A 72089-nucleotide genomic window follows, 5' to 3' on the forward strand; every position below is an offset into this window, starting at 1 on the left:
TACAGCGCTCACCTGAGGGGTTCAGTCAAGTGACATTTTTATAGAGCAGATTGTTACAGATGTGGCGATACTTAATATGTATACTTTTTCTTATTTATTAAAGTTTTACACAATAGCATTTTTGAAACAAAAAAATCATGTTTTAATGTGTCCATGTTCTGAGAACTATAGTTTTTTTATTTTTTGAGAGATTTTCTTATGTAGGGGCTCATTTTTTGCGGGATGAGGGGACGGTTTTATTGGTACCATTTTGTGGGACATACGCGTTTTTGATCACTTGGTGTTGCACCTTTTGTGATGTAAGGTGACAAAAATTGCTTGCTTTGACTTTTTTTTTTTTTTTTTACGGTGTTCACCCGAGGGGTTAGGTCATGTGATAATTTTGTAGAGCTGGTTTTTACGGACGCGGCAATACCAAATATGTCTAATTTATAGAATTTTTTCAATTTTTAACTTTTTTTTTTTTTTTTTTTATTCATTACTTGGGGAATTTTTATTTTTATTTACATGTGAAACCTTTTTTTTTTCAACACTTTTATTTTTCATACAAGACCTCTGGGGGACATTTACTTCACTTTTTCTTTTTCTTTTTTCCACTGTTGATTTCTCCTGTAACTGGGGCTGACATAGTAGCCCCAGTTACAGGAGAAATGCACCCCCCAGAGAGGCTGTACAGCCTCAGTGCAGGGCTGATCGAGGTCTCTGAGAGACCTCACACAGCTCCTGCACTCTCCGGTCCCGGCGGTCACATGACTGTCGGGACGGAACAGGAAGCGCATAGCGCTTCCTGCTCTGCATACACAGCGCTCGGTGAGCGCTGTGTATGCAGCGATCCAGAAGGCAGGGACATCTGGGCACTGTCCCTGCCTTCTCTCTGGGTTGCCCTGCTGTCACTGACAGCGGGCAACCCGATCAGCAGCTGCATGATTAGCGTGCAGCTGCACTTTCTAAACGGACGTTCTGGAACGTCCATTCAGAAATAGAAAACCACCTCCCGGACGTTTATATCCTATGGGCGGACGGGAGTAAGGCTAGCAATTGGCTCACTGAGCATACACCAATAGGAAGTTTTAAATGTGGGGACTGCTCATTTTGTCAATATGCTTTACAGGGCAAGTATTTTTTCTTTGCGGGTATTAGGCATAGAGTTAAGCAATTTACTACATGTAGAACAAAATACGTGGTATACCTGGTACTATGCTCCTGTGGATCCTTCTACATAGGGAAGACGATCCGCCCTATGTATGAGAGATTCAGTGAGCATATCAATTCAGTGAAGTCAGGAAAAGGTTGTCCCAGGCTCATTGACCACATCCGCATCAAACACGATTACAATACTAAATGTCTAAAATTCACTGCCCTTGAACATGTCCCCGCCCCGGTACTCGGTGGAGATAGGGACCGCCTCCTCTTGCAAAAGGAGGTGGAGTGGATTATCCGCACCGCTGCTATGGGTCCATTGGGACTAAATGATCGAAATGATCTTAGTGTTTGTTTATACAGATAGAGGACCACGCACACGATACAGGTACATTTGGTTGTCAGGGAATGTTATGTTTCTACCCTCCCCGTTCCGTAGCAGAGGGGATATACGTTTTTAGCGTCTTAGGTTGCCGTGGCAACGTGGACGCATTTAAATGAGCGCATGGGTAGCGCGACTTTGTCAGAGGCCAGAAGAAGCGCAGGAGCGTGAAACGGCCGTCGCCAGCTGATCACTCAGCGTTCTATGCACTGTCCGCCCTCTGTAACTTCTATTTTCATTGAAAATAAAGAAGAATTTTGTCGCAAAGTGGTGAGTGCCGCTATCATTTATTCCTTCTCCTTGGATTATTGTACCCTCACACTGAATCTTCTTACCTGGCTCCCCGTGCTGCTCATGGTCCCCGCACCACCGCTGCTGCTTCTCCCCATGCACGGATGAAAACATCTGGTGTCGGGGTGGAGCAGGAAGTGACAGGGTATGAGCCTCCCTAGCGTCACCCGCAATTCTAGGGAGGCTCGTCTCCGTCACCACCTGCCATTGACTGCTCCCCCAACACTGGATGTTTTCTTCCGCACACGGGGAGAACAACACGGAGACAAGGAGTGGCGCGGGGAGCCAGGTAAGTAGATTCAGTGTGAGGGGCCCGGGCATATGGGGGTCAATTTTTTTGGTCTCGAATAAACCCTTTAAGGCCAAAACTGTCTGCAAAAGAGGCAAAGGGTTAATGAATCGCAATGGGGTTTGTTCTAATAACCATAGGGAAGTATATTGCCCTATGTTTTGAAACTCCATGAGTTATCTTGAGTTACGTTTTGAAACCTGTTCACATTAAGAAAAATAATTGGGCACTTGCTATGCATTTATTTTTCTCACGTTATTGTTTTTGGCTACACAGTGATACAATTAGGTACCCTTAACATTGTTATTTTTACCGTTATTGTCAAATACAGGTAATTATCTTTTTATATACAGTTTACAGTGATCATATTTAACTAATATTTAATGGGGTCATTTATGACCAAATATACACTTTTTGGTGTATATTTGGCGCAGATTTTGTCGCAAAGGTGATTTGCTGCAAAATATGCAACTTATTCCACGCCACATACTCCAGTTCTAAAAAAGGAGTGGGGAAGAGGGCAGGCTGCCAGTTTTTGGCGTAGAAAATTATCTAAATCAACGTCGGCTAGAGAGCTGGCGTAGATTTAAGTCTGTTGTACTCTGGCGGGGGATGCGCCTAAGATGTAGAGGCTGGCAGCCAATAGTAGGCCGCGACGGGAACCAGCCTCCCTAGCATCGTGGATGACTCTAGGGAGGCTCATCCCCCGTCGCGGCCTGCTTTTGGCTAAAACCTCCCCCGTCTAAAACGCCGGTCTTAATAAATGACCCCATTCGTTTTTGTGTTTGGCGCAGGACATTTTCATTATACACAGGTGAGTGCCACGCAATAGTCATGTCTTGGTACACACTTGCTCCATTGGATGTCTCATGTTTGAAATCTTTTACTTTGTTTTTCCCCCAAGGTATGAGTAGGCTTGATACAATTAACCCGCATTAGCAGAGAGCGCCATGGAGTTTTTAATCTAGCTATTAAAAGTTATGTTTTATTTATCTTTGCGCTGGATTCCCTATCTCTTAAGCCTCATTCACACATCAGTGTTCTCCACGGACAGCACATATCCCCATTCATTTTAATGCAGGGATCTCAAGTCTCCCGGAGGTTTAGGGAGTCTCCCGCTATTAGATAGCGGCTCCCTGACACCCGCATGTGAAACAATACATCCCGGAAAGGTTTACTGATGGCAGAGCAGAGAGATAAAAGAAGTGACAGGACAGAGTTTAGATTACAGGTTGAATTAACCCTTTAGGGTCAAATTGGCTTCTCAAGGAGATCTATATGTTAAAGGCATCCCTTCTTCTGTCTCATTCAGTAGCTATATAACTATTGAGAGAGATGTATTTTTTTTTTAATACATTTAACCCTCCATGATTTTAATTATATTATTTACCCCAGTGTTAAATTCACACCCCCTGGATGCTTGTTTTTTTCCTACAGTGGGGTAGATAATTACATACAGGGTTTTAAAGAATAAACTTCCTGACTCAGACCAAGAGCCGAGTCAGCGAGTCAGCATGTGAATCGAAGCTTCCTTCATCAGCGCATGCGCATTGCGCAACCTAAGCTTCGGTTCCCTTGCTTCTTGTCAGCTCAGCGAATGAACCGATTCATGTGAAAGATCCGAACTTCCCATCTCTAGTTTACTCGCAGTAAACCTTTCCGGCAACCTGTAGCAGTGTCCCCTTTTCGGCGCGTGCGCACAGTGCAAGAAGAAGCCGATGCCAGCAGTCCGCAACGGCGCATCAGGCTGAGCCTGTGCGCATGCGCGGGATCTCAAAGCGGGAGGAGGGAGGGAGAGGTGGCACTGAGGAGTAGAAGGCGGTGCTGGGCACGAACGGCGATGCTTGCGGCCGGGCACCATGCATCCACAGACCTCCCCTGCTTGGGCACCTTAATTCAATGATTGACAGGTTAGTAAAACCTGGTTTTCCGCAGAATAAAGCCACAAATAGCTTTTATAAGGCCACCTTAGAAATCAGAATGCTACCCTGGACATGAGCATATGTTTAGCTCACAAGGCTTATAGGTGGTGACCGAATCCCTTTAATCATATACATAAATATGATCATTTGGGGCAGGGTAATGAGCCCAGTCCTCCACACCATAGAGCACAGTGTGCAGATACTGCATATGTTTGGAAAATGTAATAAAAAGTTTGTGAAAGAAAAAAAAAGAAAACCTCCCTGAAATGAGTTTTTGCAGGTTGGGATGTCTGTTAATGTGTGTATTCAGACATCAGTGTTTTAGCACAGTCCGTGGTTCTGTGTTTTTAGTACGGATGCATGCTCTATTTTGTCCGTGTTTACGGATCCATCACGTCCATTATAGTCTGGGTCAGTGAAAACCACGGATGAAACACGGATGCCATCCGTGTTACATCTGTGTTTCATGGATCATTAAGAAGAGATGCTTTAAAAATTATTTTTCAGCTGTTCAGTGTCAGTGAAACACGGATGGCACACGGACAGCAAAAAACGGATCCTTCACGGATGCATCACTCACCACCTGCTCACGGATTTGAGCACGGATACGGACAGTGAGGCTTTTCTGTTCCAGGCTTATGCTATGTGCCTTGTGTCCAATCGGTACAGCCAACTTACCATCCCAGGACAACTGACCTAATTTCCTACACTCCGAATGAGCTGTAGATCATTGATTCTTTTGGCTACTATCTACCAAAACTAGCTTTGACTTCAACTCCACAGGCCTGCTTTTAACTATTGTAGGGATCTGTGTGTGAACAGGGACGGGGATGATAGATGTCACAGGGTTCAGCAGTTTAATTTGTATCCAATACAAAACAAGGCATCCAACTTATAAAAGCACTTGGGGCGAAGGCACATCACCAATATAACACATAAACATCAAATCAAAGTCTGGGCACTAATTAAACAGTGGTTTCTACCTCTCTTAGGTACAAATCCCATGCAGATGACACTTTTCACAGGAGACAGGTCTACCAGCTTGAAGGCTCTGAACCAGACTGAGTCCTCTATGTCTTCCCCTGTAACAATCCAAGTGATTACAACCTTGGAACACCTCAGGGAATATCTGTACTGGAAGGGTAGGTCCCTCTACCAATCCTACCTACCATTCAAAAAAAAATCCAGCCCATAAACAAAGTCTGAATAAACCAGCTCCACCAAGCTATACTTTGCTGAAACCACACAGCCTTCTGGATTCCTTGTCTCACCCATCTGGATGAAATATCAATACTCTCCAGTACTTTACGAAATACATTGTTAAACTATATATTACATTTTTGTAATAATAAATAAAAGTAAAACTAATAATACTAAAATAAAAATCTTTTATTTTTATTTTTTTTACTGACCAACACTGCTGATTCCCACTTGGCCTGTAGTCATCAGGTGTGATTTATCATTCATATGACTACTGAGGGAAGTGACTGACTGAGGTCCATTATTGTATCCATGAACTCAAGACAGCAAGGATGCATACCTGACATATTCCAGTCCGTGTCTCGCCAACGGTGCCTTTACTTAGTGATTTACTCCAACTACTACCAGTTTGTGGCTCTACCATTTCGGATTGGCGATGGCCCTTCAGGTCTTCACAAAGGTTTCTTCTGCATTGATGGCTCTGCTCCACTCCTAAAGCCTCATGCAGACGTCCGTGGAATACGGTCCGTGAGATACCTGAATGGCATTGCAGGAGTGCACGCGTCATAGCAACCAATGACGCTGTTCGCTCCTGCAATGCCAGTCCGCTATCTCACGGACGTCTGCATGAGGCTTAAGGAGTTGTGGTCATCCCCCACTTTGGATTTAGAGAGCCTTCACATCACCCTGGACATTTTCTCCTTTCTGATTGATCATCACCTGTCCCAAGTCTTTTCTTCCCTCCTTGGAGAGCCTAACATTCCTGGTCATGTGTTGTTACACAGGTATCGCCATAATCCTTCTGCCCCTGGAAAAGTTTGTTGTACTCCCCTACACCTCAATTCTTTTTCCACTAACAGTCTCTCCAGTTGTGGTTTATCTTCCCCATTCTGACCCAGGGCCGCTTCTGCCTTCTACCCAACTGGCTGGTAGTCAGAGGTAGCACTGCAATTTTTCTGGAAGAGTAAAAAAATACTCCTTACCATTTTTGAGGAGCTTTTTTTATTTATTTATTTTTTTATACTTGTTTTATTGAACAAATAAAGTAAACATGTACACCAAATATCTGTTTCACATCTCTAACAGAATATTACAACATAGTATGAGTTGCGACATAGCAAGGTGCAGGTTACAAGAGAAATATATATTACAGCATGTAGAGATCCATCATTTATCTTTGATTATCAGCAGCAGGCAAACAGTGAGATAAAGTGTTCAAGGTATTTATAAATGCTTGTACAGAGTATTGCGTCAAAGGAGAAGGGCACCATGATCCCCAGATCTTGTTACACTTGGAGTCACATTCTCTGTTTATACACAATGTGCTTATATGGCATAATGGTGTTTTGCATTGACTAAGAGTTGGACATCTGACCCCATCCATCGAAGCGCAATGGCTTTTCGTGCCCGAAATAGTGCCTCCTTTAAAAATATCCTGGTATAGTGGGGATATAGTGCCTCATCTAGGATACCAAATAGGCAGACAGTAGGTTGGGTTGGTAGAGGTAAGTTTGCTACTGTGGATAGGAGACTGGTGAATTGCTGAATATAACTGCAATCCCAGAGAAGGTGCCAGAAATTCGCATTATCCACGGAACAGGCACAGCGGTGACATTTAGCGTGAGAGAGGCAACCCTTTCTATACAATCGGGAGGGTGATAAGTAGCTCTGATGTATGATACAGAGCTGAATGGATCTGTTGTTAATAGCAGGGGAAACCCCGAGGGGTGACTCCAAAATGTCTGAGATATCCTCATCTGATAGATAAGGGATCATGGCCCTCTATTTATCTATAACCTTAACATAGAAACGTAGAAACATAGAATGTGTCGGCAGATAAGAACCATTTGGCCCATCTAGTCTGCCCAATATATCTGAATCCTATGAATAGTCCCTGGCCCTATCTTATATGAAGGATAGCCTTATGCCTATCCCATGCATGCTTAAACCCCTTCACTGTATTTGCAGCTACCACTTCTGCAGGAAGGCTATTCCATGCATCCACTACTCTCAGTAAAGTAATACTTCCTTATATTACTTTTAAACCTTTGCCCCTCTAATTTAAAACTGTGTCCTCTTGTGGTAGTTTTTCTTCTTTTAAATATGCTCTCCTCCTTTACCGAGTTGATTCCCTTTATGTATTTAAAAGTTTCTATCATATCCCCTCTGTCTCTTCTTTCTTCCAAGCTATACATATTAAGGTCCTTTAACCTTTCCTGGTAAGTTTTATCCTGCAACCTTAAGGTGAGTAGGATTCAGTTTAGTACTGAGTAGATGGGTATAGAGGGCTGAAATAAAGCCACGGCGTCCCTGAGAGCGAAATATTCCTATGATGGGGTAGGTGGATATGGCCACCGGGATCCCTGAGAAGTGAGCATTTAGGGCATGTCTAAGTTATAAATAGCAGTAAAATGCAGTTCTAGAAAGTTGATGTTTTGGATTGAAGGTTGTCGAATGCTCGTATAGTATTATCCTGATAACAAGACTAAACGCACCATGTGATTTCCAAAGTTGGGGATCTGGGAAAGAGCTCAGAGATGGGATTATCCCATAGACGGGTCTCAGGACTGATGTCACTGAAGGCGTGTATCCCTTTAGTGGCTGACCAGACCTGTACAGCAGTTCTGTGGGTTGGCAACAGAATTTTGAGGGAATAGCGAAGGTTTTTCCAGCACGGGCTAAAGGGATTTCAGATTAGGGTAGAATGCTAGATGAGCCTCAGAGTTAGGCCTTATGCACGCGGCCGTTGACCGGCAAATTGCGGTCCCCAATGCACGGAACGGCCGCACAACGGCCGTGTGCATGAGGCCTTAGGGAGTTGCTCGTTTGAAGAGAGCCAGGATTTCAAATATCTTAGCTGCCCAGCTAAGTAATAGAAGTAGAAGTCAGGCAGTGACATTCCTCCTCGCATCTTGGGGCGACAGTGTCAATAGCGATTACTTAGGTCTGGTAGATCCCCACATAAATGGATATAGTAGAGAATTAAGCTGTTGGAAAAATCTCTTCGGAACAATATATGGGGAGTGTTCCAGTATATGCAGGCATTTAGGAAGTAGAATCATTTTAATCAGATTGATACGCCCTGCTACAGACTAAGGCAGTTTGAGGAGCATTTTTACCCGAGGAGGAGTATGAAAGTTGCAGTAATACAAATACATAATACGTAGGCATACACTTGCTCACATCTGCGTTGGAGGCTGCATTTGAAGCCTCTGTTGCAGATTCTGTCAAAAAGACCAGACAAAAAAGCCTTATATGCAGCACTTTTTTGTCTGGTAAAAAGACAGGCTCGTGAATGGAAACTGAACGCACTCCATCATAACGAGCGGAGTCTGTTCAGCTTCTTCCCCGTCAGTTAGGCTGGGTTCACATCACATTTTTGTCATACATTTAATGTACACAAAAAATGTATATATGTTAACAGACGCCTCAGACTGCAACATCCATCACCATAGAGTTCCAATGTAAAAAAAAAAAAAAACATCCTATACGTTATTTTGCAGAATGGAAAAACTTGGTACACTATGCTTTCCCATCCCGCATACTCCTGCAAAAAAAGTATTTTATTTTATATATATTTTTTATTTTATATATTTTTTACAATGGAACTCCATAGTGACGGATGCCACATGAACGTATCACAAAAAAACACCCTTACGTGCTCGATCTAGCACTTCTGTTATTTTCGTTGGTCTGCTCATGTAATGGAGCAGAACAGCAGAAATAAATAGCGGTGGTATGCAGGCACAGGCAGCATTGCTGCCCTGCCTGTGCCGCTCACAGCGCTCAATGCGCTGATGAATGTCAGGGAAAAGTTTAAGGCGTATTGGTATACCTTAGAGTTTTTCCAGAGAGTAAAATGGCCTGAACAGGCGTTATTGCGAACTCTGCTGGTAGTGATGATGGATGCCAGCCTCCTTGGCTGGGTAGAAGTGTTTCAGAATATTTACAGTTCAGTTGCATGGTCCAGTCAGGAATCATTTCACCATATCAAAGTCCTGGAGCTTCAAGCTATCCTTTTGTCTCTGCATCACTGGACTTGCATCCTGGCTGGTCCCTCTGTTATATTCAGACAGACTCCACAATGACAGTCCCCTACGTAAATCATCAAGGCAGAACCATCCTGAAATAGCAGAAATGGGCATCTCTTTCAGCAGTACACATGAATGTCAATAATTGGATGACCGATTTCCTCAGCCAAGAACAGACGCGCACAGGAGAGTGGTTACTTCACCACATTGTTTTCCAGATTTGCTCCATGTGAAGTTTTTGGGATATACACTGAACAAAAATATAAACGCAACACTTTTGGTTTTGCTCCCATTTTGCATGAGCTGAACTCAAAGATCTGAAACATTTTCTACATACATAAAAGACCCATTACGCTCAAATATTGTTCACAAATCTGTCTAAATCTGTGTTAGCGAGCACTTCTCCTTTGCCGAGATAATCCATCCCACCTCACAGGTGTGGCATATCAAGGTGCTGATTAGACAGCATGAATATTGCACAGGTGTGCCTTAGACTGCCCACAATAAAAGTCCACTCTGAAATGTGCACAGTTTTGCCTTACTGGGAGAGGGTCAGAAAACCAGTCAGTATCTGGTGTGGCCACCATTTGCCTCATGCAGTGCAGCACATCTTCATCGCATAGAGTTGATCAGGTTGTTGATTGTGGCAAAGTTGTGGAAAGTTGGTCCACTCCTCTTAATAGCTGTGCGAAGTTGCAGAATATTGGCAGGAACTGGAGCATGCTGTCGTATATGCCGATCCAGAGCATCCCAAACATGCTCAATGGGTGACATGTCCGGTGAGTATGCTGGCCATGCAAGAACTTGGATGTTTTCAGCTTCCAGTAATTGTGTACAGATCCTTGCAATATGAGGCCGTGCATTATCATGCTGCAACATGAGGGGATGGTCGTGAATGAATGGCACAACAATGGGCCTCAGGATCTCATCATGGTATCTGTGCATTCAAAATGCCATCAATAAACTGCACCTGTGTTCGTTGTCCATAACATGCACCTGCCCATACCATAACCCCACCGCCACCATGGGCCACTCGATCCACAACGTAGACGTCAGCAAACCGCTCACCCACAGGACGCCACATATGCTGTCTGCCATCTGCCCTGAACAGTGAAAACCGGGACTCATCCGTGAACAGAACGCCTCTCCAACGTGCCAGATGACATGGAATGTGAGAATTTGCCCACTTAAGTTGGTTACGACGACGAACTGCAGTCAGGTCCAGATCCGAGGAGGACGACGAGCATGCATATGAGCTTCCCTGAGATGGTTTCTGACAGTTTGTGCAGAAATTCTTTGGTTATGCAAACCGATTGTTGCTGCAGCTGTCCGGGCGGCTAGTCTCAGACAATCATGGAGGTAAACATGCTAGATGTGGAGGTCGTGGGCTGATGTGGTTACACGTGGTCTGCGGTTGTGAGGCCGGTTGAATGTACTGCCAAATTCTCTGAAACGCCTTTGGAGATGGCTTATGGTAGAGAAATAAACATTCATTGCACGGGCAACAGCTCTGGTAGACATTTCTGCAGTCAGCATGCAAATTGCACGCTCCCTCAAACGTTGCGACATCTGTGGCATTGTGCTGTGTGATCAAACTGCACATTTCAGAGTGGCCTTTATTGTGGGCAGTCTAAGGCACACCTGTGCAATATTCATGCTGTCTAATCAGCACCTTGATATGCCACACCTGTGAGGTGGGATGGATTATTACTTCAGGACTGTCTGGAGCTTTGTCTGGAACGGCACGGACAGCCATTAATATAACTGCCTGTTCTTGTCCGCAAAATGGACAATAATAGGACAGGTTATATTTTTTTGGCGGTGCAACGGAGTGCTGTCCGCATCTTTTGCGGCCCCATTGAAGTGAATGGGTCCGCATCTGAACCGCAAAAACTGCGGCTCGGATGCGGACCAAAACAACGGTCGTGTGCCCGATGCCTTTAAAAGAGAAATTTGTAGCCCTACGTATTCTTTCAGCGCACCCCTACTGCCAACCTGCAACTCCATGGGACCTTAGTCTGGTCCTTGACACCTTGCAGTGCTTATCCGTTAACCCTAAGAAGACCTTTTAATTTTCCATTTTTGCGTTATCATTTTTCACTCCCCACCTTCCCAGAGCCATAACTTTTTTTTTTTTTTTTTCAGTTCACACAGGCTTATGAGGGCTTATTTTTTGCGGGACAAGATGTACTTTCTAATGGCACTATTTCATATTGCATATGATATGGTGGGAAGCTAGAAAAAAAATTCAAATGGGTTGGAATTGGAAAAAAAAAACCACAAACACTTCTGGCAGTTTTTTTTTTGTTTTTTTTTTTACGGCGTTCACAATTCCTTCTCCAGGTCAGTACGATTACAAAGATACCACACGTGTATCGTTTTTCTTGCATTTCAATACTGAAAAAAACCCTAGAATTTTATTTATTTTTTTCGTCAACATATTCTGACCCCTATAACCTTTTTGTAGATATATGTATGAAGCTGTATGAGGACTGCTCAGATGCCATGGTCACAGTTTACCACAGTATTTGAGGGGACGTGGCCTGCACGCTGATGGCATCGGCCGCATAACTTGCTAGCTCGGCTCCAAGCATCCGAAGCGGCCCACATAAGACGCATATGAGAAGGCTTAGAGACCCCCGAAAGTGTCACTAGTGACTCCTGAGATGGGTAAGCTGCGAAAGAGGCAAGCGCCGAAAAAACTCAGAGTTCTTTGCAAGACCAGCGACTGGCAGCCCCAGCGCTTCTGATTCTCTGGCCTCAGCTCACCTGCCTGCGGTCTCTCCCGCTTCATCTCCGGGGAACTTGCCGGGCACAGAACATCTTATGCCCTCGGGATCTCCCTCCATCCCGCTGACTGAAGGCGCCATGCGCTTCATTCCATGATAGACTCGCTACGTTCCTCACTGAAGGGTGACATCATGGGTCTCCTAATGGAATTTAGCCGCAAACTGCAGAGCCTAGGCGAACGCACCTCACATGTGGAAGGATAGATGGCAGAGTTTGCCATAGACCACAACGCTCTTATTGATGCCCATGAGGCACTTGAAGAAGATCTGGCAGCTGTTAAGAGCAAGATATAGAAGGACGCCATAGGTGAAACAATGTGAGAACACGCAGAGTTCCAGAATCAGTTGACTCCGAGGCCATGGAGCCTCTCTTTAAAGGCCTTTTTAAAATAGCTGTGCCTAATGTGACCGAAAGGGATCTGCTTATAGACCGTATTCACCGCATCCCGAAACCCAAAGATCTGGACCCTCCATTACTACGAGATGTTGTGGCGCGAATCCACTTCTACCAAGTAAAGGAACAGTTCCTGAAAGCCCTGAGGCTGAACCCTACCCTGAGGGTTTACCTTTCTGAGACATGTTCCTTCTGTTGATCAGATTCCCTCTTTGTGAACTTGGAGAGTCCCAGGCGGGGTCTTGCAGCATCCAGGGCCATTATAACCCGCTGGTTCCAGTTAACCATTCGTCATGTTGTTCACTCAAAGGGTAATGGGTCACTCTAGTCAAGCAGTGGACAATTCAACACAGTCTGCTTTGTGGAAGACCGCTGTCTCCAAGTTTTATAGAATCCACACTTTTGTATCCTCTGACCTCACTCAATTGTATTTTTGACCCAGTGTCATTAATCAGTTCAGTTTCATTTCCTATTATAAATTAAACATATCCAAATGCAAAGTTTTGAATATGAATGATGACCCAGACACAAAAACTACCAACATAGAGGCTTCCAATTTCAGTGGGAAGTTTCCTGTGCGAAGTATTTTAGAATCAAAATGACTTCCTTTCAATTCCATCGACCATCTCCAAGACTTTACATAATAGAATAAACAGTGGAACACAGTCTAGTCTCCTATAGAGCACAATAATGTACCTATTCACTTTACTCTCCATGCTCAAGCTATGCTTCATTGTTTACAACCAAAATTTACAGGTTGTGGGTGTAGATGAGCTGCAGTCACAACACTTCCCTGTAAGATCAGCCAGAAATGTACACCCTACCATGGACTAAAAACCCCACCTACTACACCCTACATCAGGCCCTTGCCGTTTCCTCCCACACAGCTTTGATATAACAAGCAGTGGACTCCGTCTACCCTGCTTGTGGATTGAGAGCATCAACCAGCCCATTGCAAGATTACATGGGTCTCACATCACAACCACTCGGGTGGGGATTCTGACAGAGGGTATGATGGGAGGTCATGATATCAGAGGTAATACAGTCTTCATAAAGCACATTCACATGACCACTCTCCAGATCTCCTGTGCAAGTACATTAGTAGGTTGCAGAGAAAAGAAAATTATACCCGGATAACTCCTTTAAAGGGGTTGCCCCACGAAAAATATTCTACAGTTTACAAATCAGCACCTGGACCTGAATACTTTTGTAATTGCAGGTGATTAATAATTTATTACGGCCGCTGAATATTCAATAAAATGTATCTGTGTAGCACCACCTGCAGTTTGTTTTCTTATTTTTTTTGTCCTGCTCACTGAGAAGGCTGCACCTGCTCAGTTTCAACCTTCAACTGCCTCCTGAGCTGTGATAGGGAGAGCATGGACACGCCTCCTGAGCTGCAGCAGAAAAGACACTCCCCTTTAGCTGTCAGCTTGATATAAATCTAGCAGAGCAATGAATGGGGAGATCTCTGGATCCATGTGAGTAAAGGGCTGGTTCTAGCTTTGTTAGTCATTTTTTTACATTACGGAGTAACCCCTTTAAGTAAAATAATTAAGTGCAATCATTGAAAATTGTATGAGAATGCCTCAGTTCGACAACAGTTGGAGCATTTGGTTGGATTCTCATATATGTACTTCCTTAGATGATGAATATAGTACCATTTATCCAATGTTAAGGTCCTGATTAAGGAGTTCATTGTATAAATATCTCCATATTTACCAGTTACTGTTCTGTAATTTTTTTAGGAAATACAATAAAAACTTAACGCTCAAAAAAAAAAGTATGGACAGTCATATCAATTTTCAGTCCAGAGATTCCTTAAAGGGGTTATCTCACTTCGCCTTTTTATACTTACCTGCTGCTACCGCGCCGTTCACTTCCTGGATTCTGGCTGGGGGCGGACTTCATCTTGATTGAAGTCTTCTCCCGGCCGGGCCGCGCGCTGGACTGAACGCTGCCACGCATGTGCCATGTGACTTATTTCTGGGCAGTATAGTACAGAGCCGGCGTGCGCAGCTCTGTACTATCCTGGCAGGGAAGAAGTCACCGTCGCGCGTGCGCGTTCAGGACAGCGAGCGGCCCGGCCGGGAGAAAAGAAGGAGTCTTCTGAGCAAGCGCGACCATTGGGATTCTGGAGAAGAGCGGTGGCCGTAACCAGGGGAGACCGAGTCACAACAATAATGTAAGTGGGGATGAATTTTATCCTAAACGGTGGGAATTTGTTAATCAAGTATATTTACAAAAATGATCACTGTCAAATCATTAACTGATTTAACAGTGATCATTATGATGGGATAACCCATTTAATGCTCAAAAAAAAAGCTGTATGGACATGGTCGTATCCAATTTTTTTTTCTCGCTTTCAATAGAAGGGTGATTATAAAAAAATAAATAAAAAAAAACAACAAGACTATGACCAGCCGTGAGATTCATGGATTTGGCACATGGATCCATGGTGGGGGAGAGTGCATAGCCACATCTAGCTTTGGTAAAAGCTAATAGTTCACTGAAAAAAGGCCTTAGTTTTACAATACTGTACACGTACTCTTTCTTCAACAGAGTGGGTATTATAATCGGAATGGAACAAAAAATGAAATCACCAAATATTGTTATAATAATTGCATGCCAAAATAAATGCACAAACTGGTATCCTTTAGCACTTAAATAAAAAAAAAAACAGTAAGGTCTGTTTCACATGAGCAAGTCCATTGCGGGAATCGCGCTCCGTGTGCGAGTGTGATCCTCTGGCTCTGGACTTGCAGGAGCGCACAGCATTATGATTTATAATGCTATGTGTCTCTGCATGGCCTTTTTTCTACAGAATCATACTGACAGCTTTATGTCACTATGATTCTGTGGGGAAAAAAAAGCCATGCAGAGACACATAGCATTATAAATCATGATAATGCCGTGCGCTCCTGCAAGTCCAGAGCGGAGGATCACACTCACACAGAGCGCGATTCCCGCAATGAACAGAGCTGGGGTATTGCAGCGCAGCTCCCATGCAAGTGGATAGAAGCCAAGCGGCAGTACATCAGTCCTAGAAACTACAGTGTATGGAGCCTACTCTACTTCCACTGCATCTAGTTTCCAGCACTGCAGAAACACAACTCTATAGCACTGCACCCCATCCATCATTATGTATATTGTACTCAGTTCAGCCTCCTGTTGGCTTCTGATTAGACACCATACTGTTCTATTTCACCTGCTTGCTCTTCTCCTGTGCAGTCAGTCCCATAATGTCTCAGCGAAGCATCACAGGGGCACCTAGATCCAACATGATCTCTACTCACTGAGAGGACAGGGTAATTATCTTCCCCTCTGTGTTGTCCTATATAAACCAAGAGGCAGGGGGAGTGAACTGTCATAGAAGTCTGTGATCATCATATGTGCCTGGAAGGGCGGACACACAGATCTGCACGGACGCAAGTAGAAAAAGAGGCAGTGTGCTGAGGTAACTGGCGGCGGTGTGATACGTTCTCATTTTCAAGAAAAAGGGGGGCGGAGCCAGCAAGCCATGGTGTAGGACGTCTTCACCTGAGCTCCACACCACTAGCCCAGCTACTTTAGCTTTATTCAGTGGAAACTGATCCCAAAATGGGGAAAACTCTCAGAGACAAAGACAATGCCTCCGGGGCCACTTTGAAGACGAAGAAAACCCAGGGGGACTTGAATAAGTTCCTTAACAGGAGATCTACGTCGCACCCCGATGGTGGCAAGATGGCGCGTGAGGCGCGTAACCTCTCTGAGCGGGAAGGAGCCGATTCGGACGCAGACAGCTCTGATGCCGAAACATACAGCAAAAGTGAGTCGGACTCCCTACCTCTCACCCGTAGCTTTCTCCAGCAATCTCTGACTCAGGCCCTCACTCCGGTCATGAGGGAACTATCGGACATAAAGGCCGAGTTTCTACAACTTGGCCATCGAGTGGAAAGCCTGGAGGATAGCCATGATCAAATGATCCAGCGGGAAGCAGGAGTTCAAGACCATCTGAAGATGGTATCCAAAATGATTAACACAGCCTTCCTAAACCTGGAAGACCAGGAAAATAGGGGTCGGAGGAAAAACGTCCGTCTGAGAGGCATACCTGAGACGGTTCAAGCAGAGGACCTGACAGACACCGTTCGCGGTATATTTGCCTCCCTCATAGGAGAAGAACAGGCCGCCGCCATTGTTATAGAAAGAGCGCACAGAGCGCTCAGGCCAAAACCGCCCGCAGGTGAGCCGCCTAGAGATGTGGTTTGCGCCCTCATGAACTTTCTAGATACCGCTGCTGTCCTGAGAGCAGCAAGGGAGAAGGGGGATGCCTCCTTAGACGGCCATAAAGTGCTTTTATTTCAAGACCTGGCGGCTAGCACGTTAGCTAAGCGCAGAAACCTGCGCCCACTGACCACAATGCTCAGAGAAAAGAAGCTACCTGTCAGATGGCTGTTCCCTTTCGGCCTCAGCACCGCCATAGGAGGTAAACAATTCACAGTGAGACTCCCTGAAGATCTGCCACCTATTTGGGAGGCCCTAGGTACAGAAGCTCTTGATATCCAATCATGGCTCCCCTGCGATCCAACTACAGAGCTTCCAAATCTGCCGCAGTCAGAGGGCTGGCGCTTAGCGCAAAAGAAGAAGTCTCCAAAGAAAAGAATCCCCTAACCTGCTCCTGTGAGACATTTCCTGGGATTTCACATTGTTCCGGATCACCGGAGCCCTTTGTTTTGGGTCTCCACTGTTGCTGTGTTCCAGTTTTACAGGACTCAGGTTTTATGCCCTCTACCCGATTATTATATTATTGTGCCAATGCATCTAATAACTGTCTCTTCAACTTGCTTAACCTGGCATAAGGGCCATTAGTATACTTTACATTACTTATTTGTCTTGCCTCTTTTTATTCCTCCTTTTTGCTTTCTTCCCTTACCCTCACCTTGTCCATAAGCCACCGTCTGGTTGTTATTTATGATATAGAATCTGCTGATTATGCTTTGCTTAGGGTCTATGCAAATCCACTGTTTATTCCAATACGTTGGGTTTGGGGTGTGGGCTCTGGCTCTGGGGTGTTTACACACTAGTTTTCCCCCGCCGGGGTCCCTGACCCTCTAGGTAATTGTTACCTGTATAGTACTTACCTTTAATCCCTTCTCTAAATGTTATGTTTATATTCATTGTTCTACTGTTACCCTGTGTCGCCCTCATCTGGTCACTTAGCTTTACTGCTTAGGTCCGCTCACTCTCACCATGACTGACATAAAGGTGCTATCCCTCAATGTGAATGGCATGAACACACCACAGAAAAGGAGCCAAATATACCATACACTCCGAAAAGAAGGAGCTGACTTCACACTTGCGTTGTTGGGATCCGGCATGCACTTCCGTTGCCGGAGGTGCCTGCCGGATCCGTAACAACGCAAGTGTACTGAAAGCATTTGAAGACGGAACCGTCTTCCAAATGCTTTCAGTGTTACTATGGCACCCAGGACGCTATTAAAGTCCTGGTTGCCATAGTAGTAGCGGGGAGCGGGGGAGCGGTATACTTAGTCCGTGCGGCTCCCCGGGCGCTCCAGAATGACGTCAGAGCGCCCCATGCGCATGGATGACGTGATCCATGTGATCACGTGATCCATGCGCTTGGGGCGCCCTGGCGTCACTCTGGAGCGCCCGGGGAGCCGCACGGACGGTAAGTATGCTGCTCCCCTGCTCCCCGCTACACTTACCATGGCTGTCAGGACTTTAGCGTCCCGGTAGCCATGGTAACTATTCAGAAAAAGCTAAACGTCGGGTCCGGCAATGCGCCGAAACGACGTTTAGCTTAAGGCCGGATCCGGATCAATGCCTTTCAATGGGCATTGATCCCGGATCCGGCCTTGCGGCAAGTCTTCAGGATTTTTGGCCGGAGCAAAAAGCGCAGCATGCTGCGGTATTTTCTCCGGCCAAAAAACGTTCCGTACCGGAACTGAAGACATCCTGAACGGATTACTCTCCATTCAGAATGCATTAGGATAATCCTGATCAGTATTCTTCCGGCATAGAGTCCCGACGACGGAACTCTATGCCGGAAGACAATAACGCAAGTGTGAAAGAGCCCTTAGTCCTGTTGCAGGAGACCCATTTTAGACACCTACATATACCCAAAACAGAAAATAAACATTTTCCTATTTGGTATCATGCCTCTTATTCCTCGGCTGCCAGAGGCGCCTCTATAGCCCTAGGACAGCGCTTTCCCTTTGCTCTGGAGGCCAAACTAGCGGATCCTGATGGCCGTTTTCTTTTCTTAAAAGGCAAAGTTGCAAACACCATGTTTACTATAGCCAACCTGTATGCCCCAAACAGCAGGCAGGTCACCTGGTTGCTCCACACCCTGGAGGCCCTAAAAACATTTAAAGAGGGATTCCTCATTCTGGGAGGGGATCTTAACCTCACACTCGATCCTTCTATAGATTCGACCTCTACAGGTCGCCCTACCTCAAGAAGACAGCTGAGGAAATTACTTATTACTCTAAGGGACTTAGGGGTCTCGGACGTCTGGCGCATTCTCCATCCTGAGGGAAAGGATTACACTTTCCACTCACTGACGCACAATTCATATCAGCGCTTAGACTACATTTTCTTTGCAAACCACCTATTGTCCTCAGTTACTGAGGCTAAGATCGGTAACATAACCATTTCCGACCATGCGCCGGTGAGTGTGAAGGTGAGAATCAATGAGCTGCCTCCGAGATCCTGGGTCTGGAGGTTGAATGAGACGCTCCTAGAGGAGGAATCCCATAAAAAAGCCATTGAACAGTGCCTCAAAAACTACTTCCTAGAGAACACTAGTGACCTTACTAAGGAGACGTTACTATGGGAGGCTCATAAGGTTGTAATCAGAGGGGAACTCATTAGTCTAGGCTCTAATGCAAAGAAACGAAGACAGAAACAATTAGACTCCCTCCTTCAGCAAATCTCCACACTTGAAATTCTCCACAAGAAAACAAAAACAGAAGAGGACCTAGTATCACTTAAGTGTTTAAGGCATAAGGTCATTGACCTTTTGAACATTAGGGCAGCTGGGGCCTTGAAGAGGTTGCGCTTCAAACAATATCTTCATGGTAACAGAGGTTCTAAACTAGTCTCCAACCTTATTAAGAACCAAAGGAACAAATCCTTTATTCAAGCCATTAAATCCGCCTCGGGCCTCCGACTCATCAACACCCCGGCGATAGCCCAGGAGTTTTGCTCCTTTTATTCGAACTTGTATAACCTCCTGGTACCCCTCACTAGCCAGCAGATCGAGGCTCGTTCATCTGAGTTCCTCAGCTCCATCAACATCCCAAGGTTAACTGCGGATAATATGCATCAGCTACTTCAGCCATTCACAATAGAAGAAGTGGAAAAGGTTCTTATGTCCATCCCTTCAGGCAGGAGCCCGGGGCCTGACGGGTTTCCTATTTCTTATTATAAAAAGTATAAAGACATATTAATCCCACACTTTGCTTCAGCTTGTAATCTCCTCCTTGGGGGTGGCTCTCTGACCCCACAGGCTCAGGAAGCACATATTACGATTATCCATAAAGAAGAGAAGGATAAAGAGGCTTGTGGAAGTTACAGGCCAATATCGCTGTTTAATACCGACCTGAAATGGTGGGCTAAATTGCTTAACAGTAGGATGTCGGTGTTGCTTCCTGGGCTTGTGGGAGAAGAACAGGTAGGATTCGTTGCAGGAAGAGAGGGCAGGCATAACATCAGTAGAGTTATACATACGATTACCCACTCCATTAAATCCAATTCTCCCCTTGTGCTTTTAGGTACTGATGCGGAAAAGGCGTTCGACAGGGTCAGCTGGGCCTATATGGGTAAAGTATTACAAGCCTTTGGTTTCCCAGAGGACTTTATCAGAGCTATTTTTACACTTTATTCTGCACCATCAGCGAGAATATTAGTTAACGGCACCCTGTCGAACGCCTTCCAAATTAGAAATGGTACCCGTCAGGGATGTCCATTATCTCCCACCTTATTTGTCCTCACCCTAGAGACACTTCTGCTTAAATTCCGCCAATCCTCTGTGATCCAAGGGGTGAAGCTAGGAAATTTCGTCCACAAGATGGCCGCTTTTGCGGATGATTTGCTGCTCCTACTATCTAATCCTGTAGAGGCGTTGCCGGAGGTTATGCAGGTTTTTGAGTCTTTTGGGGTCATCTCAAATTTTAAGATAAACTTTGATAAGTCGGAGGCCCTTGGAATCTCCCTTTCTACTGCCCTGCGCACTAAAGTCAAAGCCCTCACACCATTCAAGTGGCCAGCGCAAGCGATAAAATATCTGGGAGTGATGATTCCGACGAATCCCAAGCTGCTGTTCAGTCTTAATTTTCCCCCACTGCTCTCCAAAGTTACCTCAATCCTTTCCAGAAGCAGTTCTCCTTTCCTGACCTGGCTAGGCAGGAAAAATGTGCTCACCACCTACATCCTGCCGTTGATAATCTACACTTTGAGAGCCTTACCCATCTCGATACCTATTAGTTTTATCAATAAACTACAATCTATCATGAGCAGGTACTTATGGGACAAGAAGCGCCCCAGAATGTCCTTTCGCCTCCTTTCCCGAAGGAAAAAATGTGGGGGTATTTCCCTCCCTGACCTATTGACTTACATACAGGCCATTAGCTTGGAAAGATGGCTTAAACTTGCCAGAAAAGAAACACACTGTATGCATATAGACCTTGAATTAGCCTTGTTGGGTAGGGAGCTATTTCATAGGCTGTGGACACCCGAGAGAGCAGGAGAAGAAGTCAAAATTGTAAGTGAGCTTACCAAAGCAATGCTTCATATCTGCCATAAATTCTTGGGGTCAACTTCTACTCAAGATAAGATTTCCCCACTAGCCCCTATCTCAGTCATCCCCACATTATTATTTCCACGAATTAAATCTCCATCAGACATCTGGTTATCAATGTCACATCACAGATTAGGAGACATGAAGGGGATACAGCCCTCATCCAACTTCTATACTGCCCTCTCGGGTGAACCTGCTCTTGGTAAAGACTTTATCCAAATTAATGACTTTGAGAATACCTGTAAACAATTTATGTCATCTAAGTATATTCCATTGCCTGACCCGTCATGGTTAGAGAATTATGTATTACTCCCACACCTACCCCATAAATGTACTACCCTCATTTATAGACAGATTCTAAAAGCGAGAGACTCTAGCATACCACCATGGGTCGCTGAGTGGGGAAGAGAGCTCCAACTTGAATTTAATAATGCTGAAAGTAATTGGATTCAAAAATCCTCGCACGGTTTTTCCAAGTGCATTAAAATCCAGGAAAATTCTGTTAAAACAGCGATGCGATGGTATAGAACCCCTGAGTACCTCTTTAAAATACATCTGCTATCCACGGATCTCTGTTGGAGATGGCATGGCAAGACCACCAGATATGGGATATGGAACCTGTGGCAGCAGAACATCAAATCCTTCTGGGCAGATGTAGAATCTGCCATTAACAGGATCTGTACATTGACCCTAAAGCTTTCAGCTCAGTTAGTACTACTCTGGATGCCAACCCCCAACTTTCGCCCCGGGAAAAATAATCTGGCTACTCACTTACTTATGGCTGCAAAGCTTTTAATTCCAGTTAAATGGAGAGCAGTTGATCCACCAACACTGAAGATGTGGCGCAACAGGGTTCATCAAATATGTCAGATGGAGGAGCTGATAGGCTGGACTTACCATAGCAGAAATAGATTTCTGCAGGTTTGGCAACCATGGCTAGATTATAGATCAAACCTTCTCAACTCCCAACTGTGGGAATCTGATTAGAAATGCAGGTAGATGGCCACCCCTTACAATAGCTAGACAATACCCCTTCCACTTCCCCCTTTTCTTTCCTTTCGTCTTCAATCTGATCATTGCTGGCGATTGGGTCCGGATATGCTATACCATGCCTTTGACATTGTAAACAATATTACCTTTATAGCTATTCCTGAGCAGAATGTAAATGCCGCTTTGGGTCGACACATTGTTGGGTCTGTTATTTCCCTTCTTCCCCTCCCTCTTACTGTTGTGTTATGTGATGAACGTTACCCAGACGCATTGTAAGATCAATAATTTCAAGGGCCCTTAGCCCTAGAAAAGTGGTTGTCACACCCTAACCTGTATTGTTAGGCATTGCCTTTGACGATCTATGACTAGACTTGATGTGATGTGACATACGCTGTACTGCGATACATGCGACATGATGATTGTTTATTTTATTTGCTTATCTAATAAAAAGAGATTTCAAAACAAGTAGAAAAAGAGTGTCACCAAAGCCAGAGTAACACTGCTGCTATGCAGTGGCCCTAGTGTGATATTTAGTAATAGACACATAAGAGAAAGAACATGTTAGACACTAACTAGTGACTACAGAAAGGAAAAACTGCAAATGGTTCAGTGATTTTATTCAAGAGATTCTGTACAAATATTGTTGTATGCAATACCTGTTCCAACAGCCTCTACTGCAGTGTAAAATAACTTACGGTAAGTTCAGTTTGGATGGAAGTATATACACAGTTTTTCAGGTGTTAAAAACTCAATGAACAGAATTTTTTTTTAATTAAAGTTACCACCACAAATTAAAGGTTTAACATGTAACTGATATCTACCAACCAGCAGCAATATATGTAGAACAGAAACACAGATTCATATTGCTGCACAACTGACTATAAAAGAAATTATAGTGCACATACTTTGATTTAAAAACTTTTTTTTTTTGTTTCTGATAGATACTAGGAATTTCTTCCTATGTCATGAAATATTTATGAAAATATAGGATTTATCAGGTCAATCTGTAGAAGGTACCAAAGTTAGATGTCAGAATGGCTGTGGAGTAAGGTTTCCAGCAGAAAATGTGTTTTCTGTGTAATACAAACCTATAAAATATGAACCATACCTATATATTTTGTGATCGACTAAAGTTAGCCACAGCTCTGCTAAAATGTGCTGATAGACCAGATTCAACCAGACAAGAGTTCCCCATAAAGGTACTAGGCCTGCAGCCAAAATCCACGTTGCCCGATCAGATCTGATGAACATGTTAAAAGGGAGCTTCCAGTTCAATTTTTTTTAAAATAATCACATTAAAGGGTTTCTACCACCACATTTTGACCTAATTAGCTGTACCTAACCATGCTATTGTAATTCCTTTCTCTGCAGCGGTTACCCTAAAAAACATAGTTTTATTTGTATGCAAATGAGCCTCTAGGTGCTATGGGGGAGTCTTTTCAGCACCTAGAGGCTCCGTCCACTCACTATTTCTGCCGCCCAGCGCGCTCCAGCCCGCCCCTCTGCTCTAGATTGACATCCTACTCGCGCCTGCGCCGCGTGCTTCTGTATTCGGCGCAGGCGCAGTGACCGTCTCCCTGTGCCGGCATCTTCACTGCGCCGATTACGGCGCAGGGAGCAGTCCAACAGTCACTGCGCCTGCGCCAAATACAGAAGCACACGGCGCAGGCGCGAGTAGGCTGTCAATCTAGAGCAGAGGGGCGGGCTGGAGCACGCTGGGCGGCAGAAATGGTGAGTGGACGGAGCCTCTAGGTGCTGAAAAGACTCCCCCATAGCACCTAGAGGCTCATTTGCATACCAATAAAACTATGTTTTTTAGGGTAACCGCTGCAGAGAAAGGAATTACAATAGCATGGTTAGGTACAGCAGACACTAGAAGATCGCTAGTGTCTGACAGCCAATTAGGTCAAAATGTGGTGGTAGAAACCCTTTAACTGAGGAACGAACAGAACACTTTAGGCCCATTTCAGACGCGAGTCCCACGCATCAGACTCTCAGCGTGTCACGGAGAGCACCTGTCCTGACCTCCCAGCACTGGCGGGGTCGCATAGCATTATATTGATTTATGATGCTATGTAACCCTTAGACTTCTGTAATGTATTGTATTGTATAACACTGACAGCATTAGGTCAGTGTTTTCCAATACATTCTAGACCTGTAAGGGTTACATAGCATCATAAATCAATATAATGCTATGTGAATCCCATCAGTGCTGGGAGGTCAGGATGGGAGCTGCTGCTAGACGGAGGCGTGGGACTCGCTTGTCTGAAAGGGGCCTTACATGATGCCCTCCTTTTCATCGTTTTAGTTACAGATTGTTAATTTTCACGCTCCACTTTGGCCTATCAAGATAGGTAATCAGTATCTAATTGGTGGCGGTTTGACTTAGATTGGCCAGTATTTGGGCTACCAAATACATAATGTGCATCAGGCAGTAACAATATGCAAACATAGCCTTAAAATGTTAAAAAATAGGTTTCCCAGGAGTAAAATATTGAATATCCATGGGGGTCCGACTCCTGGCGCCTCTTCCACTCCGTTTTTTGAAGAGGCCACGCTCTGGTGAGCTCTATAGCCTCTTCCTCGGTCATATGGCCTATTGGTTCAGTCCAATTCAAGTTAATGTGGTTGGGCTGCAATAACTAGCACAGCCACTATACAATTTATGGCGCTATGCTTGGTGTACTTATTACCCATCTTGATAGGTCATCAGTACTATACTCCCAAGAAACCCCTTCAATGTGTTTTTTTTTTTTTTTCTGTAGACAGCTGCTGGTTATATGGAAGTTGAGGTATAGCAAACACTAAGGGTACTTTCACACTGGCGTTAGAAGAATCCGCATGCAAACAGATATCATTTGTTTCCGGATCCGTCTGACAAATGCATTGAAATACCGGATCCGTCTCTCTAGTGTCATCCGTCAATGCGGAAATTTCCTGAACACTTGGTACCGGATCCGGCATTAATACATTTCAATGTAAATTAATGCCAGATCCAGCAAGTGTTCTGAAATTTTGGCTGGAGAAAAAAAAAAAAAACGCAGCGTGCTGCAATATTTTCTTCGGCCAAATACAGTAAAAGGGATGGAACGGAAGACAACCTAAAGCATACTGAACGGATTACTTTTGCATTCAGCATGCATTAGGACAAAACTGATGCGTTTTTTCCGGTATTGAGCGCCTGTGACAGAACTCAATAATGGAAAACTTTAACGCAAGTGTGAAAGTACCCTAACACTGGCAAATAATGTACACAGCATTTGCCTTCTGAGAAGAATTGATATTTTACAACTGGTTCAGAACTTCTATACAAAACGGTTATTAAAAGCTTGTCTACACTATCATTTTAATATTAAGTCCTCAAAGTTTTGTCAAGCTCATCTATTTTCATATTCCACATGTATTTACCTGATGAATTATCATGAAACATAATTAAGAGCAGACAGGTCTGGATTTAAAAAAAAAACACATCAGTTTCAATAATGGATAAATATTCCAACAGTCTGAGAGCTGACAAAAAATGATAGAAATGGATATAAAATTAATTTATACAATAAGATATAATGCAACACAATCATTTCTTTACATCTTAACCGTATGCTACCACATTAAGCAAGTGATCCTAACATGGAATATTTAAATAGATATATATATTTAAAAAAAAAAAAAATATTACTAAAAATAGAAATAACACCTTAGTCATAGCACCTATCTACAGGCTGGGTGGTCCATAAACCTGCAGTTGGAAGTAGACCAAGTATGTCGTATTGTGCAGAATAACTCACTGAGTCAGGTAAAGTCTTGAATGTGAAGTGCTGGTTGACAGAAAACTGGAGGACACAATGTATTGCATTAAAAACACCCTCAAAATTAAAAAGGAGTCAATAAACCATAAAAACCAGACAAGACAGCAGAGCATTTAGCACACACATATACTTTTACGTGGCTGGTGTAGTAATGGATGTCCAAGTTTCTTCTGGCCTCTAAGACTGCGTCTCATTATGACCCTGTCTGCACTCCTCCTTTTTGGGGTAGCAGAGGCACTCTCTGTTACTCCTCCACTTCTGGTAAAGGTCCTCCTTGGCTTTTTCACAGCAGGCCCACTATTGGACTCCTCCAATGTCCGTTTTAATGCCAATTTTTCCATGGCAGTTTTGGGAGTATTGCCACCTGTTTTAGAGGCCTTTGCACCAACACTTGATGAGGTCCCAGGAAAAAGACACACAGGGGAGATGCTGGAAGAGCTACTCGCCCATTGAGAATGGCTGCCATTTTCTTCAGGTTTGTCTGAATCACCTAGAGAATGGGGGGAGGATGCAGTAAGGGCTTTCGATTTGCCTGACTCTGAGCCCCACTTGCTACAACCATCAGAGAAGGCATTTCGGCGGATAAGAGATGGAAGAGTCTCAGAAAGTGAAATCCTCCACCATGGATCGTCCTCCAGAATCTGAAATAGATAAAACATATTAGGTCATGCAATCTACTAATAGTTCTAGATAAGCTGGCCAAGTAATTCTTTGTGAAAATCCCTCATGCTCTGCTACATTCCATATGAGAAGTTTTTTTTGTTTTGTTTTTTAAAGCCAGTGCAAAGAAAGTAGTCCCTCACACAACCTCAGGAAATCAACTAATAAATCAGCACTGCAGTATGCCATCTCTGGCAACCCCATAGAGTTCAATGGAGCTGCAAACGAGAAAGCATGTCTACTGCTCCATTCAAACAGGGGAACACGGGCCCCCACTGTAGCGATTAGCGGGGGCCCCAGCTGATCACTTATCCCCTATTAGCAATAAAGCAACCCCTTTAAAATCTGCATTTGTTTTAATACAACTGAAGCACCCCAACATATAAGTGGAAACACAGCCTAAAAACAAAGTCCACTAGGAGTTATATTTTTTTGTGAAGGAGGGTGTGTTTTTTGAGGAATCAAGTTGCACTATTTTGGGGTACATATAACTCATTGATTAACGTTGTGAATTCTAAGCCAGTTCTACTTTACACCAGTTTCATAAATCTCCCCCTCAGTTTGCATCAAATAGGGTTGAGCGAAGTAAGCTTTCGGATCATAGATCAGAAGTCGCTTCGGTAAAAACTCCATTTGAAATGTTGTACAGAGATCCATCTCCATACAGCATTAAAATGTATGTGCTCCAGCGAGGTGAACAGTTATCCCCAAAGTCTCATGAGACTTCGGTGTATAAATTCGGATTTCGATTTTTAAACTTGAAAACCAGCCAGTACCGAAGCAGACTTCGGATTCAAGTTCTAAAATGGTTTTTAAGTTTAAAAATCGCGAGACTCCGGTGCCCATACATTTGAATGTTGTAAGGGGGCGGATCTCCGTACAGCATTCAAACGAAGTTTTGACCGAAGCGACTTCATTTAACACTAATCATAAATAAGATAATAACTTCACTCTCTGGGTCAAATACTGTATATACAGCGATACCAAATACTGCATCTCAAGACCCATGTTATTTTTCAAGCTGTTTGAGGGCCTGATTTTTGCAAGATGGCTTAGTTTTCATTGGTATTATTTTGAGGTATACAAGACTTCTGGATTCCTTTATATTCCAATTTTTGTGGCGGATAAGACAAAACAGCAGTTTTTTTGTTTTTTTTTTAACACGATTATTGTATCGTTTAGCTCATTATGGATGTGACAATAAAAATATGTGGAGGGGTTATTTTAACATTAAAAGCTATTTTTTTCAATAGAAAAAGGTGTGTGCTTATTTTATAATTTTATTTAATTCTTTATTTTATAGTTATTAGTTACTTTTAAATGTATCCTCCGATCTGTTCCATAATACAATGTACTACTTATAGAAACATAGAATGTGTCGGTAGATAAGAACCATTTGGCCCATCTAGTCTGCCCAATATACTGAATACTATGAATATTATGCTGTCAGTAGGATACTGACAGACAACATATTAGCCCAGGCATACACAAAGGGCAGGCTTGGGGTGCTTCATTGGACCCCTGGCTGCTGTGTATAGACATCGGCACCCTGCCATCTCATTCGTGGCAGTGCTGATGGCCGACAAAGCCTCCCTCTGAAACCACTTAGATGCCAATTTTGCTATTGTCCGCGGGATCTAAGGGCTTAAATGACCAACATTAGCGATTTTGCAGATTCAGGCACTTAGAGCAGTAGCCCAGCTGTCATACGGGAGCGGAGCACCTGCTCTTTGCTGCACAGGAGACACTTGCAGCTTTTAGATAGGACACTATTAAAAGACAGCAGGGTGTAGCCTAAAGCCCCTTAGTAACCACTGTAAAAAGGCGTATTAGTGGTCACTGGTATCAAGACAGACGACAGATAGTGAAAACAAGAATGTTGAGGGACTGGAACACATTTTAACCCTTTGGATACCAGAGTTTTTAGTGTTGTTTTTTTTTGTTTTGTTTTTGCATTGTCATTTTTCTACCCTGTCTTCCTTGAGCCAAAACTTTTTTATTTTTCCGTTAACGTATCCATATGAGGGCTTGTTTTTTGTGGAACAAGTTGTTCTTTCTAATGCCACCATTTAATATGGCATACAATGTAGAGGAAAGCAGGAAAGAAAAATCCAAATGGGCGTGGAATTGGGAAAAAATATAAAAAATGCAATTCCTCTGCAGTTTTATGGATTTTGGCCCCACGGCATTCCTTTGCAGCAAAGCTACACGTGCAAGTGGGCTCCATCTTTACACATTGCTTCAGCGCCTTACTTGTATGGCGCTGGTAGCAAAAGGGTTAAAAAATGTAAAGCTCTTTTAGGGAGGGGGGAAAAGAAAACCTTTTGTTGTCGCCATATTCTAACACCCATAACTATTTTTCTAACGATGGTGCTGTGTGAGGGCTCATTTTCTGCAGGGCTATTTGTAGTAAAAAAATTCTGGCATTAGAGGTTTTTTATTTTTGCCAAAGTCACTATTGGCAGCAACAATGAGACGGTTGCCAACAACGGCGCCGGCCCCACTCCTGAGTCTATGCTAGTACTGTGATGTACTGCTGGTACAAAGGGTCAACTACCTGAACTCTGTGACGTAATAGTGCATCACAGAGCGTAACTCTTTTCAACCAACTGCTTTACAAAACGCCAAAAAGATACGTATATTTTTAGTTAAGCAGAATACAGAGACAAGGCAATATAAAGGAAAAATAAGGTTATACAATCTAAAATGCTGTAAATGTTAACCTGTCAAAATAGAAGTATAAAAGTGCATATGATACATAAAAAAAAACATCAAGTCTTACAAGGAAGCCTTTGTTTTCTTCTTTCAAGCTAATAACATTCTGCAGTGCAAGCGCACTGAGAACCGTATCCGTTTTTACCTTAATTGGTGGTGTAGAACATGGAGATGTTGACATGAGGTTCATGTCCTGGCTGTTGTAGTGTGTACTGTCAGATAAGTTAATAAATACTTCATCATTAAAACAGCATCTCTGCTTTTCTGATTGAGGGGAGATACAAAGGACAATGGCACTAGTGTTGTCCGCTCGTAGCATGCGGTGTCTCCATTGGGTGAGTGCACGGCTTACAAGCAGTTTTGCAAAGGACTGTCCACTCTCTCCCTGAAAGCCAAAAAAGTTTGAATAATTTAGAACATAAAACATTGAAAAAATATATATGTCACTTTAAACAAATGGCCTAAGTCGGTATGGATGACGTTTGTTTTAAAACCCATTTCAATAGAACCTGCTATTGAATGAACTGACCTTAATATTACTAAAGTAGACTTTCAAAGATTTGAAGTGGACCCGTCACCTCTTCTGACATCTCTTTTAGTAACTGCTTGCATTCCCCATGTAACAACAATTCTAGAGTATCTTGTCTTATGATTATGATGTTCGCAATGTCTAGAGAAGAGAAAAGGAGATTTGCGGCACTCACCGAAGTAATAATTATGTTGAAGCTTTATTCAAACTTCATGAGAAGACGGTGCACATGTAGGATCCTGGGGCGGACACACTGTAGCAAAAAGTAGCGGCTACGGCTGTTTCGCGTGTGAGATCGCGCTTTTTTTCTGGCCGCGCGATCTCACGCGCGAAACAGCCGTAGCCGCTACTTTTTGCTACAGTGTGTCCGCCCCAGGATCCTACATGTGCACCGTCTTCTCATGAAGTTTGAATAAAGCTGCAACATAATTATTACTTTGGTGAGTGCCGCAAATCTCCTTTTTTCTTCTCTAGACATTGCGAATTGTTTTGGTCTTACTTCTTTACACGCTGAGCACCACAACACGAAGTATATCGTACTACAGAACCGGCTTCTTGTAATTTGGGCTGTACATAATCATTATGATTATGATGTGCCATTCCTCTATCACTCCTATAAGGCCTCTTTCACACGAGCGTGACAGATTAGGTCTGGATGCGTTTAGGGTGCCTTCAGTGAAACTCGCACCATTTTGCATGCAGTTCAGTTTTCTCTGCGATTGCGTTCAGTTTTTTCTGCGCGGGTGCAATGCATTTTGATGCGTTTTTCACAAGCGTGATAAAAAACTGAAGGTATACAAACAACATCTCTTAGCAACCATCAGTGAAAAACGCATCGCACCCGCGCGGAAAACGTGTGAAAGGGGGCCTTATAGGTTTATGAATGAATTGCTAGCAATCTGCTATAAAGGCCCAACTGGGCGTTACCAGTTGGAAGTGTGTTTCTGCACAGTCTTGACACTGGCAGCACTGATTGGATGTCAGACTGGGCAGGGACAAACCCCTAACTGGTAACACCCACCTGGACCTTCATTGCAGGCTGCTGGCAATCCATTCATGAACAGGTGAAAATGCCTCTTTAACCACTTCCAGACCGGGACATTTACCCCCTTCCTGACCAGGCTTAATTTTGCAAATCTGACGTGTCACTTTATGTGGTAATAACTTTGGAATGCTTTTAGGGTACTTTCACATTAGCGTTCTTCTTTTCCGCCATAGAGTTCCGTCCTAGGGGCTCAATACCGGAAAAGAACGGATTAGTTTTATCCTAATGCATTCTCAATGTAGAGCAATCCATTCAGGATGTCTTCAGTTCAGTCTTTTTGCCTTTTCAGGACAGAGATAATACCGCAGAATGCTGCGGTTTTATTCCAGTCCAAAATTCCGTAACACTTGCCGGAATGCCAGATCCGGCATTTTTTACCATTGACATGCATTAATGTCGGATCCGTTTTTGCGGTCTGTGCATGCTCAGACCACAAAAAAATGTGATAAAAATAAATGCCGGATCAGTTTTTCGGATGACACCGGAGAGACAGATCCGGCATTTCAATGCATTTGTCATACGGATGAGGATCCTGATCCGTCTGACAAATGCCATCAGTTTGCATACGTTTTGACGGATCCGGCAGGCAGTTCCGGCGACGGAACTGCCTGCCGGAATCCTGCCGCAAGTGTGAAAGTACCCTTACTTATCCAAGCCATTCAGATTTTCTCGTGACACATTTTACTTCATGTTAATGGTAAAAATTTGAGTCAATATGTTTTCTAAATTTGAATCTCTCTGCTTTTAACCCCTTAAGGACTCAGCCCTATTTCACCTTAAGGACTTGGCCATTTTTTTGCAAATCTGACCAGTGGCACTTTAAGTGCTGATAACTTTAAAACGCTTTTACTTATCCAGGCCATTCTGAGAGTGTTTTTTTTGTCACATAGTGTACTTCATGACACTGGTAAAATGGAGTAAAAAAAAAATCATTTTTATTTATAAAAAAAAAATACCAAAATTTACCCAAAATTTGTAACAAATTGTAAATTTCCAAGTTTCAATATCTCTACTTCTATAATACATAGTAATATCTCCATAAATAGTTATTACTTTACATTCCCCATATGTCTACTTCATGTTTGGATCATTTTGGGAATGATATTTAATTTTTTGGGGATGTTACAAGGCTTAGAAGTTTAGAAGCAAATCTTGAAATTTTCCAGAAATTTTTCAGGGACCAGTTCAGGTCTGAAGTCACTTTGCGAGGCTTACATAATAGAAACCACCCAAAAATGACCCCATTCTATAAACTACACCCCTCAAGGTATTCAAAACTGATTTTACAGACTTTGTTAACCCTTTAGGTGTTCCACAAGAGTTAATGGCAAATGGTGTTAAAATTTCAGAATTTAGATTTTTGGGCAAATTTTCCATTTTAATAAATTTTTTCCAGTAACAAAGCAAGGGTTAACAGCCAAACAAAACGCTATATTTATTGCCCCGATTCTGTAGTTTACAGAAACACCCCATATGTGGCCGTAAACTACTGTACGGCCACACAGCGGGGCGTAGAGTGAAAGGTGCGCCATATGGTTTTTAGAAGGCAGATTTTGCTGGACTGGTTTTTTTGACACCATGTCCCATTTGAAGCCCCCCTGATGCACCCCTAGAGTAGAAACTCCATAAAAGTGACCCCATCGAAGAAACTACACCCCTCAAGGTATTCAAAACTGATTTTACAAACTTTGTTAACCCTTTAGGTGTTGCCCAAGATTTAATGGAAAATAGAGATACAATTTCAAAATTTCACTTTTTTGGCAGATTTTCCATTTTAATATTTTTTTTCCAGTTACAAAGCAAGGGTTAACAGCCAAACAAAACTCATTATTTAGGCACTGATTCTGTAGTTTACAGAAACACCCCATATGTGGTCGTAAACCGCTGTACGGGCACTCGGCAGGGCTCAGAAGGAAAGGAATGCCATACGGTTTTTGGAAGGCAGATTTTGCTGGACTGTTTTTTTTTGACACCATGTCCCATTTGAAGCCCCCCTGATGCACCCCTGGAGTAGAAACTCCAAAAAAGTGACCCCATTTTAGAAACTACGGGATAGGGTGGCAGTTTTGTTGGTACTAGTTTAAGGTACATATGATTTTTGGTTGCTCTATATTACACTTTTTGTGAGGCAAGATAACAAGAAATATCTTTTTTGGCACCGTTTTTTTTTGTTATTTACAACATTCATCTGACAGGTTAGATCATGTGGTATTTTTATAGAGCAGGTTGTCACGGACGCGGCGATACCTAATATGTATACAATTTTTCTATTTATGTAAGTGTTACACAATGATTTCATTTAAAAAAAAAAAATCATGTTTTAGGCCTCTTTCACACGGGTGTTGCGGGAAAATGTGCGGGTGCGTTGCGGGAACACCCGTGATTTTTCCACGCGAGTGCAAAACATTGTAATGCGTTTTGCACTCGCGTGAGAAAAATCACGCATGTTTGGTACCAAAACCCGAACTTCTTCACAGAAGTTCGGGCTTGGGATCGGGGTTCTGTAGATTGTATTATTTCCCCTTATAACATAGTTATAAGGGAAAATAATAGCATTCTGAATACAGAATGCAAGGTAAAATAGCGCTGGAGGGGTTAAAAAAAAAAATTAAAAAAATTTAACTCACCTTAGTCCACTTGATAGCGCAGCCGGCATCTCCTTCTGTATTCTTTCTTTAGGACCTGGGTAAAGGACCTTTGATGACGTCACTCCGGTCATCACATGATCCATCACCATGGTAAAAGATCATGTGACGTACCATGTGATGACCGGAGTGACGTCATCAAAGGTCCTTAAGAATGAATACAGAAGGAGATGCCGGCTGCGCTATCAAGTGGACTAAGGTGAGTTAAATTATTATATATTTTTTTTTAACCCCTCCAGCGCAAGTTTACTATGCATTCTGTATTCAGAATGCTATTATTTTCCCTTATAACTATGTTATAAGGGAAAATAATAATAATAATAATAATGATCGGGTCTCCATCCCGATCATCTCCTAGCAACCGTGCGCGAAAATCGCATCGCATCCGCACTTGCTTGCTATTTTTACCAACCCCATTCACTTCTATGGGGCCTGCGTTGCGTGAAAAACGCAGAATATAGAGCATGCTGCGATTTTCATGCAACGCACAAGTGATGAGTGAAAATCACCGCTCATGTGAACAGCCCCATAGAAATGAATGGGTCGGGATTCAGTGCGGGTGCAATGCGTTTAACTCACGCATCGCATCCGCGCGGAATACTTGCCCGTGTGAAAGGGGCCCTAGTGTCTCCATAGTCTGAGAGCCATAGTTTTTTCAGTTTTGGGCGATTATCTTAAGTAGGGTCTCATTTTTTGTGGGATGAGATGACGGTTTGATTGGCACCATTTTGGGGTGCATATGACTTTTTGATCGCTTGCTATTACACTTTTTGTGACGTAAGATGACAAAAAATGGCTTTTATTACACAGTTTTTATTTTCATTTTTTTACAGTGGTCATCTGAGGAGTTAGGTCATGTGATATTTTTATAGAGCCGGTCGATACGGACGCGGCGATACTTAATAATGTATACTTTTTTTATTTGTGTAAGTTTTACACAATTAGTGTTTCCATAGTCTAAAGAGCCATAGTTTTTTCAGTTTTTGGGCGATTATCTTGGGTAGGGTATGATTTTTGCAGGATGAGATGACGATTTGATTGGTACTATTTTGGTGTACATGCGACTTTTTTGATCACTTTTATTACCTTTTTTGGGAAGTAAGGTGGGCAAAATTTCTATTTTCTCATAGTTTTTATTTTTTTGGCCTTCACCGTGCGGGGAAAGTAACATGACTGTTTTATAGATCAGGTCGTTACGGACGCGGCGATATCCAATATGTGTAGTGTATTTATTTATTTTTTATTCAGTGATAAATGTGTTTTTATTTTATCTTTACTTTTTTCACATTTTTTGACCCAGACCCACTTGGTTCTTGAATATCCAGTGGGTCTGATGTCTGTATAATACAGTACAGTATATAGTGTATTGTACTGTATTTTACTTACACTTTGTTTGAACAGATCTATGCCTTTAGCACAGATCTGTTCAGCACCATGGACAGCAGGATGCCTGAGATGTCCTGTTCCCATTGGAACCTTCCCCGTCTGCTCGGTTGTGGCCACAACTGAGCAGACGGGGAAAGGTAAGGAGGGGGGCTCCCTCCCTCTGTGACCCCATCCTGTCTGGGGGCTGCAAAGGCACAGCAGCCCCCCGATGGGAGAGGGAGGGAGCTCCCTGACTGTTAACCTTTTCCATACAGCGGTCCGTACGGACCGCGGTATGGAAAGGGTTAAACAGCTGACATCTGCACAGAAGTCAGCCGTTTATACCAGAGTGTCAGCAATGTGCTGACACTCTGGTATAACCACTGAACACCAATGAATTTTCAAGAGGAGGCGGCGGGCGGGGGATCGCGACCCCACCTGCCGCACCGCCCGCAACCCCTCCCCCTGCACCACCCGCCGGCATAAAATCTTTCAGGGGTGGGGGGGAAATCAGAAACTGCAGAAAGCGCAGCAAACCGCAGGTCTGAATTGACCTGTGGTTTGCGGCGATCGCCGATACGGGGGGGGGGGGGGGGGGGGGGGGGGGGTTTCACATGATCCCCCCTGGCGTTGTGACAGGATGCCCGCTGAATGATTTCACCCACCCACGGCGCCGCAATCGCGATTTAAGCTTAGGACGTACCGGTACACCCTAAGACAGATAGTGATGCCTCATAAAATATTCATTAATAAACATTCCCCATATATCTACTTTATGTTGGCATAGTTTTGGTAATGTGATTTTTTTTTTTTTAGCACGTTAGAAGGTTTAGAATTTTTAAAGCAATTTTTAACATTTTTAAGAAAATTTCCAAAGTCAACTTTTTTAAAGGACCAGTTCAGTTCTGAAGTCACTTTGTGGGGCTTACCTAGTGGAAACCCCCATGAATAACCTAATTGTAGAAACTACACCCCTCAAGTTACTCAAAACTGATTTTACAAACTTGGTTAACCCTTTAGGCTACTTTCAAACTAGCGTACGGAGCGGGTCCGTCTGATGTTTCATCAGACTGATCCGCTCCTATAATGCAGACGTTTGCATCCGTTCAGAACGGATCCGTCTGCATTATAACTTAGAAAAAGTGTGAAAGTAGCCTGAACGGATCCGTCCAGACTTTACATTGAAAGTCAATGGGGGCGGATCCGTTTGAAGATTGAGCCATATAGTGTCATCTTCAAACGGATCCGTCCCCATTGACTTACATTGTAAGTCTGGACGGATCCGCTTGCCTCCGCACGGCCAGGCGGACACCCGAACGCTGCAAGCAGCGTTCAGGTGTCCGCTCGCTGAGCGGAGGCTGAACGCTGGCAGACTGATGCATTCTCAGCGGATCCACGTACACTGAGAATGCATTAGGGCTGGACGGCTGCGTTCGGGGCCGCTTGTGAGCCCCTTCAAACGGAGGTCACGAGCGGACACCCGAACGCAGGTGTGAAAGTAGCCTTAGGTGTTCCACAAGAATTAAAGGAAAATGGAAATGAAATTTCACTTTTTTGGCAGATTTTCCATTTTAATCCATTTTTTTTCTTTAACCCATTGAGGGTTAACAGCCAAACAAAACTCAATATTACCCTTATTCTGCGGTTTACATAATCACCCCACATGTGGTCGTAAACTGATGTAAGGGCACACGGCATGGGACAGAAGAAAAGGAGCGCCATATGGTTTTTAGAAGGCAGATTTTGCTGAACTGGTTTTTAGATGCCATGTCCAATTTGAAGCCCCCCTGATGCACCCTTACAGTAGAAACTCCCAAAAAGTGACCCCATTTTGGAAACTAGGGGATAAGGGGCCAGTTTTATTGTTACTATTTTGGGGTACATATGATTTCTAATTGCTCTATATTACTTTTTTGTGAGGCAAGGTAACCAAAAAATGGCTGTTTTGGCACCGTTTTTATTTATTATTTTTTACAACATTTATCTGACAGGGTAGATCATGTGCAATTTTTATAGAGCAGGTTGTTAGGCCTCTTTCACACTTGCATTGTCCGGATCCGTCGTGTACTCCATTTGCCGGAGGTGCCCGCCGGATCCGTAACACCGCAAGTGAACTGAAAGCATTTGAAGACGGATCAGTCTTCAAAATGCGTTCAGTGTTACTATGGCAGCCAGGACGCTATTAAAGTCCTGGTTGCCGTAGTAGTAGTGGGGAGCAGTATACTTACCGTCCGTGCGGCTCCCGGGGCGCTCCAGAATGACGTCAGAGTGCCCCATGCGCATGGATGACGTGGTGATCCATGCGCGTGGGGCACCCTGACTTTACTCTGAAGCGCCCCGGGAGCCGCACGGACGGCAAGTATACTGCTCCCCCGCTCCCCACTACACTTTACCATGGCAAACAGGACTTTAGCGTCCTGGCAGCCATGGTAACCATTCAGAAAAAGCTAAACGTCAATATGCGGTAATGCGCCGAAACGACGCTTAGCTTAAGGCCGGATCCGGATTAATGCCTTTCAATGGGCATAAATTCCTGATCCGGCCTTGCGGCAAGTGTTCAGGATTTTTGTCCGGAGCAAAAATCGCAGCATGCTGCGGTATTTTCTCCGGCCAAAAAACGTTCCGGTCCGGAACTGAAGACATCCTGATGCATCCTCAACGGATTTCTCTCCATTCAGAATGCATGGGGATAATCCTGATCGGGATTCTTCCGGCATAGAGCCCCGACGACGGAACTCTATGCCGGAACAAAACAACGCAAGTGTGAAAGAGCCCTTTCGGATGCAATGATATCAAAATATGTACTCACGTTGTTTCAGTTTTACATAATAAAGCATTTTTGAAAAACAATTATGTTTTTGTGCCATTTTCTGAATGCCATATTTATTTATTTTTTTCTGCCGATCATCTTGTGCAGGGGCTCGATTTTTGCAGGAAGAGTTTACTTTTTTATTGGTACCATTTTTGTGTACATATGATTTTTTGATAATTCATTATTACACTTTATGGGGAAACTGTTTTAGCACAGTTTTTATTTATTTATTTTTACAGTGTTCACCTGAGGGGTTAGGTCATGTGACATTTTTATAGAGCAGATCGTTACGGACGTGGCAATACCTAATATGTATACTTTTTCTTATTTATTCAAGTTTTACACAATAATAGCATTTTTGAAACAAAAATAAATAAATGATGTTTTAGGGTCTCCATAGTCAGAGCCATAGCTTTTTTATTTTTTGACCGATTCTCTTCGGTAGAGTCTCATTTTTTGCAGGATAAGGTGACAGTTTGATTGGTACTTTTGGGGGGCATACACCTTTTTGATCGCTTGGTGTTGCACTTTCTATGATGTTAGTTGACAAAAATTTTTTTTTTATTATTTTGGCACTTTTTTTTTTTTACGGTGGTCATCTGAGGGGTTAGGTCATGTGATATTTTTATAGAGCTGGTTGTTACGGACGTGGCGATACCCAATATGTATACTTTTTTATTTTTATTTGACTAACAATAATATTTTTGAAAACAAAAAAGTGATGTTTTAATGTCTCCATGTTCTGATAGCTATAGTTTTTTTTTATTTTTTTGGTGATTTTCTTATGTAGGGGCTCATTTTTTGCGGGATGAGGTGACTGTTGTATTGGTACCATTTTGTGGGAGATATGCCTTTTTGTGCAACTTACTGTTGCACTTTTTGTGATGTAAGGTGACAAAAATGGCTTTTTTTGACACCGTTTTTATTTATTATTTTTATGGTGTTTATCAGACGGGGTGGATCATGTGATATATTTATAGAGCCGGCTGTCACGGATGCGCAATACCAAATATGTCTTATTTTTTTCCATTTAAAAAAAATAAAATGTATTACTTAATTGGGGATTATTTTTTTACATGTGAAACCTTTTTATTTTATTTTTTTTATAAAACACTGTTCTTTTTATTTGACACTTTGCGTCCCCCATAAGGTCATACAAGACCTCAGGGGGACATTTAACTTCACTTTTTTTTTTTTTCACTATTGATTTCTCCTGTAACTGGGGCTGACATAGTAGCCCCAGTTACAGGGGAAATACAGCCCCCAGAGAGGCTGTACAGCCGAATACAATGCTGTACAGCCTCAGTGCAGGGCTGATCGAGGTCTGTGGAAGACCCGACAGCTCCTGCACTCATGCTGTCACATGACTACCGGGCCGGGACAGGAAGCGCACAGCGTTCGTTGAGCGCTGTCTATACAGCGCTCTAGTAGGCAGGGACACCTGGGAACTATCCCTGCCTCCTCTCTGGGGTGCCCTACTGTCACCGACACTGGCCCCCCACTCGGCAGCTGCACGATTAGCGTGCAGCTGTCCTCTCTGAATGGACGTTCCAGAATGTCCATTCAGAGATAAACGACCGCCCATAGGACGTTTATAGTCAATGGGCAGTCGTTAAGTGGTTAATAAGATTTATAAAAATAAATATATATATATATATATATATATATATATATATATATATATATATACTTTGACACCCAATTTAAAGAATTCTGGCTTTTTACATGAGATGAACATTGACCACATGCCATTTATACATCCTCACATTAAGATACATCTTCTCTTGCTCCTGGCACAGTGAAACTGCATCTTCTGCCGACACCATGTTCCAAAGACCATCACTGCCAATAATGATAAACTTGTGTTTCTGTGGATCAATGGTATGCACACTTGTGTCTGGCTCGGGAGATACGACAAACTCTCCACTGTAGAAATCATAACTCCATAGGTCACCTGAAACAGGAATATTGGTAAAAGGTATTCATTTAAGTACGAAGGTAACAGATATGGCAAAAAACATCAAAGAAAGATCAGAAAGAAGTGCTACAGTATTTTTCTATAGCAGGTATAGTGTGTTGTATATGGAGGATCCAGTGGGGCAGTGGACAGCACCTAGTAGGCGTAAAGAGTCTTCTAGGTAATGCAATGCTCCTCTGGGAAAAACATCAAAATTAGCTGTCTTTGCAAAAAGAAAAGGCTATGTCTAGTGCCACCAGATGTAGGGTAGCTAATCCTAGAAATCAACATGTGACCTTTTTTAACTGTCCCTAAAACATCATTTTAGATTATAACTAAGCCAACACCTCATCTGCAGACCGGTTTTAGTAAAAGTCCAAAATTGTGACTTTCTTCTCTTAAGTGCAATAAAAGTGCAGTGTCTCACACAAAATAGGTTACAAGAATGGAGTCCATCGAAAGCCCTCTCTGTAACAGAAGGGCCTCCATAAACCAATCCCACCAAGCGAAAAGGCCCTGCAAGGGTCAGGAAAAGGTGGTCACCCCCAGCCAAAACTGAAGAAGAGCCTGGTTGTGCTCCAGAACATTGACTTATTTAAAGATAGCTCCCTTACATCTGGTCACACTTGAGGCATAGTTTGTTTATGGAATGAAAGCCAATTTGCATGTATTATAGAGAGCATGAGTTAGGCCCTTAATACTAGTGCTAAAATACCATTGTAACACAAATATAAACAGCCTTACCAAAAATAGATAAGTAGTGCCCACATGCCGATATCTGGAATCAAAGTTCAGCAGGCACTAAATAAATGATCTACTGGTGGGATTTCCCATGCCTGCATTGCATGTACAGAATACAAAAAGATTAAAAAAATGCAGTTTATACACTTACCAAGCGCCCGAGCAACAGCAAGGAAAGGAATCTGATCTATTACTGTACTTCTCCTCACAGGTCCATTGTGTGTCAAACGTGGTCTTTTCCACACAACCCTATTGACTCCAGATTTATTAATTACACTGCAAAAAAGGAAAAATAAAAATAAAAAAAATAGATGAAACAGAATAAAATAAAATAAAAAATAGGCTTTCAAATTTTCAGATTCGCCCAACATAGTCCACAGTGCCCCGTTCCCAGCCGCTTCTGGTCCCCGCAAGACAAGTAAGTAGCTTTGGTCCCGTAATAGCTGCACCCAAACACAGGCCTCAGTGGTCACATCTGCTTGAACAATAGGTCACTGCTGTGCCATATCGTTCAAGCAGATGCAACTGCTAAGGCCTGTGATTGGCGGCAAAATCAAGCCATCTCCTGATCCTGCAGTTATTTTTTTAATGGGGCACGTTAGGAGCATCCTAGGCGGATTCAGTTGCAGCCTCCATTACACAAGTGCTCATTTTGCACACTGTTTAGTGAAGACAGTCTGCTGTAAGCACATCTACCGCTGTGCCACATTGTTCCCATTTATAATGACTGGTTTTACTAGCCGGTGATAGAATTGGTCTTCATATCCGCCATTGCCTGGTAGTTTTCCTTAAGGCTAGTTTAACACTTGTTTCTTTGTAGTATGTTCTTTTCCTCTGGAACTGATCTAAACAGATGACAAATTCACATCAGATTTCTTTTTTAAATCAAAGGAGGGGGGGGGGGGGGGACTGATACACTGGCACAGAAGTGAATCGGATCTTTTTATGATGCTGTAAAAACCTCAAGTGTAAAACCAGCCTAGGGCCTGTATTAGGGCTCATGCACACAAACAATTTTTTTTTTCCCCGTTTATGCCTTCCGTATGCCTTCCGTTTCCATATTTCCATTCAAAGATAGAACATGTCCTATTATTGTCCGCATAACGGACAAGGATAGTACTGTTCTATTAGGGGAAAGCTGTTCCGTTCCACGAAAAACAGAATGCACACAGACATCTGTATTTTTTGCGGATCCGTTTTTTGCGGCAGCAAAATACAGAAAAAGCCATATGGTCGTGTGCAAGAGTCCTTAGACCAGCAGAGGAGGCTGCTCATCAATGGAGGTGACCGCTGCATTTACATGCGGCAACCTCCTCCACAGTATGGAGAGGAGTGATCGCTAATGCCATCGCTCGTCCCTACACAGAATCATTATTTGCCGGCAGCAGACTGTGATTAGACGGCACAATCTGCCATGCGGCCTACTTAAAAATTGTGATTGCCTGATGAACAAGCAAACTTTTTGGTGGCACTTTTACACAGGCAGACCAACGCTAATGAGCAATGATCTGGCAGACTATATGCAGGTCTGATACAGCCCGAAGCTACTAAGATTTTTTTATTTTTTATTCTTTGGGGGGGGGGGGGGGGGGGGGTTGGTGCCTGAAACTCCTCAACACTTGGGTCTGACAACTTAGGGTCCATTCACACGTCCGTAGTGTATTGCAGATCCACTAATTGCGGATCCGCAATACACCTGGCCGGCACCCCCATAGAACTGCCTATTCTTGTCCGCTATTGCGGACCGGAAGTTCGGGGACGCACTCCGGAAATGCGGACAGCACACTGTGTGCCCCATAGAGAATGAATGGATAATTGCGGAACGGGTGCGGACACATTCTACGGACGTAGCCTTGGACGTGTCAAACAGGATTACTTTTATAAAAGGTAATGCATTTAGATCACTACACCTTTAATTAAATTCACCGTGATTAAATGTTACACAATAGAACAGGAAAATGATAATAGTTCCATGTCTAATCTTTTGTCTTGAACTGTCACACAGAATCACCGACTATAGAGGAAAGAAACTGGATCATGTACAGACTAGTCCAGAAAACAATGATAAAACGGACAAAGTATGTGAACCTATGCTTTCAGCAACGCCTCCCCCCCGTCATGGATGATGAGACATGAGTGGACTCTTTAACAACATTTTGGTCTGTCTGCATTGCGCAGGTAGCTTGTGCTTTAGGGTACGTCCACACAGCACATAAAAAGAAGTGCAAATCTTCCACTAATTTTCTGGTGTATCTGCAATTCAATTCATGACAAATCTGCATGAGTTATGCCCAAATTCACCCAATGCATCGCAAGGAATGAAGTCTTCAGAATAAAATATACCAATCATATGAATGCACCTTTGTCTGTGTCTCAGTCTGCCAAGAACAATACAATCCCAATGAATTTTACCTGCCACCGAGGCCTTCAATTCTCTCCCTTTCTCTGGGTAGCTCAGGTTTGTGATCTTGCGTCACTTCTAGGGCCTTCAACATCTCTTTAGGACTGTTCTGCAAGCCAACTACAACACCAGAATCTCCAACGTGGGCCACGTATAGCTTATTTCCACGAATAATAATGACGCTAGCAGTAGTTCCTGATGTGCTAGGGAGACCAGTCATCGTTTTTGGCCATTCAGCTAAAAAAAAAATTAAAAAAAATACATAAATAAAAATAGTCACTGGTTAATCAATCTAAATATGTAACATACATCATATTAAATTTGCAGCCAAGATTAGTAGAGTAAGAAATTGCCGGATCACATTTTACACTAAAAATTCTAAATTCGAAAGCTGGAGAACAACGGAAAAGCTAGAACTGATCTCAAAAAGGGAGAGAAAAAAAGATTTTGCTAATTCGCTTTAAAATCTGAGCTAGCTTTGCCCCAAGGGGAACAAAAAGAACGACAAGAGCCAGGTAAACCTGCCAATAAAAGATATCCAATTAAAGGCAAGCGTACCAAAAATATTGACACAGAAATTAAACGGGTTGTCCGAGTTATATAAAAACTCAGGCAACGCCTGTAAATGGCCTAAAATAACAAATAAATGGATACTGACCTCAGCAGTGCACGGGGCTGAGGCCAAAGATTGGCTGCAGCAGTGACTTGTGTGCACGCTCTGCTGAGCAGTGTTGAAAACTGGAATTCAGGTCAAGAAGTAGCAGAGAAGAAAACTGGCGAATATATATATATATATATATATATATATATATATATATATATATATATATATATTACACACAGTACAGACCAAAAGTTTGGACACACCTTCTCAAAGAGTTTTCTTTATTTTCATGACTATGAAGGCATCAAAACTATGAATTAACACATGTGGAATTATATACATAACAAACAAGTGTGAAACAACTGAAAATATGTCATATTCTAGGTTCTTCAAAGTAGCCACCTTTTGCTTTGATTACTGCTTTGCACACTCTTGGCATTCTCTTGATGAGCTTCAAGAGGTAGTCCCCTGAAATGGTTTTCACTTCACAGGTGTGCCCTGTCAGGTTTAATACGTGGGATTTCTTGCCTTATAAATGGGGTTGGGACCATCAGTGGCGTTGAGGAGAAGTCAGGTGGATACACAGCTGATAGTCCTACTGTATAGACTGTTAGAATTGGTATTATGGCAAGAAAAAAGCATCTAAGTAAAGAAAAACGAGTGGCCATCACTACTTTAAGAAATGAAGGTCAGTCAGTCAGCCGAAAAATTGGGAAAACTTTGAAAGTAAGGCCTCCACAGTCACCAGACCTGAACCCAATCGAGATGGTTTGGGGTGAGCTGGACCGCAGAGTGAAGGCAAAAGGCCCAACAAGTGCTAAGCATCTCTGGGAACTCCTTCAAGACTGTTGGAAGACCATTTCAGGGGACTACCTCTTGAAGCTCATTAAGAGAATGCCAAGAGTGTGCAAAGCAGTAATCAAAGCAAAAGGTGGCTACTTTGAAGAACCTAGAATATGACATATTTTCAGTTGTTTCACACTTGTTTGTTATGTATATAATTCCACATGTGTTAATTCATAGTTTTGATGCCTTCATGGTCATGAAAATAAAGAAAACTCTTTGAATAAGAAGGTGTGTCCAAACTTTTGGTCTGTATGTATATATACACATACACACACAGTGGATATAAAAAGATCTGACAGATTTGGAGTGTGTTTTTGCAAAGAAGAGTGGGCAAATCTTGCCAAGTCAAAATGTGCCATGCTTATAGACTCATACCCAAAAAGAGTGCTGTAATAAAATCAAAAGGTGCTTCAAAGTATTAGTTTAAGGGTGTGCACACTTATGCAGCCATATTTTATTTTTATATTTTTTCTTCCCTCTACCTAAAAGATTTCAGTTTAGTTTTTCAATTGAGTGTTCAGTTTATAGGTCACATTAAATGTGGAAAAAGTTACGAAATTATAATTTTTTTTGTCTCATTTTTTTTACATCACAGAAACCTGACATTTCAACAGGGGTGTGTAGACTTTTTATATCCACTGTATTATATATACATATAGATATATGAATTTCTGTCTGTCTGGACGTTCTTTATGCGCGACCAAACGACTGGACCGATCTTCTCCAAATTTGGCACAAAAGGTACATCAGGTGTCCGGGAAGGTTTTAGACCGGGTCTCAGCTCTCTAGGACTTAACGTTCCGGAAATATTCACAAAAAATTACCTGCATTAGCCAATAGAAGCCAGCAAGCCTTTCACTTAAATCCGAACTGCCATTTACACGGTCACATGTCCCTTATTAGCCAATAGAAGCTCGCAGGTCCTACCCCAGGTTGCCATAACAACTGATCACAGGTTTTAGCAGTTCGCAGGTCCTTAAATATTCAGTCATATGACGTATGATGGCACAACTACACTGCTACATGCATGGAGGGGAGAAGGGGCCACTATTAAACATACGGGCACTGTGGAGGTCTCCGTTAAAGGGTTGGCCATTATGAAGGTCAATGTTAAAGGGGTGGCCACTATGAAAGTCACTGTTAAAAGGCTGGTCAATGTTAAAGGGGCAGGCATTGTGGAGGTCACTGTTATGGGGGGATACTGTTGATCTCTTTTTAGGAAACATGAAAGATTAAATATACCCGTGCGATCGATTATATATATATATATATATATACACACATATATATACACATATATACACACACACACACACACACACACACTGACAACTCCTTTAAGACCAGCACTGCTGAAAGTCTCAGGTACTGATCTAGCCTGTTATACAAGTAGCACAAGATGGGACGTGTGGTTATACTGACTGTCACATTATTATTATTATTGCTGTGGAAAATGTATAAAGGAAGGCCAGGTTTCTGGTGGAGAAATAGCTCCCGACACGTGTTCAGACAACAGCTATTATTCATGTATAACTTTTTATAGAGGTCTTTAAAATTACAACAATACCAGAAATGTGTATCTTATGTTTCAGTTATTAGCCCTTCATTCGTTTTTTGAGAAGAGGAATGAAAAAATTCAAACCCGCTACTATTTTTTCAGTATAAAAAAATAAATAAAAACTATAGCTAGCCAAAAAGACTCCAAATAAATCTTGGGGGTTTATGTATGTACATTTAAAACACTGTTCTGCTGGTCCTTTGGATGCTGGTAATTGTTGTTCATTAGTACTGGTACGTAATTGTAAGGCCCATAAGACGATGGCTATTTCCTGTGATTTCAATACATTGCTTACTAAAGATTTTTATTTTCCTTAACTTCTTTGAGGATTCTCAGGCTAAAACTAGGATTGTCCTGCACTCCGCAGACTCTACCAAGTGCAGTCAGCAGGTTTGCATGATCAAAACCTCTAACATACTTCCCATCACATGCCCCTTAGCATTCCAAAGCATTATTGCCCCTCAATGTCTGTGATCCCCACCTATGGCAGACCTGGGGGCATTTGCCAAGACCATTTGTGCCAGCTTAATCCTATGGGCTGAAGGAGGGAGCTCCCTCGCTCAAACAGTTTAGATGCCTGCGGCATCAAAAGGGTTAACCAGGGGGAGCCCGACCGTCCACTTCTGTGCCCTTATGATTCCCCACGACTGGCATTGCGACAGAACAGTACAGCCGTTTGTGGGAAGGGGTTAATCCCGCCTAATTTATGTATCTTTAGAATCAATAAAAAAAAGTGTAGGAACAAAAATTCTTGCAACCTTACGGCTACCCGCACACATTGCAGATTACGCTCCGTTTTTCAGTGCGAAAAAAAACAAAAAACGCAGTGCAATAAAGTGCAAGCAAAGCGTATGAGATTTTCACTAATCTCATGCACACTTTGTTTTTTCATTCCGTGTGGAAATTGACCTGTTGGGCAGATTTTAAAATCTGCAGCATGTCAATTATTTGTGCGAATTTCATCCTTTTCAATGCCCGAGATCTTCAGCAAATCCACACCAAAAACCGTAAGCACATGCTTTTTGGTGTGGAAATGCACAGAAATCTGTGCGGAATTTCTGTAAGATAGCCTGCACCCACATTCAAGTAGCCCAAGCCGGATTTTCTCTCCCAAACCTCCGTATACGTGCACTCTCGGCCAAGCATGCATGAAGGGAAGAGGAGAGGAAAAGCAGAGGGCAAAAATCCATCTCAGTAAAGAGAATACATTTTGCATGAGACCCAATGGATGTATCTTGGCATGCAGTGCACAGTGAGGACTAATGACAGCTGATTCACGGGAGGCAGGACACGCCTGGGCTATGCCTGACTTCAGTAAACTAATTTTAAAAGCGCTCATATGGACATGTCCCGGCAAGAATCCTGAGCGAGCGTACACTGCTACATCGCACAGCACTGACAACAGCCTGTTCAATGAATGAGGTCACCAGAGATGCAAGTAAATAGAGCCTACGTCCAGGAACGTGTGCATCACCAAGGGCTCCGCTAGCCCTTTTAGCCCACATACAGAAGCAGTCTATTTTCAGGGAGGAATTTCATTCATGACCCATAAAGATCTTTTAGTTCATACTAAATGAGGGAATAGATAGGGGCAAGATAGGCGTTAAAGGGGTATTCCAGTTACATGCCACAGGGTAGGGGATAGATATTAGATTGGTGAGGGGACCCTACTGCTGGGATCTCCGTAATCACAATGAACCAAACCCCTTGGAGCCCCCTAAAATAAAAAGGGCAGCAGGTAGAGTATGCGCACTGCCGCTCCATTCATCTCTATGGCAGTTCTGCAGTATAGCACCATTTCCAGAACTCCCACAGAGATGAATGCAGTGGCAGTTCACATGCCCGCCGGCTGCTACGTTCATTTCAGGGGGCTCTGAGGGGTACAGTTCTCATGATTGTGGGGGTCCCAGAGGTAGAACCCACATCAATCTGATAGTTATCCCCTACCCTGTGGTTAAGTTATCCCCCAACAGCCAGAATACCCCTTCAAGTGTCTGATAGGTGAGACCCCGACCAATGAGAACAAGGGCACCATGTTCTCCATATGAATGATGCCGCTTCCAAGCATGAGCACCGCTACTCTATTCATACTCTAGGGGACTGCCAAAGAAAGCATAGCGCTCAGCAGAGCACTACTACCCCCAATTGTAATGATAGTGGGGGTCTCAGAACTCCATCCATCAATACAATCAAGGGGTTGTCCAAGAGAAGAAAACCAGTGGAGCCAAGATGCAATACCAGACACAACCCCTGGACAGGTGCGATGCTGTCTTCTGAACCTCTTCACCATAGAACAGAGGTCCCTGACATTTCTCAGACACTTTCAGTATGACACATGGGTGGGGTTAAGCCAAGCCCAATATTAAAAGGATATGAAAGTTATGACAAAACATATGGTTATGAGCTTAGTATTATTTGCCAGTGATATAGTTACAGAAATATTGCATCCCTGATGATGCTACTGGTGAGAATAAAAGCCATTTTGACCCTGAAGTGCTACTGACATGTAAGTAATCCCTTTATTTCTTACACTGTGGGACCCGGATAAGAAGATTGCCGAAGCAGAGGAGCCACATGGACGCTCGATGTGCCAGCCAAACGCAGGAAAAGTCAGTAAAAAAAGGTCATGTTTGCCTGAATTTCTCTCTTCATGACCAAGTATCAGTTCTCGCATCAAAATGAGAAGGACATCCCCAATGCATTCTCCGCAGTTATTCTTGACATCTCTAACTCTTTCAAGTCCTCCCTTTAGGGCTCATGCACACGACCTTATGCATTTCGCAGTCCACAAAAAATACGGATGACGTCCGTGTGCATTTCGTATTTTGCGGAACGGAACAGTTGGCCCCTGATGAAACAGTCCTATCCTTGTCCGTAATGAGGACAATAATAGGACATTTTCCACACCTAAAACAGGCGGATAAAATGGTAGATGTAACGGGCCTACCAGCCCGTCGCCTTTTATTTTATTTTTTGACCTGGCGTGAGCGGGGAGAAGTTGCATATTGCGGCACGAAGCACCCTTGTGCCGCAATCTGCCCCAGAAACACGCCTAATACATAGACATATTTCTGTTAGATAAATATCCGACATAGTGTACACCAGTAGAGAGCTCTCTCATTGGTGTTGTATATGATGGTTGGGGGCTCAATCTTGTCATTTATCAGCCGTTTCGTGTGACACAGATATAGGTTTTTAATGTGTTTTCTTACTAAAGATGCAGTTTGTAACCTTTTACTTGTTTTTTTGTGGGATATTTATTGGTTTGGTCCATTGAGATCTAGACTGCTAACGGGATTTAGCTCTGGATTTTTCTTAATTTCTAACCAACTGTCCCTGAATAAGACCTACAAAAGGAGTAACCTCTCTGGGGAGAGAAGGATGGGGCGAAGTAAATATTTTCACCTGATCCTTTTGTTATCCCCGGAGATAGACCCTTCTGGCGGTGGGTTTTCTCCACTCCACTCCGCATATACGTTTGGTCTAACTAGGACATATATGGGGGAGTCAGAAGAGATAGCGGTCAGCCGAAGGATCAATCCGCCCACAACTATAGAAGGTGTATGGCCACCCTAACATATGAGGATCTTTTATTAAAATAAAGGGACATTCTCAGGCGGTCTCAATTGTTTCCAGAACTCCGACAGAAATGTGTAGAGCACCATGCACACGTGCCCAAGGCTCCATCAGCATATAGTAAACAGCCCAAATCCAGGAACACAGCGCGTGAATCTACTGATAGAGCCCCCAATTCCAAGGCCCCTCATAGATAATATACTTACCCAGCTCCCTGACACCATCGTCGCTCCTGATCCCCGCCGCGTGGATCAAAACACCCGTGATGCTAGGGAGGCTCATCCCCGTCACAGCCTGCTATTGCCTGCTCCTCCCTTCACCGGAAATTCTGATCCGCGCAATAGGGAGATGCAGCGGCGGCCACCAGGAGCAACCCAAGTATAATCTATATAAGGGGCATCTCTTTAAATTAAGTCTATACTATCAGGGCTCATGAACACAAGCTTGTTACCCGTGCTCGTATCGCGTCCCGCAACCACTTGAATGGATGCGCCAGATATGGAGCGGAAGCACTACAGAGCACTTCCTTGGGATTTCGGTCCGTGCTTCTGCACTGCAAAAAAATAGAACATGACTTTGCGGATCACTGACCTATTCAAGTGAATGGGTCGGCAAACGTGGGTGCACGGCTGGCGCCTGTACATTGTGGACTGCTATCCGCAGCACAGGGCGCACGTGTTTGTGTGCATGAGCCCTTATGGTCTGATACACATATGGATCGCACACAAAAGCCCTGATCCCAGAGGCACCTGCTAATGTCTGTCCGCACAGGCAGCAACCATATGTTAGCTCTTTCCACAAACACAACGTCCTACTGGACGCGTCACTTTGGTGAAATCTGGGCAAATGTTCCTTTATTGGTGGGGGCGGGGATTACCGGAGCCAGACTCACATTTCCGTAGATCTAAAAAAAAAAATTTTTTAGAAAGCATCAAATTTTGGCCTGGCTCCTGGGGTTCGTCCTACAGAGCTACTTTTAGATCACTGTTAAATGGCTTTATATTTTATGCAACTAACTGGGCAGGATTCCGGGGTAGACGTTTATTTGTATGCTGAAGATCCGCACGAAAACCGCACGCAAGTCCACGTTATTTATTGCAGTTTTGGTTCATTTTTGGGCGTTTTTTTGTTGCAGATTTTCTGCTTTTGTTAACCCTTTTGTGTGCGATCCGTATGAAATGATCTTCTCGTCGTATCAAACCACAAGGGCTCATGCACACAAACACGTGCACCCTGTGCTGCTTAATGTACAGGCGCCAGCCGTGCACCCACGTTTGCCGACCCATTCCCTTGAATAGGTCAGCTATCCGCAAAATAATGTTCTATTTATTTATTTTTTAGCGTTGTGCAGAAGCACGGACCGAAATCCCAAGGAAGTGCTCTGTAGTGCTTCCGCTCCGTATCGTGCGGATCCATTCAAGTGGTTGCGGGACGCGATACGAGCACGGGCTTTTGAAATCTATAGAGAAAACAACTACTGTTATGTACAGAATCAAACAAACTAATGACAGGTTTTAAAATATCTGCAAGTAAAAGAAAAGACAAAACAACAACAACACCACAATGTGTATGAGATTTGGCAGATCTCATTCGCTTTACCGGATACCGTATTACGTAGACCAACCAGTGTGACCCACATTGTGTGAACAGTCTATCTGACAGCAGGATCCAGCAGCTTAATGGACGCCTGTCTACACTGTGGTGACATCCAAGGGCAGGGAACAATGGACAGCACACTGACCCAGGACTAGGACCACCGGGCAGGAAGGTCCTCCGGGACTGGAGGCTGAATACAGACAGAAAAACAAACGGGGTTAACCCTTACTGTACTGATCCAGGCCGCGGATCTGCCTAGTAATGACAACAAAGACAGCCAGAGGAGGGGGAGGGGGCATCTAGAAGACCTGGTTCCCAGTGGTCACAGTGACAGGGCACACAATGGGCATTATCCCCGGGGCAGCGGGCATACTCACGCAGTGTCTTCCACATGGCATGGTGGCAGGCTATGAAGCCCTTGCGGATGGCCGCACACACTTCCTGCGGGTCCCGGGACATGAAGCCCTTCTGCTTCCTGATGAAGCCCCATAAGTGGTCCCTGGCGAAGTGCGCGGCTTCCCGTCCCCCGTGCCCATCGAAGACGGCGAAAAAGCCCACGCACTGGCCGCTCTTGGCCTGGGACGCCCGGCTGGGGGCTGTGGTCCGCTGTGGAGGGTCCGCTTCGTCGTCTTCCTCCTCTTCCCAAGACAGCTCGCCCTCTCCGGGCTCCGGCTCCACTAAGATCTGGGTGACGTCCTCCATGTACTTCCTGCCGCCTTGGTCGGAGGACACGCTCACCCGTAGAGTGAAAGGGCTCTCCATGACCCGGGTGTAGTCGCCGTCGTCCCACTCACTGCTACAGAGGATTTGTTGTTGTTGTTTTTTTTACCACGACCGCCCTCTTCACACTCGGTGCTGTGCGGATCGTCCTGTTTCTACCGCCCGCCCGCGCTCCTTATTGTTTACGTTCAATACTGTTCCGACTTGTCCTACAGCCGCCGTGACGTCACGACCCTACTCAGCTGTGCCGCACGTACGGTCCCTCTACCCGCCCCGGCGAGCTGCGCATGCGCGTTAACTGAAAGGAAGCCACTAGCAGCACGCCCAGAAGCTGGGAGGGGGTTGTGAGGGGAGAGCTCTGAGCAGGGAGGTTCTCGAACTTTCTGTACAGGGAATGTAGGGAATACACACTATCTGCACAGCCAGGAAGCCCTGAGAGAAAACTTTCGCAATTTCTTTTCTGAATTCTATACAATGTTGCAAAATGTAATAACAACCTAATATAACACTATAAATATGCTATAATACAACCTGTGAACCGAGAACTTTACGTGTGGGGTGGGCGGTTTTCTGGTGGAAATACAGTAAGGCACATAGGAGTATGGGCGCTATTCTGCGCCTGTATTTTGGATGCAAATCCTGGTTCAACATGACTCTGATCACCCAAACTAATATCATCATAAGGTCTTATAAGGGTCCATTCACACGTCCGTAAAGTGGAAATGAATGGGTCCACAATTCCGTTCCGCAAAATGCGGAACGAAATTGCGGACGTGTGAATGGGCCCTTATGCTGATCATCAGGGGCTGCCAGGAGTCAGATCCCCCACCAATCAAATATTTGATCTATCATAAAGGGAGATTAGCGAACTTGTGTTTTCAAGTTCAGCGCATAAGGTTCCGGTCAAATAAGAATTCCGTTATGGATTCCACTACCACAGACCATAACTTATAACAGAATTTTTAGGCCCCTTTCACACGGGCGAGTTTTCCGCACGGGTGCAATGCTTGAGGTGAACGCATTGCACTCGCACTGAATCCAGACCCATTCATTTCTATGGGGCTGTGCACATGAGGGGTGATTTTCACGCATCACTCGTGCTTTATGTAAAAATCGCAGCATGCTCTATATTGTGCATTTGTCACGCAACGCAGGCCCCATAGAAGTGAATGGGGCTGCATGAAAATCGCAAGCATCCGCAAGCAAGTGCGGATGCGGTGCGATTTTCACGCATGGTTGCTAGGAGACGATCGGGATGGGGACCCGATCTTTATTATTTTCCCTTATAACATGGTTATAAGGGAAAATAATAGCATTCTTAATACAGAATGCTTAGTAAAATGTCCATTGAGTGTCACCGCCAACTCTCTGAGAAGGTCTGGCAGACGTTCTTCTGTACCTCTTGCATGATGTTCTTTGTTTTGGTTTCACTTTGTCATCTCTTTTCCTTCTTCCAGCTGTCACCTATTTACACTAATTGTCTCCCTTTATATTCCCTCCCATACTGCCTCACTTTGCGGCTTATACTTCTTCCTGGATGAGTTGTTCACTGCTGGATGCTCCTTCTTCTGATTCTTCAGATAAGTCTGTTTCCTTTATTTGTGTTTCCTTGCTGGCTTGATTGTAGGTGACACTGACTCCGTCCGTATTAAGTGCAGGGAGCCGGTGGTCGTGTCCCCTCACTATTATAGGGTTTTCAGGTGTCACATAGTATAAGGTATGGGGGCATGCAATCGTCTACCATAAAGACCTTTGCATGGGCATAGCAGTCAGGGTGAGCTCTTAGGGTTTTATAGGGGTCACCTTTATGCTCCTTAGTTTGGGATCAAGCCAGTCGGATGTTTATCCATAACTTCCAGCTATCTGCAAAATCATCCGTGACATTATAAACCGCCATTACCGTCTTAATCATGGATCCGGTTTCAGCCTTGATTGACCGCATGCAAGGTCTTTCACTGGAGGTAGCAGATCTCCGTAAAACTGTGTCTCAGTTTCAGGTGACCGGTTCTGCTTGCGTTTATGGAGTTTGTTCCGAACCTAAGATCTCGCTTCCGGATACGTTCTCCGGGGGTAGTGAGAATTTGTTCGCTTTAGAGAGGCTTGCAAACTCCATTTTTGCCTACTTCCCCATTCCTCTGGTGATGAGGAGCAGAGGGTGGGGATCATCATCTCGCTGCTCAGGGATAACGCTCAGTCTTGGGCATTTTCGCTGCCGGTGGGGGCACAGACCCTCCGATCGGTGGATGAATTTTTTGTAGCCCTGGGGCAGATCGTATTGCTCTGGCTGAATCTAAACTGCGTCTTTTATGCCAGGGTAAACAGTCCGCAGAGAGATATATTGTTCTGAATTTCGGAGATGGGCAGCTGATACTGGTTGCAACGATGCTGCACTCCGAAGTCAATTTTGCCATGGTCTTTCGGAGGGATTGAAAGACGCATTTGCTTTTCATGAGAGACCTGCCTCGTTGGAGTCTGCCATATCTCTAGCTGTTCGTATTGACAGGCGTCTTAGAGAGAGTGGAGAGACCACTCCTTCCTGTCATATTCAGTCCAAGGACAGTGGGGCGGTCTCATTCAGTGCGCAGGGGCCTCAGTCTCTCTCAATCCCCTCTGAGCAGGAGGCCATGCATCTGGGTTTGCCTGCATCTGATAGTAGAGGATTCAGCTCTCAGAGGAGGGTTTGTTTCTGTTGTGGGGGTATAAATCATTTGGCAAATGTTTGCCCCTCTAGGAGATTCAGGGAGTTTTCTGAGGGTAATAAAGAAACAAAAAGAAAAAAAACCTCTAAAACCTTTCCATTTGCTACTATTGGCAAGGTTGATGCGGAAATTGAAGGTTTGCCGTTTGCTTGTAGTTCCCGTTTTGTCCTACCTGCCAGGGTGGCGGTAGATAGCAAGAACATTGTTTGTGAGATTTTTGTAGATAGTGGAGCAGCTGTCAATCTCATTGATAATCAATTTGCTATAACACATGGTTTCCAGGTATGCACTTTGGAAAAAGATATACCTGTTTTTGCTATCGATTCCGCTCCACTTTCTCAAAAGCGCATAGTTCACAATATCCGTTTGACTGTGGGTGATGCTCATGTTGAGGATATGTCATGTTTTGTCCGAAGCGGATTACCTACTCCTCTAGTGTTGGGGCTACCCTGGCTCACTAAACATAACCCCACCATTGATTGGCAAGCAAGGCAAATAAATGGTTGGAGTGACTTTTGCAGAGAGAATTACCTCACGGCGTCTCTTTCAGAGGTTTCTACCAAGACTGTACCATCTTTTCTCTCTGAATTTTCGGATGTGTTTTCAAAGAGTGGTGTCCAGGAGCTGCCCCCTCACCGAGAGTACGATTGCCCTATTAATTTCATCCCAGGCGCCAAGCTGCCAAAATCACATTTATACAATCTCTCCCAACCTGAAAGAGTCGCTATGCGTACTTATATCTCTGAGAGCCTGAGAAAGGGACACATCCGACCCTCGAAGTCACCTGTTGCCGCTGTTTTTTTTTTTTGTTAAGAAAAAAGATGGTTCTTTAAAGAGGACCTTTCACTAGTTTAAAAACTAAAAACTAACTATATCAGTGGGCAGAGCGGCGCCCAGGGGTCCCCCTGCACTTACTAGTATGTCTGGGCGCCGCTCCGTTCGCCCGGTATAGGCTCCGGTGTCTGCAGCTCCCTCTTTTGTATGGGGCAGAGTTTTTGTATTAGGGTTGTCCCTTGCTGCAGCGCTGGCCAATCGTAGCGCACAGCTCATAGCCTGGGAGTCCCAGGCTATGAGCTGTGCGCTACGATTGACTAAAAAGGGGGTTGATTTTTCCTCCTGGTCGGTAGATGCGCTTAAGGCCTTTTCTAGTATCAAAGAGTTTTGCTTCCACTCCCATTTTGGTACAACCTGATGTCTCTCTACCTTTTATTGTTGAGGTGGACGCTTCTGAGGTGGGTGTGGGTGCGGTCTTATCTCAGGGTCCCTCTCCTGCCAAATGGCGACCGTGTGTCTTTTTCTCAAGGAAACTCTACTCCGCAGAGAGAAATTACGATGTGGGAGATAGGGAGTTGTTGGCCATCAAATTAGCTTTTGAGGAATGGCGCCATTGGCTAGAGGGAGCCAGACACCCTATTACCGTGTTTACCAACCATAAGAATCTGGCCTACTTGGAATCAGACAAGCGTCTGAACCCGAGATAGGCCAGATGGTCTTTATTCTTTTCTAGGTTTAATTTAGTTGTCATGTTCCGTCCAGGGGTTAAAAATGTGAAGGCTGATGCCCTGTCACGTTGTTTTCCGGGAGGGGGGAACTTTGAAGACCCGGGTCCCATTTTGGCTGAAGGGGTGGTCGTCTCTGCTCTTTATCCTGATTTGGAGGCAGAAGTTCAGGCAGCCCAGGCAGAGGCTCCTGATCTTTGTCCTCCTGGGAGGTTGTTTGTGCCTCTCGCTCTACGACACAAGGTTTTTAAAGGAGCACCACGATACTGTCCTTGCTGGGCACCCGGGGAGTAGAGCCACAGTGGATCTCATTGCTCGGAGATTCTGGTGGCCGGCTCTTCGTAAGACGGTTGAGGGTTTTGTGGCAGCCTGCGAGACCTGCGCTCGTGCCAAGGTCCCTCATTCACGGCCATCGGGTTCTCTCCTCCCGTTACCCATTCCTTCCCGTCCTTGGACGCATCTGTCCATGGACTTCATTACGGACCTGCCTCGTTCCTCGGGGAAGACTGTGATTCTGGTAGTAGTGGACCGTTTTAGCAAAATGGCGCATTTCATTCCCTTTCCTGGGTTACCTAATGCTAAGACGCTGGCGCAAGCATTTGTTGATCACATTGTTAAATTGCATGGCATTCCTTCAGACATCGTTTCTGATAGGGGCACGCAATTTGTTTCCAGATTCTGGAAGGTCTTCTGTTCTCGCTTGGGGGTTCGGTTGTCGTTCTCTTCTGCTTTTCACCAGCAGTCGAATGGTCAGACCGAACGCGTCAATCAGAATCTGGAGACATATCTGCGCTGTTTTGTGGCGGAGAATCAGGAGGATTGGTATTTTTTTTTTGTCCCTTGCTGAGTTTGCTTTAAATAATCGTCGCCAGGAGTCCTCTGATAAGTCACCATTTTTTGGTGCATATGGGTTTCATCCGCAGTTTGGGACATTCTCTGGAGAGGGGTCTTCTGGTTTACCTGATGAGGAGAGATTTTCCTCGTCTTTGTCATTTATTTGGCAAAATATTCAGGGTAATCTGAAGAGGATGAGTGAGAGATATAAGCGTGTGGCGGATAAGAGACGTGTGCCTAGTCCGGACCTGAATGTGGGTGATCTGGTGTGGTTGTCTACAAAGAATATCAAACTGAAGGTTCCCTCCTGGAAGTTGGGTCCTAAGTTTATTGGGCCTTACAAGATCTTGTCCGTCATCAATCCCGTTGCCTTCCGTCTTGATCTTCCTCAGACTTGGAAGATCCATAAGGTTTTAATAGGGACCTGTGAAAAACATTATGTCCAACCCACTGTACCCTCCTCTTTGCCTCCTCCTCCGATTGTTGTTGATGGTAATCTTGAATTTCAGGTCTCTAGGATTGTGGATTCTCGCATTATCCGCGGTTCTCTCCAGTACCTCGTTCATTGGGAGGGTTATGGTCCTGAGGAGAGGATGTGGGTCCCAGTGGCGGACATTAAGGCCACTCGTCTTATCAGGGCTTTCCATAGGTCTCATCCTGAGAAGGTGGGCTCTGAGTGTCCGGAGTCCACCCGTAGAGGGAGGGGTACTGTCACCGCCAGCTCTCTGAGAAGGTCTGGCAGACGTTCTTCTGTACCTCTTGCATGATGTTCTTTGTTTTGGTTTCACTTTGTCATCTGTTTTCCTTCTCCCAGCTGTCACCTATTTACACTAATTGCCTCCCTTTATATTCCCTCCCATACTGCCTCACTTTGCGGTTTATACTTCTTCCTGGATGAGTTGTTCACTGCTGGATGCTGCTTCTCCTGATTCTTCAGATAAGTCTGTTTCCTTTATTTGTGTTTCCTTGCTGGCTTGATTGTAGGTGACCCTGACTCCGTCTGTATTAAGTGCAGGGAGCCGGTGGTTGTGTCCCCTCACTATTATAGGGTTTTCAGGTGTCACATAGTATAAGGTACGGGGGCATGCAATCGTCTACCATAAAGACCTTTGCATGGGCATAGCAGTCAGGGTGAGCTCTTAGGGTTTTATAGGGGTCACCTTTATGCTCCTTAGTTTGGGATCAAGCCAGTCGGATGTTTATCCATAACTTCCAGCTATCTGCAACATCATCTGTGAGATTGAGGGGTTAAAAATAATAAACAATTTTAACTCACCCCATCCACTTGATCGCATAGCAGATCTCCTCTTCTTTCTACTTTCTTCAGGTCCTGGCTAAAGGACCTTTGATGTCACTGCGCTCATCACATGGTGCATCACTATGGCAATGGACCATGTGATAGACCATGTGATGAGCGCAGTGACGTCATCAAAGGTCCTTTAGCCAGGACCTGAAGAAAGTAGAAAGAAGAGGAGATCTGCTATGCGATCAAGTGGATGGGGTGAGTTAAATTTGTTTATTATTTGTAACCCCTCAATGGACATTTTACTAAGCATTCTGTATTAAGAATGCTATTATTTTCCCTTATAACCATGTTATAAGGGAAAATACTAAAATCTAAAGAACACCGATCCCAAACTACTGTGAAGAAGTCCGGGTTCGGGTCTGGGTACCAAACATGCAGATTTTTCTCACGCGCGTGCAAAACGCGTTAAAACGCTTTGCACTCTTGTCTGGCCCTCACACGCGACGCCCGTGTGAAAGAGGCCTTAGATAACACAAACCTTGTATGCTGAACTTGAAAACACAAGTTCGCTCAATACTATTCATCAATATTTGAGACCTGGACAACCCCTTTAACCCCTTCAGGACCCGGGCCATTTTTCACCTTAAGGACCAGACCATTTTTTGCAAATCTGACATGTGTTACTTTATGTGGTGATAACTTTAAAACGCTTTTACTTATCCAGGCCATTCTGAGATTGATTCCTTTTTACATATTGTACTTCATGACAGTGGTAAATGTGAGTCAAAATATTTCATTTTTATTTATAAAAAAATACCAAATTTACCAAAAATTTTGAAAAATTAGCAATTTTTAAAATTTCAATTTCTCTGCTTTTAAAACAGATAGGAGTGATAGCTCCTAAAATAGTTATTACTTTACATTTCCCATATGTCTACTTCATGTTTGGATCATTTTGTAAATTACATTTTATTTTTTGGGGACGTTAAAAGGCTTAGAAGTTTAGAAGCAAATCTTAAAATTTTTAAATACATTTCCCAAACCCACTTTTTAAGTAGCAGTTCAGGTCTAAAGTCACTTTCTGAGGCTTACATAATAGAAACCACCCATAAATGGCCCCATTTTAGAAACTACACCCTCAAGGTATTCAAAACTGATTTTACAAACTTTCGGAACCCTTTAGGTGTTCCACAAGTATTAAAGGAAAATGTAGATGAGATTTCAGAATTTCACTTGTTGGGCAGATTTTCCATTTTAATCCATTTTTTCCAGTAACAAAGCAAGGGTTAACAGCCAAGCATAACTTAATATTTATTGCCCTGATTTTGTAGTTTACAGAAACACCCCATATGTGTTTGTAAACTGCTGTAAGGTCACACGGCAGGGCGCAGAAGGAAAGGAACGCCATATGGTTTTTGGAAGGCAGATTTCACTGGGATAATTTTAAGTTGCCATGTCACATTTGAAGCCCCCCTGATGCACCCCTAGAGTAGAAACTCCAAAAAAGCAACCCCATTTTGGAAAATACACCCCCGAAGGTTTTTAAAACTGATTTTACAAACTTTGGTAACCCTTTAGGTGTTCCACAAGAATTAATGGAAAATTTAGATGAAATTTCAGAATTTAACTTTTTTGGCAGATTTTTCCATTTTAATCCTTTTTTTCCAGTGACAAAGCAAGGGTTAACAGCGAAACAAAACTCAATATTTATTGCCCTGATTCTGTAGTTTACAGAAACACCCCATATGTGGTCGTAAACTGCTGTACGGGCACAGGGCAGGGCGCAGAAGGAAAGGAGGCCATATGGTTTTTGGAGGCCAGATTTCACTGGAATAATTTTAACTTGCCATGTCACATTTGAAGACCTCCTCATACACCCCTAGAGTAGAAACTCCCAAAAAATGACCCCATTTTGGAAACTACGGGATAATGTGGCAGTTTTGTTGGTACTATTTTAGGGTACATATGATTTTTGGTTGCTCTATATTACACTTTTTATGAGGCAAGGTAACAAAAAATAGCTGTTTTGGCACCGTTTTTATTTTTTGTTATTAACAATGTTAATCTGACAGGTTAGCAGGTTGTCACGGATGTGACTACTTTTTTGGTTGTTTGTTTCAGTTTTACATAATAAAGCATTTTTGAAAAAAAGAATTTTTTTAGTGTCTCCATAGTCTGAGAGCCATATTTATTTTTTATTTTTTGGGTCTTATGTAGGGCCTAATTTTTTTTTTGGTATGAGATGACGGTTTGATTGGTACTATTTTATGGTGTATATGACTTTTTGATTGCTTGGTATTACACTCTTTGTGATGTAAGGTGTCAAGAAATACGGTAGCTTTTTTGATACCCTTTCTATTTTTACTTTTTTACGATGTTCAACTGAGGGGTTAGATCGTGTGACATTTTTATAGAGCAGATAGTTACGGACGTGGCAATACCTTATATGTATACTTTTTCTTATTTATTTAAGTTTTACACAATAATAGCATTTTTGAAACAAATGATTTTTTTAGTGTTTCCATATTCTGAGAGCCATAGCTTTTTTGACCGATTGTCTTAGGGAGTCTCATTTTTTGCGGGATAAGGTGACAGTTTGATTGGTACTATTTTGGGTGGCATATGCCTTTTTGATCGCTTGGTGTTGCACTTTATGTGATGTTAGTTGACCAAAAATTGCCTTTTTGGCACTGTTTTTATTTTATTTCCGGTGTTCACCTGAGAGATAAGGTCCTGTGATGTTTTTATAGAGCTGGTTGTTACAGACGTGGCGATATCTAATATGTCTACTTTTTTTTTTTTATTTCACTTGAACACAATAATATTTTTAAAACAAAAAAAATGATGTTTTAATGTCTCCATCTTCTGAGAGCTATATATTTTATTTATTTTTTGAGCCATTTTATTATGTAGGGGCTAATTTTTTTGCGGGATGAGGTGACTATTTTATTGGTACCATTTTGTGGGACATATGCTATTTTGATCACTTAGTGTTGCACTTTTTGTGATGTAAGGTGACAAAAATGTCTCGAATTTTTTTATTTATGGGTTTTATCGGACGAGGTGGATCATGTGATATACTTATAGAGCCGGCCGTCACGGACGCGGCAATCTCAAATATGTCCATTTTATTCTATTTAAAAAAAAAATTTAATTACTTAATTGGGGAATTCGTTTTTTGACACATGAAACTTTTTAAAAATAAAACACTATTTTTAATTTTTTTTATTTTACACTTTGCGTCCCCCATAAGGTCATACAAGACCTCTGGGGGACATTTAACTTCACTTTTTTTTTTCTTTTCACTATTGGGAAACCAGCTCTATATATCTTTTGTCATAGTTTAGTAAACTCTCTTTTTGCACCTAAGTCGTGCTAAGTATTTTTTCCCGAACTTCTGATCCCACCATAATACAGTATTTATCACCTCTTGCTGGAGGTTACTTTGGGACCCTCCTGACTTCTCATTTTCATATTGCACATCATTTTTTGAGCACACTGCCGTATGTCTGTGTTGTTTTGTGGTCAATAAATAGCACTGTATGATTTGTAACAGCATCTGTGGTATCTGGGGCACTTATGATACAATTATATTGGTTAAGACCCACGATTTATTAACAGTGGGTCTATCTCTATATATCAAGTTAAGAGGGTTGTTCGGGTTCAGAGCTGGTCTCTGGCTGTCTACCTAGATTGCAGGAGTTATCAACCTCTTAAGAATGAGCGTTGTTCATGTACAGTGTAGAGAACAAAATGTTTGTGCAATGCAGCATACATGTACAGCGCTACTAAACCAGGCACCTTGCTTAATCGTATGGTGACTGGGCTAAGATGGCAGCTGTCAATGCAGATCAGCCAATCGCAGCTTCCTCACAGTAAAAACCAGTGAAGGAGCTGCAGGTGGTCTCCAATTGGGGTGATTAGTGCAGATATGGACAGCACCAATCACCTCTGAGGTTAGATGGGGGCACCATTGTTTGGCGTCCCCAGTTAGTTCTGATCCCCCAAGATAGTGGCCTCATTTACTCTCTGGCTCTTATTGGGCCATTGATGTCAAAGAAAGAAGGCCTCAGATTTTCTGAAGGTATCTGTGCCATACTTTCTGTTCCTTTTTTTGTGGATCTGAAAACAAAAACATGGTAATGTTCTTACTTCATGAATGTTTAGGCAATTAGACAATCCCCTAGATCTCGGAGTTAAGTATCCTTGCAAGTCAAATCCTGTAGCATTGGCACACTAATACAACTTGCAGAAGTGATGTCGACTAACAAGAACATTTTGAAAATGAGAAATCTGACAGAATGTAACAGTGGCTGTGGTGCGCCGCTGTTCCCCCGATTACCGCTGCAGTCCGGGATACTCTGTATAAGTCATATTGCTTCTGAGGATTCCGTTCCACAGCTTCTATTCAGCCCTGGACACAGCCTGAGTTCGGCTGGTGTCATGTTACCCTGCTCTAGGGGCGTCACGCATCACTCCCTGGGCGGGCTGGGTTAGGTCAGATGACCTCGCTGACCAACCCTGGCTCTCCTGCAGGTATTTAAGTGGTTCAACCCTTTTCCCAGATGCCTCAATGTCAAGGTCCTAGTGTTTGCTAAAGAGCCTGATAACGGAGGGGGCGTGGCTAGGCTGCCGGAGGAGATCGCTGCTTAACTGAGGAGCTCCTGGCATATAGCGGCAAAACACAGCTAAATCTCGCTCTACCTAAGCACAAACTGTATAAAATAGCAGGGACATACCCACAGAAGATGGGGAAAACAAACAGGGTACTCCCCAGGATCGCGAATAACCTGGAATACTATTTTTACAAAGACCGGGGAAAAATGGCGCCGATGCGCAGGATCACGCTACCAGTCCAGCCACGCAACAAAGCTAGCTCCCCAGCTGCGCATACACCCCGCTCGGGATCCCCAGTCTCAGACCTGGAACCACGGCTCTCACTAAACCTCTCTGAACCCTCCCTATCCTGGACACCGGAGGATATTAAAGCGCTACACGAGGGAGACAAGAAAAGTCAAGATGGCGGACATGCAAGAAGGAACCGCGTTCTACCTATGTGCAGCTCACAGAAACAGAGACCGAATCCAGAAGCACAAGACATGAAATAGGTTGGTGCAAACACAGATAACCCTTTACCTGCAGCACAGAGGGCTGAATCGATTATGGACTTTCCTACCACAGCTAAAGTAGCATCAGAGGCTACCCTTAAACACATGCTTGTGGCTCTGAAAACTTCCCTCCAGGCATATATGACGCAACTACTAGTCTCTCTTTCAACATCTATTCAAAACCTAGAAGAATAGGGTACAGCATATAGAAAGCAAAATAAGAGATTATGTCACTTCTCAGAATAACATCATTGATGCACATAATGATATGGAGGACGAAGTGGAAGCGCTAAAGGCCAAAATAGCGGACATGAAAGATCTTTCCCGCCGCAACAACATAAAGTTCCGAGGCATATCTGAAACAGTGTCAACCAACGAGCTTTAACCTTATCTCCACAAGTTATTTTCGGTGCTCCTACTGGACATTACATCTCAAGATTTGATAATTGACAGAGCACACAGAGTGCCAAAACCACAATTTCTAGATAAGGATGTTCCCCGTGACACACTGGCCAGAATCCATTTTTTCTATACTAAAGAGGCCCTGATGGCAGCCGCGCGCAAATGCAAAAATCTACCTCCCCTTTCAATCGGTTAAGTTATTCACTGATTTATCTGTGGTCACACTCCGCCAAAGAAGATCTTTTATCCCCATAACAGCAGCACTGCGAAGCCATAATATCGCATATAGGTGGGGCTACCCGCTGAAGCTACTTATATCCGCAGAAGGGGCACTAAACGTGGTGAAGTCCTTTGAAGAAGGGAAACAACTCCTTCATGAATGGAAAATCCATATAGAACCACAGAAGGAAAAGAGAAACCTCACCCAACCACTGCTGCACAAAAAATGCAATACTGTATCCCAAAGCAGAACCCACAAAAGATGACTCTTACTCAACTACCAATATGCCGGAGCACGTTGAGCTGTTGGAATCTCTGGTAACTATATGGAACTTCACCCCCAAGTTGCCGTAGGCGGCAATAAGTCGCATGGAGTTTCCTTTTACTAGTTACCTGTTTACAATGGTGTTGATTTATCAGTTCATTTTTTATTACAGCTCTCCTGTGGGTGTTACAATAACAATATTATATCCGTGGGTTAAATGGAGATTATATTTATGTCACTTAATGTTAAAGGATAACTGTCATTTTTTATTTTATTTGCTAGTTTATTAGAGCTAGGCATGTATACCTGAGTTAGTCTGTCAATGATTGTCAAAAGATCTGTAATTACCTTATAATAACAGCTTTCATTAATGTCTCCTGTCCCTTTTCACTGCTCCCTTAAAAGACTGTTGCTAGGGCTTGTCTGTCTCCGGCTAGGAAGACAGAGGGGCGGTCCTTCACACTGCATGCCTACATTAGGCTTCAGAGTGAGGAGGCGTGTCTCTCAGTAATCCAATCTGATTGGCTGGCAGGAAGCTGCTGGCTACAGCAAGCTTGTATGTGACCTGAGGGAATGCAGTTTTGGCCTCCAAGAACTGGCAGAGGAGCCATCTTGAGAAGATCCTCATAATGTAGGATTCAAAACAGCCGTAACTAAGGGGAAAACTCAAGGAAAACGTATTTTATTTTATACTTATTTCTCCCCTTCACATGCGTCTTACTTGCGATTGGACCTATTTTTGGTAGACCGTAACACTTTGTTTCAATCGCTATCCACCACAATAGGCCTCATAAAATGGTCGGACCACGCCCCAATAACCCTATCTATAAAAGAACAATCTCAGACACAAAGGGTACCAATGTGGAGGAATAACACTTTTATAATGAGCCACAAAAAATACTCCCAAGAACTAAAATAAGCCATAGTAGAATACTTTAGACTCAATACAGGCTCTGTCGCAGACCCATAAATTGTTTGGCAAGCACATAAAGCATATTAGGGGACTAATGATTAAAATAGGCCATCAGGAGAAAAAAGCTAAAGAGAAAAACATAGAAGATATCATAACCAAACTAGCTTCCCTAGAACAGATTAACAAGCAGCAACCAACAAAGGAACGAACAGCTGAAATAGTATCAGAGAGAGAAAAATTGTGTAATCTTTTCTCATTTAACTATGAGAGCCCTATCTTGCACAAAAGCTAGATATTATGTACAGGGAAATAAGGCTGGCAAACTTCTAGCTTCAAAGTTAAAATCAACAAAAATCAAATCCCAAATCTCACATATATTACACCCCCAAACCCAAGGGAAACTTACAGATCCTAGAGACATAGTGGATCAATTCAGGTCATATTATGAACAACTATACAACTTAAAAAACCAAATTCCACTACTGGACTCATACTCCCCATTAGTTTACGACTTCTTAACAAATGCAAACCTTCCTTCTCTCTCCGACACGTAGTTAACAGAAGTCAATGAACCCATCACGGAAGAGGAGATTGAGAAAGTGATCAAATCCCTACCGGCAGGAAGGTCCCTAGGCCCAGATGGTCTGTCAGGAGAATACTACAAACAATTCTCTAAACCACTTCTTCCCCACCTGTCCTCTATATACCAAAGAGCGGCCACAGGAATTCCCTTTCCAATAGAGATGCAAACAGCACTTATAATTACACTACCTAAACCAGGCAAACCGGATAACGTCCCAAAAAATTTTCGGCCCATATCGCTGCTGAATACGGATATAAAAATATTCTCTAAATTGATTGCAAATCGTTTGGCCCCCTTTTTGCTGTCACTAATTAACATAGATCAAACAGGCTTTGTTAAAGGCCGCCAAGCTGCCGATAACACTAGAAGACGTTAAATACCTTTAATTATGCAGAAATGAAGAAAATTCCACTTCTTGCCATAACCTTGGATGCAGAGAAGGCTTTTGATAGGCTACGATCGTCATTCGCCTTCTCGGTGTTGGACAAAATTGGAATCCAAGGCCAAATTAAAAATGCCATATCTAGTCTATATGCTAACCCATCTGCTCAAGTATATACAAATGGGGTCTTATCCCACAGATTTAACATAACAAATTGGTCACGTCAGGGATGTCCTTTATCACCATTAATATTCATTCTCGCCCCCTAGAGCCTATAGCGCAGCGCATCAGGAACACAGTAACAATAGAAGGAATAAATATCGGCTAGCACATGTATAAGATCGCTCTATATGCAGACGACATCATACTCACCCTGACAAACCCGGGACAATCTTTGCAAAAAGTTATGGAACTCATTTCGCACCTTGGTACATTATCTTATTTTAAAATTAATGAAACCAAATCTCAAGTCTTGCCAATACAGATAAGTGTAGGTGAGCTACAAACTCTCAAATCCAAATATCAGTTAGATTGGCAGGAATCAACTATTACGTATCTGGGAATACATCTTACGACCCCAAGCTCACTTCTATACAAAAAAAATTACTTACCATTATTAAACACCATAGAAAAGGATCTCAATGGGTTTGCTTTGAAAGAGATGTCGTGGACAGGGTGTTGTCCTTTCAAATGATGACCCTCCCCAAACTGATATATACTTTCCGCACCCTGCCTATCCATGTTCCGAATAAAAAATGTTTAAATCCCAAACCCTCCTAAATAGATATATTTGGAATAAAAAAACACCCAGGATAGCAAACTCCATATTGATTGGGAGGAAAAGTGTGGGAAGCATAGGCCTATCATCAATTAAGGACTACTATAGAGCAATAGGGTTATCATTTCTGAAAGAGTGGTGGATGGAGGAGAATCAGAAACCTTGGGTGCATATGGAGAGTTTTATGGTGGGCAGAGGCTCTTTGAGAGATCTGACCAGCTCCATTTGGAGAAAAGAGATCCCGACTGCAACCCTGTACACGACACAACACGCCATAGCTCTTTAGACTAACATACACTCCTCACATGGGAAAGCTACAATACCTCCGAAACAGCTCATGAATATTTCAGTGCTGGAGAGGAATATTGGAGATGCGGATTTGTCTACATTGTATAGGGCAGGGATGAGGGATGTATCACAATTGATGGAGGGGAATTCAGTGAAGTCTTTCGAAACGATCCGAACAGCTTTCCTGATCCCAAACAAGGAATTTTATAACTATTTGATAATACGACATTTCCTGAACCAGACCCTTCTTTCCCCACCCAAGCTTAATTTAGATATAATTCACAGGTTTTGGAAAACCTATATACCCTCCACTAATAATACTAAATTAATCTACAATATCCTAGGGGATAAAAATATATTTCACCTCTTTTCCTAGCATGGGAAGCTGACCTACACCAGAAATTTACAGAAGAGTGGGGTAAAGCTTTGGCCTTCCTCTCTACCACATTTAAATGTACTACACATTATGAGGCAGGGGTGAAGACACTCCTTCATTGGTACTTCACCCCTAAAATATTAAGTAAAAATATATCCGGGTACATCAGCTTGTTGCTGGAGACATTGCGGGCAAACAGGTACCTGTTATGGAGTTGTCCGAAGTTACTCATATTGGCAGGACATATTCACAATAATATCGGATATTTGTACCAAGGAAATTCGACCATCTCCAGCGCTGACATTATTATTTATAAACATTCACCAATTTGCACCCTCAATAAGAACACTTATTGGCCATATAGTATTAAGTGCCAAACTGGTGATCACCCGCCACTTGAAAGAGCTGAGTTTTCCAAAAATAGAAGAAGTGTACAGAACCCTAAATCTGACATGTCAATACAAGGACAGGTTACCAGACAAATTGATTAACAGGAGAAAAGTGGAGAGTGTGTGGGAGCTATGGTTGAAACACTCTGGTTACCAAACTTGAAGCCCATAAACGGATGCATATTGATATCACTAAAATGAAATGCACACAGATACTGAGAGAGCTGGTTTTATTGTATTCTTTTGTTGTTACCATCTTTATGTTTATTTTGTGGACATTTGAAGAGACATTTGAATATACTAGGAAAATGTGGCCTGCCAGGTTGTGTGCAGTGTTTTGATGCCGTGGCACATGACTCTGGGTTAATTGACATTTGTGATAACTAACGTTCGCTCTGATTGTAAAATACACGGGAGCGTTCTCGTGGCATAAAATGTACTATGATGTAATGCTGTGGCTGCGTCCACTGATAATGTGTTTGTTTTTTTGTTACTGAAACAAAAAAACAATAGAAAGATTGAAATATAAAGAGCCTGATCAGGGGCGTAGCTAGAAGTGACTGGGCCCCACAGCACATTTTTGTATAAGTCTCCCCCCTCCCCCCGCACTTCGCAACTCCCTTTCTACTGTGTAAACAAACATACAGGCCTAAAAAAAACGAATGGACATGGGGGGAAAATTCTCTTGTGTGCTTTAGCTCTAATGTTGATGTCCTATCCGGATCGGTTATCAGTTTTACAAAAGCAGATCATTTCCTTAAAGGGGTTTTCAGCTTTTTTTCTTTCTCAAGATAGGTCATCAATATCGGATCAACGTGGGTCTGACACCAGCCCCCCCCCCCCCCCCCGCCGATCAGCTGTTTGAAGAGAAAGCAGTGCTCATACAAGCACTGCCTTCTCCTCATTGTTTGCCTGCTTGCACTCGCAATTGCATTAACTTCAATGGGACAGCTCCTTCCTATCCAAGTGAGTAGTAGGGTAATGTTCCAAAGAAGTGAATGGGGATGCCATAGTTGCAATTACACTGCTCTTCACTGCAGTCGGTAAGCAGGTTAACAATGAGGAGAAGGCAGCGCTTGTATGAGTGCTGCCTTCTCTTCAAACAGCTGATCGGTGGGGGTGTCGGGAGTGGCCCCCTCCCCCCACTGATCTGAATAGGTAATTAATAGAAAAAAAACCAGACAAAGCCTTTAACCACTTAAGGACCACAGGTTTATACCCCCCTAAAGACCAGGCCCTTTTTTACAAATCGGCACTCCACAACTTTAGCGGTTTATTGCTCGGTCATGCAACTTACCACCCAAATGAATTTTACCTCCTTTTCTTCTCACTAATAGAGATTTCATTTGGTGGTATTTCATTGCTGCTGACATTTTTACTTTTTTTGTTATTAATCGAAATTTAACGATTTTTTTTGCAAAAAAATGAAATTTTTCACTTTCAGTTGCAAAATTTTGCAAAAAAAACGACATCCATATATAAATTTTTCTCTAAATTTATTGTTCTACATGTCTTTGATAAAAAAAAAATGTTTGGGTAAAAAAAAAATGGTTTGGGTAAAAGTTATAGCGTTTACAAACTATGGTACAAAAATGTGAATTTCCGCTTTTTGAAGCAGCTCTGACTTTCTGAGCACCTGTCATGTTTCCTGAGGTTCTACAATGGCCAGACAGTACAAACACCCCACAAATGACCCCATTTCGGAAAGTAGACACCCTAAGGTATTCGCTGATGGGCATAGTGAGTTCATAGAACTTTTTATTTTTTGTCACAAGTTAGTGGAAAATGATGATTATTTTTATTTTATTTTTTTTTCTTACACAGTCTCATATTCCACTAACTTGTGACAAAAAATAAAAACTTCTATGAACTCACTATGCCCATCAGCGAATACCTTGGGGTGTCTTCTTTCCAAAATGGGGTCACTTGTGGGGTAGTTATACTGCCCTGGCATTCTAGGGGCCCAAATGTGTGGTAAGGAGTTTGAAATCAAAATGTGTAAAAAATGACCGGTGAAATCCGAAAGGTGCTCTTTGGAATGTGGGCCCCTTTGCCCACCTAGGCTGCAAAAAGGTGCCACACATGTGGTATCGTTGTACTCAGGAGAAGTTGGGGAATGTGTTTTGGGGTGTCATTTTACATATACCCATGCTGGGTGAGATAAATATCTTGGTCAAATGCCAACTTTGTATAGAAAAATGGGAAAAGTTGTCTTTTGCCAAGATATTTCTCTCACCCAGCATGGGTATATGTAAAATGACACCCCAAAACACATTCCCCAACTTCTCCTGAGTACGGAGATACCACATATGTGACACTTTTTTGCAGCCTAGGTGGGCAAAGGGGCCCACATTCCAAAGAGCACCTTTCGGATTTCACCGGTCATTTTTTACACATTTTGATTTCAAACTCCTTACCACACATTTGGGCCCCTAGAATGCCAGGGCAGTATAACTACCCCACAAGTGACACCATTTTGGAAAGAAGACACCCCCAGGTATTTCGTGATGGGCATAGTGAGTTCATGGAAGTTTTTATTTTTTGTCACAAGTTAGTGGAATATGAGACTTTGTAAGGGAAAAAAAAAAAAAAAAATCATCATTTTCCGCTAACTTGTGACAAAAAATATAAAATTCTAGGAACTCGCCATGCCCCTCACGGAATACCTTGGGGTGTCTTCTTTCCAAAATGGGGTCACATGTGGGGTAGTTATACTGCCCTGGCATTTTCCAGGGGCCCTAATGTGTGGTAAGTAGGTAAATGACCTGTGAAATCCTAAAGGTGCTCTTTGGAATGTGGGCCCCTTTGCCCACCTAGGCTGCAAAAAAGTGTCACACATGTGGTATCGCCGTCTTCAGGAGAAGTTGGGCAATGTGTTTTGGGGTGTCTTTTTACATATACTCATGCTGGGTGAGAGAAATATCTCGGCAAAAGACAACTTTTCCCATTTTTTTTATACAAAGTTGGCATTTGACCAAGATATTTATCTCACCCAGCATGGGTATATGTAAAATGATACCCCAAAACACATTGCCCAACTTCTCCTTGCAGCCTAGATGCGCAAAGGGGCCCACATTCCTTTTATGAGGGCATTTTTAGACATTTGGATCCCAGACTTCTTCTCACGCTTTAGGGCCCCTAAAATGCCAGGGCAGTATAAATACCCCACATGTGACCCCATTTTGGAAAGAAGACTCCCCAAGGTATTCAATGAGGGGCATGGCGAGTTCATAGAATTTTTTTTTTTTGGCACAAGTTAGCGGAAATGGATTTTATTTATTTTTTTCTCACAAAGTCTCCCTTTCCGCTAACTTGGGACAAAAATTTCAATCTTTCATGGACTCAATATGCCCCTCACGGAATACCTGGGGGTGTCTTCTTTCCGAAATGGGGTCACATGTGGGGTATTTATACTGCCCTGACATTCTAGGGGCCCTAAAGCGTGAGAAGAAGTCTGGAATATAAATGTCTAAAAATTTTTACGCATTTGGATTCCGTGAGGGGGTATGGTGAGTTCATGTGAGATTTAATTTTTTGACACAAGTTAGTGGAATATGAGACTTTGTAAGAAAAAAATAATAATTTCCGCTAACTTGGGCCAAAAAAATGTCTGAATGGAGCCTTACAGAGGGGTGATCAATGACAGGGGGGTGATCAATGACAGGGGGGTGATCAGGGAGTCTATATGGGGTGATCACCCCCCTGTCATTGATCACCCCCCTGTCATTGATCACCCCCCTATAAGGCTCCATTCAGATGTCCGTATGTGTTTTGCGGATCCGATCCATGTATCCGTGGATCCGTAAAAATCATACGGACATCTGAATGCAGCCTGACAGGGGGGGTGATCAATGACAGGGGGGGTGATCAATGACAGGGGGGTGATCAGGGAGTCTATATGGGGTGATCACCCCCCTGGAAGTCTCCAGGGAGACGCCTGTATGTGTTTTGCGGATCCGATCCATCTATCAGTGGATCCGTAAAAATTATGCGGACGTCTGAATGGAGCTTTACAGGGGGGTGATCAATGACAGGGGGGTAATCAATGACAGGGGGGGTGATCAGGGAGTCTATATGGGGTGATCACCACAGTCATTGATCACGCCCCTGTAAGGCTCCATTCAGACGTCCGTATGCGTTTTGCGGATCCGATCCATCTATCAGTGGATCCGTAAAAAATCATGCGGACGTCTGAATGGAGCTTTACAGGGGGTTATCAATGACAGGGGGGGTGATCAGGGAGTCTATATGGGGTGATCACCACAGTCATTGATCACGCCCCTGTAAGGCTCCATTCAGACGTC

The 72089-nt window shown here is 43.3% G+C and overlaps 1 protein-coding gene across 1 annotated transcript; it reads right to left on the bottom strand.

Moving 5' to 3' along the window:
• Positions 1–25126: 25126 nt before the first annotated feature.
• On the bottom strand, positions 25127–52107 carry PPM1D (protein phosphatase, Mg2+/Mn2+ dependent 1D). Its single transcript, XM_040424691.1, has 6 exons — positions 51462–52107; positions 42916–43141; positions 40655–40779; positions 39572–39759; positions 29555–29794; positions 25127–26675 (listed from the first exon to the last, which is right to left on the bottom strand). The coding sequence occupies exons 1-6, from the start codon at positions 51844–51846 to the stop codon at positions 26148–26150; spliced, it is 1692 nt and encodes a 563-aa protein (XP_040280625.1). The 5' UTR covers positions 51847–52107; the 3' UTR covers positions 25127–26147.
• Between the last annotated feature and the right edge of the window lie 19982 nt (positions 52108–72089).

Source organism: Bufo bufo, chromosome 3 (genome assembly GCF_905171765.1).
Source record: "Bufo bufo chromosome 3, aBufBuf1.1, whole genome shotgun sequence".
Taxonomy (NCBI): Eukaryota; Metazoa; Chordata; class Amphibia; order Anura; family Bufonidae; genus Bufo; species Bufo bufo.

What these genes read in the sequence shown, in the direction of transcription:
- PPM1D (XM_040424691.1), bottom strand. Translation starts at nt 51,846, where the DNA reads ATGGAGAGCCCTTTCACTCTACGGGTGAGCGTGTCCTCCGACCAAGGC. An exon ending in TGCTGTTGCTCGGGCGCTTG is followed by an intron (nt 39,760 to 40,654) that starts GTAAGTGTATAA and finishes TTCCTGTTTCAG; the next exon opens with GTGACCTATGGAGTTATGAT. An exon ending in GTTCTACACCACCAATTAAG is followed by an intron (nt 26,676 to 29,554) that starts GTAAAAACGGAT and finishes TATCTATTTCAG; the next exon opens with ATTCTGGAGGACGATCCATG.